The 72,089-nt window shown below is 41.4% G+C and overlaps 2 long non-coding RNA genes across 2 annotated transcripts; both read right to left on the reverse strand.

Moving 5' to 3' along the window:
• Positions 1 to 5,222: 5,222 nt before the first annotated feature.
• On the reverse strand, positions 5,223 to 28,505 carry LOC134731346 (uncharacterized). The gene is made up of 3 exons (XR_010113553.1): positions 28,301 to 28,505; positions 11,901 to 12,021; positions 5,223 to 5,252 (listed from the first exon to the last, which is right to left on the reverse strand). It is a non-coding gene; the product is annotated as an uncharacterized lncRNA (long non-coding RNA).
• A 7,360-nt stretch (positions 28,506 to 35,865) lies between these two features.
• On the reverse strand, positions 35,866 to 36,606 carry LOC129490116 (uncharacterized). The gene is made up of 2 exons (XR_008660166.2): positions 36,476 to 36,606; positions 35,866 to 36,393 (listed from the first exon to the last, which is right to left on the reverse strand). It is a non-coding gene; the product is annotated as an uncharacterized lncRNA (long non-coding RNA).
• Positions 36,607 to 72,089: the final 35,483 nt, after the last annotated feature.

Here is a 72,089-nt window from a genome sequence, read left to right on the forward strand (position 1 = left end):
TACTTTCATTCCTAATTTTGCAGTAGCAAATAAAAAGCCAATTTGATATCCATACAATCCCATACCAGCTATGAAATACCCAGGCTCCTTTGACTTATACACGTCAGAAACCTGCTCATCTGAAGGCGGTTCTATTAAGGTTGATGAAATGAGTTCTGGGAAGCTGACTAAACAGTGCCATTTGGGATGAGAGTCTAGGAACAGGCTCTGTCAGATCCTAAAATATCCTTTGAGGCTCACAGCAGTTTTCCAACTGAAAATTTTTATTTTTGTTATTTGCTTTTTCCAAACATCAAAAATGCGATTCTACTGGTGTAGACTTTGGTGTATCAAGGAAACTTCGTTTTCATATGAATAACCAAATATTGTACATTTGTACAGTACTTTCACATTCATTGTCTTTGACCTTCAAAATAACTCATTCATTTGGTTCATGTGTACAGACCACCTACTATGTTCCAGGAATGACTCTAGGCATTTTGGATATAGCAATGAAAAAAAAAATCTCATGGAACTTACATTTTAGGGGGAGACAGATAATAAACAAATAAAGAAGACGTTGTTTGGTATTCAGTGTGGAATGGTGTTAACTGCAATGTAATATAAAACAAAAACTGAGCAAGAAAGAGGGATAAAAACTGCCAAGGTGAAAAGACTTTACTGGTAAGATGACATTTGAGTCAAGACCTGGAGGAACTAAGGGCAGAAGCAATCTTTCAGGTTGGAAGAACAGCAAGTGCAAAAGTCCTGAGGCAGAAACAGAAAGGAGACCTCCGGGCTTTGAGTGGAGTGAGCAAGGGGCCATGGGTGGTAAGAGGTGTGATTGAAGCAGCAGCAGGCAGGCTCTCGTGTGGGACCACGAATGCCAGTGTCAGGACCTGGCTTTTACTGAGTGAGCTGAGAGCTCTGGGAGGGCTGGTTTTTGTTTGTTTTTGTTTTTTTTGCGATGGAGTCTGGCTCTGTCGCCCAGGCTGGAGTGCAGTGGCACAGTCTCTGCTGCCTGCAACCTCCACCTCATTCAAGCAATTCTCCTGCCTCAGCCCCTCGAGTTCTGGGATTACAGGTGCCCACCACCATGCCTGACTAATTTTTGTATTTTTAGTAGAGACGGGGTTTCACCATGTTGGCTAGGCTGGTCTCAAACTCCTGACCTCAAGTGATCTGCCTGCCTCTGCCTCCTAAAGTGCTGGGATTACAGGTGTTGAGCCACCACGCCTGGCCTCTCTGGAGGGCTTTGAGGAGGAATGCGATGGTCTGACTTATGTCTGAAAGAGCCGGTCTTATGCTGGGAAGAGGGCACAGGCAGATGCAGGGGGATCAGTTAGGAGGCCATTGCATTTGTCAAGGAAAAGATGATGGTGGCTCAGACCCAGGGAGATTGCAAGTGAGGGGTTGCCAAGGCGATCTGTTTCTGGACATTGAAATTAATTAAGAAAAATTTTGTTTAGTCTCATTTTAAGGTAAGAAAACTCAGCCTCAGAACTGACTTGTTCAAGAATATAGAGCAAGTGTGTGACATAGTTGGGTTTGAAACCAGACATCTTGGTGGGAGTCCTTCCACAGCACCCTGTGGAGACCACCTGCCCACTGAATAGAGCCCAAATATCCATCTCACACTTTCTGCCTCAGAACCTTGGTTATGTTCTCATTAACATAATAAATAAGGAACCAGGAAGAGCAAGGGCACCCCAGTCCCCAGGATACCGGTACAACTAATGCTACCTGACAAGTAGCAGGTTGGAGCCTAATGAATGGCTGGGAGGAGGAGGAGGAGAAACATTTGCTTCCGGGGAGGAGGGGAGCTCATTAGTGGCCCAGTTGCTCAGCTGGCTCAGGTTCCTGTTTCAAACAGACCCCTGCACTGCTGGGCATCTTTCTGGAAACAAACAACCCTACCGTAGCTTTGGGGTTCCATGGCTTTTTGTGTTTTTCTTCAGCTGAGGTGAAATTCACATGACATAAAACCAGTTTAATTTTAAGTGGACCATTCAGTGGCATTTAGTGCATTCACAGTGGTGTGCAACCATCACCTCTATCTAGTTTCAAAACATTTAATCAACCCAAAAGGAAACTGCATACCCATTAAGCAGTCACTCCTCATTCCCCTCTCCCCACCCAGGCCCAGGCAACCACTGATCTACTTTCTGTCTCTCTGCATTTATTTATTCTGGATAGCTCCTATAAATGGAATCACGTAATATGTGACATTTTCGTATCTGACTTCTTTCACTTAGCTTAATGTTTTTGAGGTTCATCACGTTGTAGCCTGGGTCAGTGGTTCATTCCATTTTATTCCTGAGTAATATTCTACTGTATGTATGTACCACCAGTGTTTATCCATTCATCCAATTGTGGGCATTTGAAAAGTCTCCACCTTGCTATTGTGAATAATGCTGCTATGAACATGTGTGTACATGCATTTGAGTACTTGTTTTCAGTTTTTTGGAGTATATACCTGGGAGTGGAATTGCTGGGCCATACGGTAATTCTGTATTTAACTTTTTGAGGAACTACCAAACTGTTTTCCACAGCAACTGAGTTGTTTACATTCCCACCATACGTGTATAAGGATTCTAGTTTCTCCACATCCTAGCTAACACTTGCTATTTTCCTTTAAAAAAAAAAGAAAAAGAAAAAAGGCATAGCCATCTATGGGTGTGCAGTGGCATCCCACTGTGGTGTTGAGCTGCATTTCCCTAACGTTAGAGATATTGAGCATCTTTTCATTTGCTTGTTGGTCATTTGTATATCTGCTTTGAAGAAATTCTCTATTCAAGCCCTTTGCCCACTTTTAAATTGGGTGGTCTGTATTTTCACTGTTATTATAGAAGAGAAAGTACATACTGGGGGACAAAAACTCAGTCCCTAACATTAGAAGTCCAGCTTGATTAACTATTGGAGTAGTAGTCTAAGCAGTGTTGCTGACGTTGGGAAAACTTCAACGTCGTTTTCACCCGGTAGTTACTTTTTCCACTACTAAATGGGTCTCCCTCGTGTTCTCTTCATACTGGGCTACTCGGGAAGGAGGACAAAGCTTGGTACTAAGATAAGTCATTCAGGAAAGGAATTACGTAAGCACAGAGAAAGGGAGAAGAGAAGAAGTCACTGGTGATCAATTTTAAGGAGCACATGGATGATGAGGTAATAGAAGGAAGCCCAGTGTGTTTGTATCAGTGTCTGCTTACTGCGGAAGATTTTTATGGGCAGAGATTTCCATCTGAAAGACAAACCAACAACAACAAAAATCAAACAGATGTGGGTGGCTTTTTTGGTATTTTATAGGTTTTAAAGTGCTTTTACTTAATGACTCATGGAGTTGTTATAACAGCCTTAAATACCAGGAATGGCAGATAATGCTACCTCCATTTTGCTTCCATGATAAGACAGAGTCACAGAAATTAGGAAGTCTTGTAATTATCAGGTGGCAGAGGCAGGATTCAAACTCAATCCCCACCCCCATGCTCCACCACCATCTTGTATTTATTCACTGAAGGACTTTCCCATGATGTCTTTTCCAATCGTGTGCACAAATGGAGCTACTGGGTCAGAGCACGTGAAGCCTACTGCACCCTCCAGGAAGGCCTAGAGGTCCTACCTTTGGGCTTCCCATCTTTCCAGACCTGCAGTTAAACTCTAAAGTCTTGGAAGGCTCCTGTAATGTCAGCCCCACTTGTCTGTGTTTCCAGCCTGCTGCAAGGGTAGTATGGACAATGAGGCAGCAAACCAGGGGAAGAGGGATACTGGAGTGAGGGAGGCCGGTGAATATGCCGTGGGGAGCCTCTGTGCCCTATTGGACAAAATGGGAGTTCCTAGCCCTGGATTCATGTGAAAGTCCGGGGCCCTAGCCAGGGCTTGCAGCCAGTGCAGTAGAAAAGTCAGAGATGCCCACATGCACATCCTGGTGATTCTCCCTCAAGAAAGTCCATTCTCCATCTTGGGAGACCACCTCAGAGAGGCATAGTTTACACCTTGCATTTGCTGCATAAACAAAATGCAATAAAACACCTTATCTAATTTTATTATTTTTATAATTATTGTTTTTCCAGTAAGTTGGTGAAGGTTTTGATAACTATAACAAGAGGTTATGAACTGTGGTTTCTTATCTGGGGGCCAACATTGCTTCCAGGAAAAGACAAAAAATTTGAAAGCAGAAGTTCCACCACTAACTGACCTTATAGTTTTGGGCAAGTCATTTAAGGCTCACTGAGCCTCAGCTTCCTCATCTGAGAAATGGGAACTAATGGTCACCACAACAGCAATAGCACACATCTCTTGAAAAGTTCATGGATCAAATAAAAAAACAGGTAGGAAATTGCTTCATAATCTATAAAAAGATATAAACATATTAAATATTATTACAGGATAAACTTAGCCTTTAAATATCAGGCCAACACAAGGTTAGGAGGGAATATAGGAGTGAGAGAGAAGTTCAAGGACAGCCATCAGACTACTGCCTGGGCTTCAGCCCTGATTTGCTGACATATCTTCCTTCTGGAAGGGTTTGATGTCATCATGGGTGAGAATTATTTGGATGAGAGATAGCAACTGATAACCTCCTCTCCCTATATTGCTGCAAAACACAAAGTTTTCCAAAGTCCTCCACTCAACTTTTCACAAAAATATCATCCCTGTAAATGTCAGGAAAGGCTCTTTTTTGCTGTTGATAGTAGTAAAGGCTTATTTGTTCATTCCCAGGCAAATAGAGTTAGGGCTCCCGGTAATTTTAAGATATAAAAAAATTTAAAGGGACAAAAACATACAGCATGGGAAAACCAGCTATTGTAGAAATCACAGCAATTTAAAAAACAGTTTTTCCCATCTAGGGGTTTCTGTTACACAGTTGTCTTTCATATTATTTTTAGTATGTATTTTTAAGCTGTTTTCTCAGCAATTTTGGTTCCTATCAAGGTCTAGGCCTATACTTATTTTAAGCAGTTCTGAAAACAAGACCTCTATTAAGATATTTGAAAAGAAGGGAACACAGACAAAACTGTGAACAGTGGTTACCTCTGAGAGGGGTTGGAGTGGAACTGGGAAGGTGGGGAATCTGTTGCTTCTTGACTCTCTTACAGTGAGCATGTCATGTAGTCAAATTGCAAATATGCATACATGTATTAAAATAATCAAAATAGAAATTGTTTCAGCAAATACTCTATTTGTCTAGATAAATCCTCATATTACCTGGAAAAATATTAACTTAGGAACCTCATGTCATTTCTCCAGCCCCTCTTCATGCCTTCACCTCTCCTCCCCTGCAACACATTGAATTGACAAGTCATTGCCAATTATTGAAAATTTGGGAGAGGACATAAAGTTCAATTTTGGTACAAGCAGCTATATTGACAAGCCTAAAAATGGAAGTCCCTAGACTATATACTCCTCAAAAGCAGAGCCTTTGTGTGTTATTCTTTAAATCATTCATTCAACTATTCCATACATGTCTACTGAGTGCCAGGTACTGCTCTACATACAGAAATGCAGCAGCTAACAGATGAAACTCTCTGCCCACAATTAACTTACTTTCTGGTATTGATGCACAGTCTTAACAAAAATTTGTTGAAGCAGGAAAGATCCAAAATTGACACTCTAACATCACAATTAAAAGAACTAGAAAAGCAAGAGCAAACACATTCAAAAGCTAGCAGAAGGCAAGAAATAACTAAAATCAGAGCAGAACTGAAGGAAATAGAGACACAAAAAACCCTTCAAAAAATTAATGAATCCAGGAGCTGGTTTTTTGAAAAGATCAACAAAATTGATAGACCGCTAGCAAGACTAATAAAGAAGAAAAGAGAGAAGAATCAAATAGACGCAATAAAAAATGAAAAAGGGGATATCACCACCGATCCCACAGAAATACAATCTACCAGCAGAGAATACTACAAACACCTCTATGCAAATAAACTAGAAAATCTAGAAGAAATGGATAAATTCCTCGACAAATACACCCTCCCAAGACTAAATCAGGAAGAAGTTGAATCTCTGAATAGACCAATAACAGGTTCTGAAATTGTGGCAATAATCAATAGCTTACCAACCAAAAAGAGTCCAGGACCTGATGGATTCACAGCCGAATTCTACCAGAGGTACAAGGAGGAACTGGTACCATTCCTTCTGAAACTATTCCAATCAATAGAAAAAGAGAGAATCCTCCCTAACACATTTTATGAAGCCAGCATCATCCTGATACCAAAGCCTGGCAGAGACATAACCAAAAAAGAGAATTTCAGACCAATATCCTTGATGAACATTGATGCAAAAATCCTCAATAAAATACTGGCAAACCGAATCTAGCAGCACATCAAAAAGCTTATCCACCATAATCAAGTGGGCTTCATCCCTGGGATGCAAGGCTGGTTCAACATACGCAAATCAATAAATGTAATCCAGCATATAAACAGAACCAAAGACAAAAACCACATGATTATCTCAATAGATGCAGAAAAGGCCTTTGACAAAATTCAACAACCCTTCATGCTAAAAACTCTCAATAAATTAGGTATTGATGGGACGTATCTCAAAATAATAAGAACTATCTATGACAAACCCACAGCCAATATCATACTGAATGGGCAAAAACTGGAAGCATTCCCTTTGAAAACTGGCACAAGACAGGGATGCCCTCTCTCACCGCTCCTATTCAACACAGTGCTGGAAGTTCTGGCCAGAGCAATCAGGCAGGAGAAGGAAATAAAGGGTATTCAATTAGGAAAAGAGGAAGTCAAATTGTCCCTGTTTGCAGATGACATGATTGTATATCTAGAAAACCCCATTGTCTCAGGCCAAAATCTCCTTAAGCTGATTAGCAACTTCAGCAAAGTCTCAGGATACAAAATCAATGTTCAAAAATCACAAGCATTCTTGTACACCAATCATAGACAAACAGAGAGCCAAATCATGAGTGAACTCCCATTCATAATTGCTTCAAAGAGAATAAAATACCTAGGAATCCAACTTACAAGGGATGTGAAGGACCTCTTCAAGGAGAACTACAAACCACTGCTCAATGAAATAAAAGAGGATACAAACAAATGGAAGAACATTCCATGCTCATGGGTTGGAAGAATCAATATCGTGAAAATGGCCATACTGCCCAAGGTAATTTATAGATTCAATGCCATCCCCATCAAGCTACCAATGACTTTCTTCACAGAATTGGAAAAAACTACTTTAAAGTTCATATGGAACCAAAAAAGAGCCCGCATCGCCAAGTCAATCCTAAGCCAAAAGAACAAAGCTGGAGGCATCACGCTACCTGACTTCAAACTATGCTACAAGACTACAGTAACTAAAACAGCATGGTACTGGTACCGCAACAGAGACATAGATCAATGGAACAGAACAGAGCCCTCAGAAATGATGCCACATATCTACAACTAACTGATCTTTGACAAACCTGACAAAAACAAGAAATGGGGAAAGGATTCCCTATTTAATAAATGGTGCTGGGAAAACTGGCTAGCCATATGTAGAAAGCTGAAACTGGATCCCTTCCTTACACCTTATACAAAAATTAATTCAAGATGGATTAAAGACTTATATGTTAGACCTAAAACCATTAAAATCCTACAAGAAAACCTAGGCAATACCATTCAGGACATAGGCGTGGGCAAGGACTTCATGTCTAAAACACCAAAAGCAATGGCAACAAAAGCCAAAATCGACAAATGGGATCTAATTAAACTAAAGAGCTTCTGCACAGCAAAAGAAACTACCATCAGAGTGAATAGGCAACCTACAGAATGGGAGAAAATTTTTGCAACCTACTCATATGACAAAGGGCTAATATCCAGAATCTACAATGAACTCAAACAAATTTACAAGAAAAAAACAAACAACCCCATCAAAAAGTGGGCAAAGGACATGAAAAGACACTTCTCAAAAGAAGACATTTATGCACCCAAAAAAACACATGAAGAAATGCTCATCATCACTGGCCATCAGAGAAATGCAAATCAAAACCACAGTGAGATACCATCTCACACCAGTTAGAATGGCCATCATTAAAAAATCAGGAAACAACAGGTGCTGGAGAGGATGTGGAGAAATAGGAATGCTTTTACACTGTTGGTGGGACTGTAAACTAGTTCAACCATTGTGGAAGTCAGTGTGGCGATTCCTCAGGGATCTAGAGCTAGAAATACCATTTGACCCAGCCATCCCATTACTGGGTATATACCCAAAGGACTATAAATCATGCTGCTATAAAGACACATGCACACGTATGTTTATTGCGGCACTATTCACAATAGCAAAGACTTGGAACCAACCCAAATGTCCAACAACGATAGACTGGATTAAGAAAATGTGGCACATATACACCACGGAATACTATGCAGCCATAAAAAATGATGAGTTCATGTCCTTTGAAGGGACATGGATGAAACTGGAAAACATCATTCTCAGTAAACTATCGCAAGGACAAAAAACCAAACACTGCATGTTCTCACTCATAGGTGGGAATTGAACAATGAGAATTCATGGACACAGGAAGGGGAACATCACACTCCGGGGACTGTTGTGGGGTTGGGGGAGGGGGGAGGGACAGCATTAGGAGATATACCTAATACTAAATGACGAGTTAATGGGTGCAGGAAATCAACATGGCACATGGATACATATGTAACAAACCTGCACATTGTGCACATGTACCCTAAAACCTAAAGTATAATAATAAAAAAAAAATTTGTTGAAGCAATTCTTGAGCACTTACGATGGCCCAGGGATTATTTTAAGCATTGAGGTCACAGCAGTGAATTTGACACAGCTTATATTCTAGGGAGGGGAAGCCAGACGAAAGCCAAATAAGTCAATGCGGAGATATCAGATGGTGAATTGTATGCAGCTTGGCTCTTGGTGCTGATACCACTTCCTGCCTATACAACTACAGCTTCACAAATGGGAAAATCTCAGACCTTCCCTGCTGCCTGCCAGTTTAGGTCTTTGAATGTATCATGGCAAATGGAACTAAAATTCCATTGACATCATATGTGGCCCTGGGTCAAATCTTCCCATTCTTCCACCCAGTCCTCCCACAAAGGTAGCTTGCCTAAGATGACGTCAGGCAATACATTAGTTTTCGATTGCTGATACAATAAATTACCAGGAAATTGTTGGCTTAAACAACGTAAATTTATTCTTACAGTTCTGGAGGTCAGAAGTACAAAATAGGTCTAATGGGGCTAAAATCGAGGTGTTGGCAGGATTTGTTCCTTCCGGAGGCTCTAGGAGAGAATGCCTTTCCTTTCCTCGTCCAGCTCCTAGAGGCTGCTCACATCCCTGGACTCCTGGCCCCTTCCTCCATCTTCAACGCCTGCAACATCCAGCTGAGTCCTTCTTACCAGCCTTCCCTCTGCTTCTCCTCCACTGCTTCCTTCTCCTGCTTTTAAGGACCCTTGTGCTTATGTTGGACGCATGTGGATAACCCAGGACACTCTCCCACTTCGAGGTCAGCTAATAACAACCATAATCCTATCTGCAACCTTAATTCCTCTTTGCCACACAGCCTAATACATCCACAGGTTCTGGGATTCAAACGTGGCCATCTTTGGGAAGGAGATGGGGATTATTCTGCACACCATGAGCAGGCTAGAAAGGAAGGACCTGCTTTTTGTGCTTCAATCCCCATCCCCAATTTTTGGGATGGTGTTGAACAACTAGGACATGACTAGTTTATACGTGATGATGGTAAACAGAACAGAAAATGCTACACCTTCCAGACATCAGGAACACAGAGTTTGCACTTATTGGCGCCACATCACCTTTCCCTGGCCAGCAGCTGTAGGAGGCGGCAAATCCAGTAACTCTCAAAAAAAATTTTTTTTCAAAAACTTCTTGCAAAAAGGTCTTTTATCACCTGCTACTTTTTTTCATAACTGCTGAAGTATCAGGAAGATTCCTTCCAGCAGCAAGCTCACATACCATATCTTAATATTCTTCCCCTTTGCATGGCACTTTCTAGAGCACTTCCAAATTCTCTCGCTTGACCCTCATGAAAACTCTGTGAAAGGAGGAGCAGGAAGTACACTGTCTGCATTTAGCAGTGAGGAAACTGAACTTAAGGTGGGAGGGATGACCTGTCCAAGATTATGAAGCCAGGACGTGGACCAGGTCTGCTGATGCCAGTGCCTATACTCTCTCCATGACAACATGTTCTCTCCAACACACATTTCTCTTGGTTCAGTACTCTGGAGTCCCTGGGCCAAGTTCCATCTGCACCACACAATCATTATCACCATCATCAGCGTCATCACCACCATCGTCATCATCATTTCGATGAATTTCCTCAAAGTTATTCATCGGCAGAAATCTCCTTCAACTGTCAGTAACCACCTTTAGTTCTGTCTGTGAGGGAAACCATGGCTGTGCGTATACCCTCATTTTCTGATTCAAGCCACCAATATGCCAAGAAATCAGTAATTCTGATCTCCGTTTCTGTGAGTGATCCTTTATTAAATGTTCTCCTTGGTGACACCCAGACTCAGTCCTCAAATGGCTGAAAAAAAACTAGAGGGTTCCCCATCAAGATTACCAATACCAGCCAGGTGCAGCGGCTCATGCCTGTAATTGCAGCACTTTGGGAGGCCAAGGCAGGTGGATCACCTGAGGTCAGGGGTTCAAGACCAGCCTGACCAACAAGGCAAAACTCTGTCTCTACTAAAAATACAAAAATCAGCTGCACGTGATGGTGGGTGCCTGTAATACCAGCTACTCAGGAGGCTGAGGCAGGAGAATCGCTTGAACCGAGGAGGCAGAGGTTGCAGTGAGCCAAGATCCCACCATTGCACTCCAGTCTGGGCAACAAGAGCAAAACTCTGTCTCAAAAAAAAAAAAAAGGTCACCAATAAAAGTCACCAATACTACCAGCCTCAACATGCATCCCTGGCGTGACTGTTCCAATGATAATGATCTATGGCTGCAAAACAAGGCACCCCAAACTCAGTGGCTGGAAACCACCACCATTTTATGCGCTCATAATTCTGCAATCTGAGCAGCATTCAGTTGGGTGATCCTTCTCTCAGTCTTGTTGGTGGCTGCTCATGTGAGAATGAGAATGGAAAACACAAATAGCGTCTTGGAATTATTAAAAAATAGTTTTCACCTTACATACCACCTAAAAGGGTCTCCAGGACCAACCCTCAAAGGGTCTCTGGAACACACTTTCAGGACCACTATCCTGCCTATTTTTGGTTCTCCATTTTGACATTGGACCATAGCTTGTTTGGGAGGAGGAACACCAGCTAGTTCTAGGGAAACTCTCTAAAGTCCTAGCAGTGCTGGGGAACTTTCATTATTGTCAATGGTGATGAGGAGTAAGTCAGTGTCCAGCCTGCTCTGAGAGCACTAAACTGGGTTTCTAATCTCTGGAGCTCTTCAGCTTCTCACAGTTCTCTGATGTGCAGACTCCAGCTAAGGCACTATGTCCAAGGCAGAATTCCTATCATTTTGTTTCAAAGTATGTGGGATTTGTTTTGGGTCAATTTTTTTCTCATCAGATTTTAAAATTTCCACCATCCAGCCTGAGCCTTGCTCCATATTAGATCTCCCATGACATGTGCTATATTTTCAAATTGTCTGTCAGCGGCATCGTCGTTCCATTTATTAACAGAGGGGGGATTGGGCCATGCAGCTCTTATTAAAACCCACAGCAGTCACACTGCTTTGAAAATTTAGTGGTTAGCTAATATAAAAGTCATAAAAGGTTTGGGGTTCTGAGGGCTTCCATAAACTCTGAATTTTAGGTGCCCTGAGATGCAATTTCTGAGCAATTTCTTTGATCTCTGGCTGCCCTGGTAAATCATTTATTAGGGTAGCCTTTTTAAACAGAACCCTCTCAACCTCTCCCACAAGATACATAAAATAATGTACTCTGCAAGCAGTCATCAACTCCCTGCACTTACTGTATTCACTGATTACAAACCGATGGAGATGTTAGAAGTTTTTTCAACCAATTCTTCTTATTCTCAGAAATTTGCAGAAGAGACAGTGATGATGTGCCACGTGATGCCAGAATGCAACTTCCTGAAATTTCCAGAATGGGACATGCCACACTAAGAATATTTCAGCAGTATTTGTTTTTTTATAGACTAAGATATTTACAACTAATAAAGTTCGAAGTTTTACTGGGTCAATCTCCAATCAGCTTGGTCACATCATTTTCTTGTAGCATCTTGCATTTTCACTCCCCTTTTTCCCTGATCACTGCAAGGCCTGTCCTCCCATTCTGTCTGCCATGATTTTTAGGGATTCCAAAGTAGAGAGAATAGTCATATGCCTATAGCCACAGCCACCTTGCCCTCCCACCCCACCACCCACACTTGCCTCCCTGCTTTGTCTAAGGACTTCAGAGAAGTCAAAAGTAGTTGACATCAGGAAAAAGTTTAGAGATTTCTGGCTTAGAAAAATGTGTCACATCACGTACCAACTAACTGTTCAACATGACATGAGAAGAGAGATTTTTGGGGGCGAAGTCCTGGTGAAGGTTTGGAAACAACACATTTTCAAGTCTCCACCACTGTTATATTCAAGGCCAAAAGTTTCAGTTTTGTGGATTAAGAAAAACACTGGAGGCTGGGCACAGTGTCTCATGCCTGTAATCCCAGCACTTTGGAGGCTGAGATGGGAGGACCACTTGAGACCAGGAGTTTGAGAGACCAGCCTGGACAACATAGCAAGACCCTATCTCTAAAAAAAAATGTATATTTTTAACTTAGTTGGGTGTTGTGGCACAAACCTGTAGTCTACTTAAGAGGCTGAGGCAGGAGGCTACAGTGAGCTATGATGGCCATCGTACTACAGCCTGGGCAGCAGAGTGAGACCGTCTCCAAAAAAAAAAAAAAAAAAGAATGAACAAAAGAAAAACCTTGTTTAAGTCACCCTGAAAAGAGTGACTCTCATGATCAATTTAAGTAGCAATTCATGTCTCAAAATGAGGGAGAAAAACCTATTCCCAAATTTGTAAATGTTGGAGAAGGAAAGACCTTTCTAAGCAAGGCAAGGAGCCATCATGGAAGCCATAAAGAAAGAGATGGACAGATTTAGTTACATGGAAACAACGTGTGCAGCATGGCCCAGTGCCTGCCTTAGCTGCTGTGCATGTGCACGTGCTGAATTCCAGGTCACTTCCCCTGCATCCATTCATTTAACAGAGGTTTGTAAATACCAGGGAGCTGGACAGGGTGGTGGTAAAGACCACAGATGCTAGAATCAAACAGGCTCTACCACATATAATCTGTGACCTCAGGTAGGTCACCTAATTTCTTTGTGCCTCAGTTTTCTCACCTGGAAAATGGAACTGATAATAATGACATTCTTACAGGGTGTTTGTGAAGATTAATACAGGAAAAGTACTTGAAACAATGTCTAGCACATAATAAAATCACAATAATGGTAGTTTTCATCATCATCACTATTACCCTGTATTAGATGCTGGTGTGAACTGAATTGTGTTCCCTCCAAAATTTGTATGTTGAAGCCCTAACCCCTAGTACCTTAGGATGCGCCTGTATTTGGAGACAAAGTCTTTAAAGAGGGGATCAAGTTAAAATGAGGTCATTAGAGTGGGCCCTAATCCAATATTACTGGGACTTATATGTCCTTACAAGAAGAGGTAATTAGGACATAGATGCATAAAGAAGACCATGTGGGCCCGGCGTGGTGGCTCACGCCTGTAATCCCAAAACTCTGGGAGGCCGAGGTGGGTGAATCACCTGAGGTCAGGGGTTTGAAACTAGCCTGGCCAACATTGTGAAACCCCATCTCTACTAAAAATACAAAAAAATTAGCCGTGTGTGGTGGCGGGTGCCTGTAATACCAGCTAATTGGGAGGCTGAGGCAGGAGAATTGCCTGAACCTGGGAGGCAGAGGTTGCAGCGAGCCAAGATTGTGCCACTATACTTCAGCCTGGGTGACAGAGAGAGACTCTGCCTCAAAAAAAAAAAGAAGACCATGTGAAGACACTGGAAGATGACAGCCATCTGCAAATCAAGGAGAGAGGCCTCAGAAGGAAGGAACAACACAGCTGACACCCTGATCTTGGATTTCTTCTAGTTTCCAGAATCTTAAAAAATAAATTTCTGTTGTTCAAGCCACCTAGTCTGTGATGCTTTGCATGGCAGCCGTAACAAACTAATACAGATGCCTGCTGTGTGCCTGATGGCTCCCCAGGCACTGGATGCACATTGATGAAGATGACAACCCAAGACCCTGCTCTTCTGGAGGTCGAAGTCTGGTAGAGATCAATAATGAACACACAAGCACACCTAGGAACAATGTAATTTCAAGAAATGATGGGTGCTATGAAGAAAATAGTAATGGTGTCATAAAGGGAGTAGTGTGTATTTAGACTGTATGGTTGGAAGGACCCCTCACAGAGTGACAGGAGGAAGCCAGCATGGGAACACTGGATCCATAGCATTCTGGGTAGATGGAGCTGCTTGATTTGTTTGAGGAACTAAGAGGTGGCCATTGTGGCTGGAGGGCTATGAGAGAGGGAGAGGGGCTGGAGAGGAACAGGGCCAGGTCACATAGGGCCGGTAGGCCAAGGAAAGACCTTGGATTCATATTTTAAAAACTCACTCTTTGGGAGGAGAATGAGTGAGGGGCTGGAGTAGCAGCTGGGAAAGCAATCAGAAAGATGGAGACCTTGGACTGCGGGATGGGGCAGAGACAGAAAGAACAGGGATAGAGGCTTGCAGGACTTGCTGGTGGCTTTAATACCAAGTGGGGGCAGGGGAATATCAGAGAGGGATTAAAAAGGTGCTAGGCCCAGTTAGAATGGCAATCATTAAAAAGTCAGGAAACAACAGGTGCTGGAGAGGATGTGGAGAAATAGGAACAATTTTACACTGTTGGTGGGACTGTAAACTAGTTCAACCATTGTGGAAGACAGTGTGGCGATTCCTCAGGGATCTAGAACTAGAAATACCATTTGACCCAGCCATCCCATTACTGGGTATATACCCAAAGGATTATAAATCATGCTGCTATAAAGACACAAGCACACGTATATTTACTGTGGCACTATTCACAATAGCAAAGACTTGGAACCAACCCAAATGTCCAACAGTGATAGACTGGATTAAGAAAATGTGGCACATATACACCATGGAATACTATGCAGCCATAAAAACTGATGAGTTTATGTCCTTTGTAGGGACATGGGTGAATTTGGAAACCATCATTCTGAGCAAACTATCTCAAGGACAGAAAACCAAACATCGCATGTTCTCACTCATAGGTGGGAATTGAACAATGAGAACACTTGGACACAGGGTGGGGAGTATCACACACTGGGGCCTGTTGTGGGATGGGGGGAGGGGGGAGGGATACCATTAGGAGATATACCTAATGTAAATGACGAGTTAATGGGTGCAGCACACCAACATGGCAGATGTATACACATGTAACAAACTTGCACGTTGTGCATATGTACCCTAGAACTTAAAGTATAATTTAAAAAAAAAAAGGTGCTAGGCATTTTCATGAAATAGCTGCATGAAAGGTAATTCCACTTGCTGGTTTGGGGAAGACCATAGGGGCTGAGGGACTGGGGAGCAGGCCAAGGGTAGGATTTAGAGCCACATCATGACCAGACCATGTCTGAGGTACCTCTTACACATGCCAGTTGGAATGTCAGGGAGTTAGAGCTCACGGAGATGGAGGGTGGGGATACATATTTGTGATTCAGCTACGAAGACAGGCGGGGCCACTGAGGAAAGCACCAGAACAGAATGCCTGGGACTGGGATGAGATCCTCTTAAGAGCATGAGAGGAGAAAACTAAGAAAGGTCATCAAAGAGGTGGGAGGAAAAGCAGAAGTGCACGTCCCGGAAGTCAAGAGGAAATGAGAGGAATGACTACTCACGGTCTAGCAATAATAAGTGTGTCTGGGAATGAATGTGCATTCGAAGATGGCCTCCACACATGTGCGTGCGCACAATCGTGGGGCTGTCTGTTGGTGTACACAGTTACAGAGTCCAGTGCTTCTAGGGTTCGAGGCTCTCTTTTAAATTACATTTTACACATCAGTAAACTTGTAATGCAGGAACTGCTTTCTTAGGGTTATTTATATCCCTGAATTGCAGAAGGATTTGTCAGGAAATAATATGAATGTTATTTATCTGACTGTTCAGCTTTATTGACTGCTACATTTCACATCCTTCAGTTCTTTTTGGCAGAGGAGTAAATAACACTGCTATTAACCTCTAACACCAGTATAAAAATAGGCAGTTATTAAGGGGTAAATATTACTTTGACGATTATTGCCCCAGTCTGCTTTCTCTGGGAGAGGTAATAAATAAGGCCTCTCATGGGGTCCACAAACTTCCCAATTTTGTTGAGGGAGCTGGCAGTGCTTGTGGCCATGGGCTATGATTTGGAGCCATGTGGAGCCTGTAGAAAATGCTTGAAGAGCTATTGCTCATTTCTGGAGGAAATCAAGCCAGCATTAATGCCCTGCCATGGCTGGGCATGCAGGAGCTGAAGGTATTAGGTCCTAAGGTTCCCACAAGGAGAGAATTAGAGACGGCTGAGATGCCTGTTAGGAGTGAGGCTGCGGAAAAAAAGGGAGCCGGGCTCAGGAGCAGGTGAGTCTGTAGAAGCCCAGAGTTGTTACATGAACCTGCTGCTGGGCCCACACTATGGCTAGAGAAGCTTTGTGCCCAGGGTTTCACCATGGTCATTTTTTTTTTTTTTTGAGGCGGAGTCCTGCTCTGCCGCCCAGGCTGGAGTGCAGTGGCGCAATCTCGGCTCACTGCAAGCTCCGCCTCCCGGGTTCACGCCATTCTCCTGCCTCAGCCTCTCCGAGTAGCTGGGACTACAGGAGCCCGCCACCACGCCCGGCTGATTTTTTTATATTTTTAGTAGAGACGGGGTTTCACCGTGGTCTCGATCTCCTGACCTCGTGATCCGCCCGCCTCGGCCTCCCAAAGTGCTGGGATTACAAGCGTGAGCCACCGCGCCGGGCCACCATGGTCATTTTTTAGTGATGAACAGGTTAACTGGCAGGTTAACCCCAGGGAGCTGCCCCATTTTGGAGGTGGGAGATGAAGAGTTATGGTAGCAGGTACAGAAAGAGTCTTGCACTAGAAGCCAAGAGCACTATAGTCTCAACTCTAACCTTTACTTGTGTTATGGTCCTGGCCAAGTTATTTGCCTTCTCATGCATAATAAATGAGGGAGTTGATGTACATGGTTTTCTAAGATCTCTCCAGTCCAGAAATACTTTGTTAATAACCCGGTTAAGTCTAGTTGGATGCACCCACCAGGTATAGGGAAAATACTAGTGAACAGTGAGCCAATGCCTAGTGATGTCTGCCCACACAGTGGACATGTTTGTGTTCTTCAGCCAGTGACTCCCTCATTGATCTACCGGAAGCCCCAGCAGTAGTGGCACCCACGTGCTCAAGCTGGCCCCAGGCTATAACTTGGACGGAGATCTCTTAGGCTTTTCTTTGCAGCTCTGCCAGGGGCTGCTGTAACACTGGAAATCCTTGTACCCTTTTTTGCTTCAAGACTAAATTTTCTTGGCTCAAGATGGTTTTTGGCCTTACTGTATCCTCTCATTACACATGTAAAAACATAGATAACTTTTTCCTTGAAAAGCTGTTAAATCTAGACCTCATGATTTAAAAATAGTTGGAATGTTTCATGCAGAATGAGAGGCAGGCCTGCTTCATATTGCGCAGGAGATTAACTTCTGAAGAGCTGCCTTCACATGAATGCATTCTAGGAACCCACTATCTAATGAAAGCTTTGTAAAATGAAACATCCAGCATTAATTTAATTTGTGTGTTTGGGAAGTTTGGGTTTTTACATATTGGCAATGTGGAGGCGGTGATTTTCGGTAAGGCATATCTCTGCTTTTCTACATCTAAACCGTGCTAAACTTACTAATTGCGGTGTTGCTTAAGCTGTTTGTCTCTTTAAACAAAACCTTGGAGGATGTGAACAACTTGGCATCTCCATTCTACTCCAAAAGCATGCAATACTTAGTCGAGAGAGTTGTATTTATGAAACAATAGAAATACACACAAAAGAGTGAAATAGATAATATGATAGGCCCATTTGTTATAAATGGCAGCAGAATGGTTTGGAAATTCTGTCCTCATTTAAATTTTCCTGGAATTTACTATTTTATACTGCAGAGCTGGGTACAGTGGCTTATGCCTGTAATCCCAGCACTTTGGGAAGCCAAGGCAAGAGGATTCCTTGAGGCTAGAATTCCTTGAGTTCAAGACCAACCTGGGAAACATAGTAAGACCTCATCTTTACAGGGAAAAAAAAAAATTAGCCAGGCATGGTGGCACCTACCTGTAGTCCCAGCTACTATGGAGGCTGAGGTGGGAGTATTGCTTGAGCCCAGGAGTTTGAGGCTGCAGTGAGCCATGACCATACCCCTACACTCTAGTCTGAGTGACAGAGCAAGATCCTGTCTTAAAATATACACACACACCCTGCAGTATGTTAATAGACACTGTGCCAGTATTTTCTGAAGGTTGTATATTACTGCCTATGGACATTTTAAATCATTATGAGGGCCACTTTAACTGTTAGTAGCTCCTCAAATAACACAACAAAAATGTGCATTTTGGCAAAGAAAAAGATAATTGTGTGTTTAACAACAACATAGGGTGCAGACACATGCCACGTCTATGTGTACATCTTGCACACATATGATGGGAATGGAAAAAATGGAGAGAGGAAACAGAACCTGGAAGCATGATGAGAAGAGTTTATAGAGAGATTGGTTCAACAGACGGAGGTGGGGTGCTCCCTTAACCACAGAAACCTTTACTGATGAGGTTTCTGCACCTAACATCACCCAGTCACATCATGTCCATTGTAGGATGACACACGCCGTCTGTGAAGGCCATCTGAGAAGGTCCTAAGGCCCTGTACTAACATACTACAAGTGAGTCCAGCCCCCCTGCACAGATATAGCCCATTGATCAGAGTCGCAGGCAGTGTTCCCACTGCTGTGGAGACTGTGGCTACAGAGGTCCTTGGCATGAATTCCCCTGGAGAACTCTTTTCCTCCTGTTTCCACATACTCCTTTTTCTACCAGGCTTGTCCTGTTCTTTCTAGCAACAAAACAAAGCTTGGTATGGCTATGGTTCCTACTTGAAAATGAGCAGGGATTCAGACAAGGCTGCTGCCTTGGTGGGGTGGGCCCCCTGAATTTTTTTTTATTGTGAGCCATGAAGACCTTCCAGACAGAACTCAGTATAAGGGATGACGAAACCTAACACCCTGAGCTATAAGAGCTGCTTGGGACCAGCGATTCTGAGGACAGCATGGTGTCTTTTAGCTAGAATTGTCTCCTGGCTGTCCCTCATTGGAATTGTTGTGGGTCTGGTGTAGGGCTGGGGTTTGGGGTCACAGTATAAGGTAACAAAGCTAATCAAGAGAAGAGGGAGAAATGATCATGGGGCAGTTAACTGGACATGCTTGTGAGCCCACGTGACATACCCCTAAGAACTATGACAGGACTATTGGACATATTTATAGCACTCTCTTTCCATGAGTGGGGACAGGAGTGTGGTACACCTGTGAGAACTGGCTCAAATGAGAGTTGGTGGCATTTGAGTTGTAATTGTTGTGTAATTCAATTTGTACTCCAGGATGAGGAGCCCTGGAAAAATCAAGGCCCCACTGTCCAATCAGAGGCTCCCCAGGATGCACTGTGCACATGGTTTAAAACTAACATCATTTCCACCATGTGGTCTTGGGTTGGCAACATCATCACCACCCGAGTTCTCATTAGACGTGCAGACTCTCAGACCCCACCCCAGACCTACTGAGTCAGAACCTCCATTTAAGAGACCCCCTGAGCTTCCTCTGCACATCCAAGTTTGAGGGGCACTGCTCCATAGCAGTGGTCCTCAGTGTTGGCCACACAGCAGATCAACCCAGGGAGCTTTAAAACTCCTGATGCCTGGGTCCTATTCCTAGAGGTGTTTGCACTTCTGATCCCAGTTACAGGTATGTTTTAGCTTATGCAACAGAAATATTTATGAAAAATAATGTGCAATGACATGTTAGTAGCTTGAATCGTATTTTCATAGCTATATTAACATTTCAAAAGCCCTTTAAGTCTATGCCTTCTGTTAATATTTTATGTCATATTAACATAAGACATACTATTTTAAGAATCTTTTGTTGTAAAACACCTATTTATAACATAACAGCCCCACCTAACTTTTCTGAGATTAAATTTTCATACACTAGGCTTCTTTGACATGAAGGTTTATCAGACACCACACATGTATGTTGCATGACCTTGTCACTTTAAGTATCATATTCTCATATTTAAATCTCAGACCCAGCCATAATAAATTCTCCCCTTCTCCCTGTGTGCCTGAAAATGTCCCTCTGTGACAGCACCTTATTTGCCAATGTCCCTCTGTTAGAGCACCTTCTTTATTTGCTCTGCCACAGATTGTGTTCTGTGGTCTATTTATTTGCCTCCCACTAGACTTTACGCTCCTTGAGGAGTGAGACAATGTGAGCATCTCAATGTCATGTCCATACAAGGTACTCAACAGATGCTTGCTGAGCACATGATGGGTGGCCAGGTGTGCAAAGGAATGGCGCCGAAGGGAGATGTGGGATGTCCTCAGTGCCTCCACTACCTGGTCAGGGAGACCACATTGCCCTAGTCCAGCACTGTTGAGAGCTGGGTAAGCAAATCTCCCCCGGCTTCTCCTGCCTGCCCCCTTCTCTCCCTGCTGGCCTCCATAGCAGTGGCCTTGCTCCTATGCAGGGGCGCTGCTGTCATTTACCTGTGGGCACAAGCTTCAGTCTCTGCAGTGCTTGTTGGCTCTCACTCAGGGGCCTGGGTTTTCCTTTTCTATTATGTAGAGCGGTATTGTCACCTTCTCTCTCCTTTTTTTTTTTTGGAGAAAAGAAGACAACTCCCTCCTCCAACATTCCATCTTTCCTCAAACATCTCCAAAGAAGGTGCCCAAATAGGGAAGACTCAGCTGAATCAAAATAAATGTGCTAGAAAGGATTTGTGGCCACAAAGTCCATGTGGCCAAGACTTCCTCTGACTTGACCAGGCAGAATTAGGTCATCAATCAATGGGGAGTCATTTCAGGACAATGCTGGGATGATGATCAAAACCACTACTTCACACAAATTTGATTTTGAAGTTAGTGTTTTGAATGTCATAAACAATACTTATTGATGGAAGGAGGGAAAGGGAAGGAAAAAGGAAGGAAGAAAGGGTGGAAAGAAGGATAGGAGGGTGGAGAGAGGAGGGGAGGAAGGAATTTGTTCTTATACTCAGAAAACATTTTTGCCCATGAAATCAAGTGTTGCATTACAAGGAAAAAATTGGAAAATGCCCTGTGGTGGAAAACTATACATGGAGTGATGAGTAGAATAACTTATTCCCTAAATAGCTGACATAACAGAAAATATCACCAAACAGTGTTGCTTTCCGCAAAGAATATGTTTGTATTGGATTATAGAGAGGAGGCTAGAAGAGCAGGGTCATCCTAACCTTCTGGCTTGACTGATGGAATTCAACTTTGCAGTGTGGGAAACAGAAACTCTGTTATCTGTGTTTTTCTTTAATGTCTCATTCTATCATTGGTCCTTTTCTTGTTAATAATTTTTAAAATGTAGTTAATGACTGGATTTTCCATTTGAAATGACATACTTTCCCCTATCTCAAGTGTAGCTTCATTTTTTTGGTTGATGATACAGCCCTTATACAAAACAACAGAGTACTCCCCTTTGCCTTTGCTACGTTAATGTTTCCTCTTCTACCTCCAACAGGTATCAGAGGATCAGGCAGAAGCAAGGTTAAAAAACAAGCATTGACTGTACATTGAGAAATAAGAGAAATGCCCAAAGAAAAATCTAGAAAGTCTTCTAATCAAGGTAGCATGTGTCTCTCACATCTACTTCTCCAGGCTGGTGTGTACCACTCCTCTCCCTCTGGCTCCCTCACTCGCTTGTGTGTGACCCTGTGGCAGGACCACAGGAAGTGATGGGTAAACCCAGGGAGCCTTGGGGTACCAGCTTACCTCAGATATGAGGGAGAATTGGAGCAGATGTCCCCCATCCACACCTACACCCTCCAATCCATTCTGTCAGAGTGCAGGTCTGATGCCATCCTGCTCCCATTCAAGCCTCTGTTGCCCCTCACATGCCAGCCCTCCATCACATCTCCTCCTGCCTGTTCAGCCTCATCCTTCAATGCCTCCTCATCAGTGAAGGGCAAGGATCCTTCTCTCAGTTTCTCAAATTCTCCACTCTCTCCCCTGCCTCAGGGCCTTCACTCCTGAGCTTCTGCGGAGAAAGCTCTGCTCTTCTCCAGCCGACTCTAGTTTAAGTGTCACTTCCTGAAGAAAACTTTCCCTAACCCCCAAATTTGGTTGGATACCCCTGCTTTATGTACATATATCACCCTGTACATCTACCTCCCGGTGCTTATGATATTGGAAATTAATGGATTCACTGGCAATTTCATTTCAACGTATATTTTGCTCACCAGATCGTAAGCTGCATAATAGCAGAGCCCACGTTTCTCTTGCTCAGCATTATAAAAGCAGCCCAGCACCTCGTGCATAACAGGCACTCAGTAGATACCTGTTGCTGCTGTTGTTGAATAAACAAATAAATAAAGTGGCATTCTGATCCCAGTGTTGGTTTCCACAGTGGTGCCCATTTCTCAGGATACATCTTAGGCTCTGACCATGTGTGCAGCAGGGAAAAAGCAGCTGTGATGGTAACAGAAGATCAGAGACCTGAGATAAACAGGAGCCTTTGTACACAGCACAAAGTATAAATGTAGTTTTAGAAAGAATCATGGAAAGATATGAAGATGGGGAGAAGTAGACAAGAAATACTAAGTGTAGCAAGTATAAGGAGCACAGCACCCTGGCTCTGTGCCATCAGAGGGCCTCTGAGGAGCCCCTGGGTGGGGCCTGCTGGAAGGGTGGAGGGGGAAGGAACTCTGGCCAGTGGCAGAGGGACAGCTGGACGCCTCTGATATTAGCACAACAAATTGATCCATCCAGGTCAGCCCAGGCAAAGTCCAGGGCCACATTTAGATGCTAGAGAAAAGGTGGACTTTCCTAAGGCCAGGAATAAAGAACTGCTAGCACGAGAGGAGGCAAGAAGAAAGAAAGTGAACTGTAGAGATCTCTGACATTAAAAATAAAATCATAAAGTGAATGTATGTGACTAACAGGCCAGCAGTGGCGTCAATGTTAAAAGGCCATTTGTTTTTCCGTATCACAAAACGCAAATTACTAAATTTGCAATATGAATGCTTTATTGTACTCTAAAAATTCTGAATTCTTTAGACTGCTCTTTTCCTGTTCCAAAAAAGCTACTTTAAAAGCTCACATTAGAATATTTTACAACTCTTTTATTCCTCCTGAACATCTGTGAACTGGAAAGAATATAGCATATTACAGAAACAATCCATTTAAAGAAAAACAATTAAAATGAAAACTACTTCCATTTCTGTGGCATAAAACTCTAATTCTCTCTCCTTTGCAATTTTATTACCAACCTGACATGATATAGTCACAGCTTCACTTACACACAATGTTAATTTTACTCATATGCTACTTAATCTTCAAAACATTGCAGAATAACATTTTTCTTTAGTAATTTATCATTTACTATGATAAGGCAATGTGTTTAGAGGATGTTAGAGTTTTTTAAAAGTTTGCATTTATCTCAGTCCTGAAATGTGCTCTGGGTGCTATTAAAATATATCATTTATACACTTTCACATTTAACTATATTAACTATACCTTAACTAGACATTTATTAAGAGCAGCATATTTATTTCCCATTCAGGACTTTTTAAATCTGCAAAATCAGCTCTATGGAAATGAGCAATTTTTGCCGGCCTTACACTATGTAATAGGTTAAACTGAGCAGAAACCTCGGGCTCCGTTGTAGTGGGGTACACAATTGCATATCTTTTCCAAGCTTCCTAGATCATTTTCTGATGCAGAACTTCTCATCATTCCACCAACTGCCAGGGATATGTTATGAACTCTAAGTTCATGACAGCTCTCCATTCACTCATATATTCATCATTTATCAAATATCTTCTATGTATCGAGATTGACAGATGAGCACATCTGACTTCAAGATCCTTCTCTTGAGGTGAATAATGAAAGCCTAATTTCCTCTTGTTAATTTTATTTTTACTTATATAAAAATATAACACATGTGCACATAGCTTTGTAAGCTTTCCAAAGGCCAGCACTTTTAAATTTTAGCCATTTATTTGAGTTTTTACCTTCATGGCTTTGAATACTACGTTTCTACTGCTATTTTTTGATTTTTCAGTTTTGTTTTATTTTATTTTATTTTATTTTGAGACGGAGTCTCGCTCTGTCAGCCAGGCTAGAGTGCAGTGGCGTGATTTCAGCTCACTGCAACTTCCGCCTCCTGGGTTCAAGGAATTCTCCTGCCTCAGCCTCCCAATTAGCTGGGATTACAGGCATGTGCTGCCACACCCAGCTAATTTTTGTATTTTTAGTAGAGACAGGGTTTCACCTTGTTGGCCAGGCTGGTCTCGAACTCCTGACCTCAGGTGGTCTGCCCGCCTCAGCCTCCCGAAGTGCTGGAATTCCAGGCGTGAGACACTGCACCCAGCCATGATTTTTCAGTTTTAGATAGCATCCACTGATTCTCAGTTATGGAAGATACCAGTTTTATTTTCTTATACTGTCTCCTCCCCACACACACCAAACACTTGCCCTCCCCTTGAACATCCCAATATATATAGCATTATGATGAATAAGTAAATATTAATCACAGTTAAGCCTTAGTAGTAAAATATAATTCCATTTCCTTTTTCATATAGCTGTTTGTTTTCCCTGGAGATTATAATTGCTTTGTTTTCTCATTTGTATAATTAATGGGACCCTAAATCCTCTGACAGAACTGTAAAATCTCCTCTGGGTACGTTCAAGTACACCAGGTTGTTGCTGCTGCTTCTACTTCTTTAACACCTAGAGAAATGGTTCCTGAAAGTATCATGTTTTCTATTTAAGACATTAACCTTGGAGTCTTTTGTTCCCCTGCCACCATCTGGACTGGTTGCTCCCTAGGCCTGTTAACCTGTCAGGCTGAGACTTCCCTTTACTCTCATCCTGGAAATGTCCTTTATCTCTTTCCTGTGTTGGATCCCTGTTTCCCCAACCCTAGATCTTTTTCTTCCTTGACTTCTACCCTGTTTTAGTGGAGTACATCCTCCAGTAGCTTCCTGAGAAGGGTGCATGAGACGCACAAGTTGCCTCCAAATCCTGAGCCTTTCTAGGGAGCTGTGGTACAAATAGCTTGTTTCTAATTGGCTTCTCCCCCATGGGCTTAGGTTTCAGCTTTTCCCAGCCTGACAAAATCAAGGTGATCAGGCATCAAAATTTTGTGGAAATCTCTTGTCTGCTGCAGTCTTCTCTCTAGTTCTTTTAGTCTTTGTGAGTTTATGCCTTTTATATTATTTTAGAGGCATTTCTGGAGGGAATGGAGATAAACACGTGTTCCAGTTACCATGTTTAAGCCTGTAGTATAGTAATTTCCTTTTATAATACTGGAATTTAGTCCTGCAAATGACTATTCCTCTATTCTTTCATTTACTCAAATATAGAGAGAGAACCTACTATATGCCAGGCATTCTTCTTTACCCTAAAGATACAGCACTAAACAAAAACAACAGAACTCCCTACCCTCATGGAGCTTACACTCTAGAGGAGGGAGGGATGGACAATAAACAAAATAATGACTGAAATATATATCAAGAAAAGACAAAAATATTGAGTGACTTAGGGCAAACCTAAGAAAAGTCTGATATTTACCTTAAATTGGGTCTTCTTTGACACAGGGTCTTGCTCTGTCACCCAGGCTGGAGTGCAGAGGTGTGATCATGGCTCACTGCAGCCTCGACTTCCTGGCTCAAATGATCCTCCCTGCCTCAGCTACCCAAGTAGCTGAGATTATGGGCACAAGCCACCACATCTAGTTTTATTTTTTATTATTTTTGTTTTTTGTAGAGGTGGAGTCTGATTGTATTATTCAAGCTGGTCTCAAACTGCTGGCCTCAAGTGATCCTCCTGCCTCAGTCTCCCAAAATGCTGTATTACAGGCATGAGCCACTGCATCTGGCCTAAAATAGCCTCCATTTCTTATCCTACTCTTTAGTTTTATTTTGTGCTTGTGCTTCTAATTAGAAACAGGGTGATGGAAACAAACACTGCAATGTTTAGAATGAACACTTCTAACACATCTTCAAGTTGCATTTCCCTGTTCAGTGTATTTTATAATCTTTATTTCATCTGCTAATTATAACAATATAAATCACAGACTGTGAGCCTAGCTTGCAATACAGCTTAATTGAATGTAATATGTTTTCAGAGGAAAAATTCAAATTCATTATAATTTGAAACTCCACTTTTTTTTTAAAGGAAAGTCCCAGTTTTCTTAGCACAGGCGTATTTACTACAGATTCACTTTGTTCAGTTTCAAAAGCTGAAATTTTAGGAAAACAGGAGTGGACGGGAATAGACCTTTCAATGCTAATGTCACCCATTTCTAGCTAGCCAGATGAGGAAGGAAGAAGAAACAGCAGCAACAGTTAGAGGAATTGTGGCCAGAGGTCGACTGAAGCTGCAGAGCCACTACTAAAACAATGGTATGCTAGTGAACATGCGAGAATTTGATGGATGATGCTAAGGGTCAAATAAAAGTGAATTAACACAAGCAGTAAATGATGTGGAGGAACCAGCAGGCAGGGAGAGAGGGAAAAAATCGACATGGAAAACTTTGAGCAGCAGCAGGCCAGAAAGAGCACAGGGGGAAAAAAAAAGAACAGCCAAGGCTCTTGGGACTCTTCCACAGCGATTCCTAAATGTTGAGCTAAAATTGGCTGCTTGGATGAAGTCATCATTACCAGTTCAGTTTAAACCTTTTTATAGAGGAAATTAAGATGTTGTAAAATCATTTAAAATGTTTATTATTATATTTCTCTATTCTTTTGGGTTTTTGTTTGTTGTTGTTGTTGTTGTTGTTGTTGTTAAGAAACTAAGGGTGAAGTTTCATATAAACATGAGTTGAAGAAGTAAAATGGACCTTGGGGAATCACCTGGCCCAGGTCTCCTTTTTTTGTACTTTAGGAACCGAGGTCCAGGTTAAATTGGCCAAGGTGAACACCACACAGTATTTTCTAGTTATTTGTAGCTCTCCCACTAGACAGGTTGGGTCTGATTCGCCGATGGTGTCCCTGCCATCAGCCAGCACTCGCCTAGTCCAGCACAGCTAAAGTGCTCAGTAACATTTTTGTTGAATGAGAAATTGCAACTCACTGTTTCTATTTGGGGTTACTCCTCAATGGCCTGTCTTACAAAAGACTGTCCTATTCCCTCTAACTCATGATTTCTAGCACACGAAGAACTAATGGTTATTAATAGGAGAAGAAATGTCTGCAGTGTGACAACTGAAATTTAAGAAAGTCTCTCCTATCAGTCAGAAACAGAGCCCTCCAGAGACCACAGCTCCAGGGATCTGTGGCACCCGTCCCCCACCACACACAGGCGACCCCCAGGGTGCCACAGTGGCCCTTGTGAGAGCTGCTCATCCACAGAGCTGACCAGTGACTCGTGTAGCTTTAGGTTCATTACCTTACTTTTCGATGACCACTTTTTCTTCTGTTAACTGGAAGTCCATGTTTCTAAGTCCTAAGGAGTTATTACGTACGCTTAATGCAGAGTTTCGAGAGCTGGCAGAGAAACTGACCAAAGTCTCTGATTGAGCACAAATGATGATACAGTATTGGTCAGTACTGTTTTCAATTTGGTCCAGATCTCCCCGCCAATCTTTGACAGCTAGTAATGTGTTGTGATCAAGAGAAGGCTTAAATATACCAAGTAGCAGATACCCACACATAATCCTATTGAAGCAGCACAACAACCTTCTAAAATAATGTTATTATACTCTGTCCACATCTAAAGGAATGAAGGCTTGGCCATGATAAGACCTTTCTCAAAGGCACGCAGAAGCTCAGGTTCAAACCAAGGGTTCGGTCTAATTCCAGCACCCTTCCTATACTCCGTACATTCCCATTAGCAGGAATTCAGTCAAATTAAAAACATTATCAGGGCCAAGCAGGTGGCTTTGGGGTTGGGAAAAAGATTTACAGACCCTTTGGAAAGGCTGGTCTTTGGAATTGGCAAGATCTGTCCTGAGCTTTTCTTGGATATCTCTCTGACCAAATATATCACTATGTAATCTATACAGCGGTGTTTTAACGGACAGAGCTCTTACCTGTAATAATTTTCTTTGAACTCATATGTGCTAAGAAATGCCAATAAACTCAGTTGAAGTAATTTCTTACCCACAGCACATACATTTGCACAGAAGGACCCTAGATCTTATGAACAAGAGAAGAACAGCCCACAATGTCTGCACAGAGCAGCCATTACATGCAAAATGGCCGTTTGAAAAAGAAAACATTTGACCCTTCAATTGATTGAGCTTTCCTTCCAAGTGCCCTTCAGGGAGTACTGAGCTGGTTGCCAGGAAACAGAGATTCTTTTCTGGAATCATTTCTTGCCATTCTAAGTGACTTAGAGTGTGTCACTTATTAGAATCTTGGTTCCCAACTTACAATGGGGATGTTCTTCCTCTCAGACGTCCTCTACCAAGAAACCTCAAAAGATTAGATTCAGAATATATCTGTAAAGAGTTACAAGATTATGGCCAGGCGCAATGGCTCACGCCTGTAATCTCAGCACTTTGGGAGGCCAAGGTGGGTGGATCACAAGGTCAGGAGTTCAAGACCAGCCTGACCAATATGGTGAAACCCCGTCTCTACTAAAAATACAAAATTTAGGCCGGGCGCAGTGGCTCACGCTTGTAATCCCAGCACTTTGGGAGGCCGAGGCGGGCGGATCATGAGGTCACGAGATCGAGACCACAGTGAAACCCCGTCTCTACTAAAAATACAAAAAATTAGCCGGGCGTGGTGGTGGGCGCCTGTAGTCCCAGCTACTCGGAGAGGCTGAGGCAGGAGAATGGCGTGAACCCGGGAGGCGGAGCTTGCGGTGAGCCGAGATTGCGCCACTGCACTCCAGCCTGGGTGACAGAGCGAGAGTCCATCTCAAAAAAAATAAAAATACAAAATTTAGCTGGGCATGGTGGCGCACACTTGTAGTCTCAGCTACTCAAGAGGCTGAGGCAGAAGAATCACTTGAACCCAGGAGGCGGAGGTTGCAGTGAGCTGAGATCCCGCCACTGCACTCCAGCCTGGGCAACAGAGCAAGACTCTGTCTCAAAAAAAAAAAAAAAAAAGTTACAAGATTATTATGAACATATGAAACAATGATTTTTTTAAACTGTACATTATAATGGAGCTATTTGCAAATATGTCATTTAAAAGATGCTGAGTGACAGCAATTGAAATTACTAAAAAATATTATCCACATTGGTTCTATGTAAATGTGAAGCCTCCCTTGTGGTTAAGATATGTTTGAGGGAGCCTGGAGTTCTGGAACAAGCTTGGGTGAAGTGATCAAAATTCATTAGCTCTGCAATGTCACTCACTAGCTCTGTGATGTAGGGCCAGTGTCTCCACCCGCCAGGGCTCGATTTCCTTACTTGAAGTGATAGCTTGCGTGAGATAATCTCAAAGGCCCCTTATAACCCTTCTCTTATCCTGTAATTGTGTCACTTCTTTCTGATCACACAAAAGCATACAAAGCCCTTGGCCTCAATTATTTTATAGTCCAGAGGGGGAGTTAAAGAACAAACAAGTAAACAAATGAATGAGTAGCATCATTACGCATTGTGATAAGTGCCATGAAGAACTGGACTCATGGTGGTGATGGAGTACAAACAAAGGTGACAGGGATGATAAGGACAGGAAGGTGCAGAGGGCAAGAGGGAGTCTTGCTAATTTGCCTCATTTCTCATAGCAAGGTGTCGAAAAATATTGCTTGAACTTGACAAAGCAAGAAGTTTTCAATATATTAAAAGTTACTGGGGGCCAGGCGCAGTGGCTCACACCTGTAATCCTAGCACTTTGGGAGACCGGATCACTTGTGGTCAGGAGTTCGAGACCAGCTGGCCAACATAGTGAAACCCCATCTCTACTGAAAATACAAAAACCAGCCACACATGGTGGCGCACGCCTGTAATCCCAGCTACTCGAGGGGCTGAGGCAGGAGAATCTCTTAAATCCAGGAGGTGGAGGTTGTGGTGAGCCGAGATCATGCCTCTGCACTCCAGCCTGGGCGACAAGAGTGAGACCCCATCTCAAAAAAAAAAAAAAAAAAAGTTACTGGGGTATCATTAGAATAATAAAAACCAAATGTCAATCTTAAAAACTAGTGGAAGATAAATACATTTACTCAGAGCATAAAGCAATAAAACCTAAGCCATAGAGCAAACAACGAAAAAGGAAGAGTAAAATAGGTAGTCATTAGATGATAGAACTAAGTTCAGAAATAGTTTAGCAGTACATGTAAATAGGAAACTCCCCTTTTTAAAAGAAAAACACTTTCAGATTGATATAAATCTGAAATAATATATCTTATCTGAATAAGATATCTGAATATATATCTTACCTGAAATAAGATATAAATCAGACACATTACACATTCAAGAAATACATTTATAATAAAATTACTCAGAAAGGTTGCTAGTAAAAGGTAAAGCAAAGATATGGAAATTAGGTGCAAGCAAAAAAATAACAAGGATCATGATATTAAATTCAAGACAAAAGACACACTATACAAATCAAAGATGGACGATTTATAATGGTAAACATACAATTTAGTGAATTTTCATGCAGCAAATAGCATTACTTCAAAATACATAAAAGAAAAACTGCAATAAAATCAAAGAGAAACAGACAAAAAGGCAACTGTGGTGAGCACTTTTTCAGGCTATGACAGATCAAGTAGACAAAAAAGAATGCTACTGACAACTTAAATCCCATAGTTAATAGGGTGGAGTGTGTGCACACATATGTGTGTATATCTATATCTGTACACATCTATACCTCTAAACCTTGAATACAAAGAATATGCCCATTATATAATTGTCCTTGAAATACTGATCAAAATAACCCTATTTATAAGAGACAAAAAAATCTTAACCACCTGGAAACTAAGAAGTTATCTCTTTAACTCTTGGTCCATAGAAGAAATTAAAACAAAATTTAAAATGCAATATCTAGAAAATATTGATAATGCAAGAATCATGTATCACAATCTTTGGGATATTGCCTCTCACCACATAGTTCTACTAACTAGTGTTGTGAAACATAAAAGAATGAAAATAATTAATAGGAGCAGTCATTCCGGCAAGTTATAAAAATAATAATAAATATAACTAAATATGGCAAAAGGAATTAGTTTTTTAAATGCAACTAAAAATGGATCCAAAAGATGGTACTTGGGATAAATAAACAAACAAACAAAAAAAAATAGATAACAAACCATTAGCCAACCTAGTCAAGTAAAAAGATGAAACAACATATACAGAATTAGAAATGGGTAAGGGAAGTAACCACAAATAGAGTAAAATGTTAAAATAAAATAGAAAACCAACAAATAAATCCATGAGCTACTTCTCTGAAAACAGAACAAAACAGAAAAACTGCTGGCTAAAATAATTACGGAAAAAATATGAACATAGGCTAATACAAAATCAAAATAGTACATTGGGAACTGTTTTGTATGTATACAAAACAAAATAATTTTGAGATATTTCTTTGCTCAGCTCTACTGAAATAAAGTTGAAAACCTGGATGAAATGGATGGCTTTCTAGAAAAATATAAACTACAAAAACCAATCATAGAAGTTACAGAAAATCTAAATAACCAATGATTAGGAAAAACAATAGCGTACATGATAAAAAATCCAACTCGCTCAAAGGCACCAGAATCAGACACTTCACAGGTGCAAAGAATGTCTTAAAGAAAAGATCATTCCAGGACTACTTAAACTGTTCCGGGCCACAGTAAAAGAAGAAAAACTTTCAAATTAGTTTTTGAAGCTAACAAGGTATCAATTCCAAAACTCGACAATGATAATATACACACAGAAAAACTATAGTCCAAAGTTATCTATTAATATCAAGGCAAAAAACCCATTTAAATAAAGTGTTAGCAGACAGCATTTAAGAGAATGCTACCTCTTGATGAGAATTTCAAAGACCGTTGCTGAGAGTACCTGGTCAGAGTGTAGATTCAGGAGCCAAACTGCCTGTGTTCAGATCCCAGATCTGGTACTCGCCAGGTATAGGACCTTGGACACATAATTATTTAACTTCTCTGTGCTTTAGTTTTCTCATTTTTCAGGTGGGGTTAATTATAGTATATTGAGAGGATTCTATGAATTAACACATATAAAGGGCTTAGAATATGGCCTGGCACAAAGTAAACACAGAACAAACTTACCTATTTATTTTCCAATACTGGAAAAAGCTATGACTATAGTTTAACATACTAATAGATCAAAAAAGAAAAATCATAATTGCTTCCCTGGATGCTGAAAAGTCATTTAATTATCTAACATTCATTGTAAAATTTTTATCCAACTTTTAACAAAATATTATTGAGGATGCTCTCATAACATATTAACTCAATAAAACAACAAGATCATTCACCAAAGCCTGAATCATACAGAATGGGGAAGCCCTAGAAGCCTTCCTAATTCAACTCAGGAGCAAGACCAAGATATCCATTCTTCCTGCTGTTATTTGACAGTGTTCTAGATGTAGTAGCCATTACAATAGAACAGGTGAAAGAAGTAACAGGTGGAAGCATGGGAAGAGGGTGGGCAAAATTACTACTTTCAGAGAGTACAAAAAAATAATCAATCAAAAAATTACTACAGCAGGTAAAAGAATTCAGAAAATGGATGGGTATGAAAATAAGATACAAAATATACACAGATTAGAAAACAAAATGAAAAAAATACTCATCTATAATAAGAAACTGAAAAACATCCAGGAATGAACTTAACAAGAAATGTTGAAGTTGTGCATGAAGAAACTTTAAGATGCTACTAAGGGACACAAAAGAAAACCTGAATAAACGGAAATGCTAACCTTGTTATTGGATAGAAAGACTTAATAATCATAAAAAGTCAATTCTTCTTAAATCAATCTAAATAGATCTATTTAATGCAATCTCAATAGAAGTACCAACATGGTAATTTTCTATTTCAGGTAGATTTTCAATTTTCTACACAAAAGTCAACATGCTAATGTGTCTAGAAAATTCTGAAAAAGAAGAGTAATGGAGCATACTTGTCCTAGCAGATGCTAAAATGCATGATAAATTTGCTCTATTTCTTATAATGAGATTTTGGCAAATGAATAGACCAATCAATGGAATGAGTACAGACTCCACAAATAACACACTCAAGTTCAAACGGGAATTTAGTTTACAACAGTGACATTGTATATCAGTAAAGAGTAAATGGGCCATCAGTAAGCAGTGTTGAGACAAGTGGAGAGCCACTGGGAAGCAAAATAAAGCTATATCAGTACTTCTCTCCTTATACCAAATTAAATGTTAGAAAGGAACCACAAGACTATCAACCACAAAAGTACTAGAAGAAAGCAAGGAATATTCTTTTTCATTTTTAATAATCTTGAATTGACATAGAACCCAGAAGTCCCTAAGAAAACGCATAATTATATTTAACTATATAAAAATAAAAAATGGCTCCATGGCATAAAACACTTTAAACTGAATCAACAGAAATGACAAAATGGGGAAAAATACTTAAAATTCTTACAACAGAATATACGTGTGTGACATACAAAGGCTAATTCCTGATATGTAAAAATAACCTACAAAAAAAGTTCAATAACCAATAGAAAAATCGGTCAAAGGAGATAAACGTCAAAGAAACACACATGGTACTTACACACATGAAAAGGTGCACAGCCGGGCACAGTGGCTCTCACTCCTGCAATCTCAGCACTTTGGGAGGCCGAGGCAGGAGGATCACGAGGTCAGGAGTTTGAGACCAGCCTGACCAACATGGTGAAACCCCATCTCTACTAAAAATACAAAAATTAGCTGAGCCTGGTGGTGTGCACCTGTAATCCCAGCTACTCAGGAGGCTGAGGCAGGAGAATCGCTTGAACCTGGGAGGTGGAGGTTGCGGTGAGCAAGGATGGCGCCATTGCACTCCAGGCTGGGTGACGAGCAAGACTCCGTCTCAAAAAAAAAAAAAAAAAAAGGTGCTCAATCATAAGAAGAGAAGTGGGAATTACGGGTCTGAAGATTATAGCGTTATTTTTTGCCTATGAGGCAAAAATTTCAAAACTTGTCAACACACTATACAGGTGAGCATATGTAGGGAGTCACTGGCACTCTTGAACATTGTTGACAGGAGTGAGAATTGGTGCAACCTCCAGAATGCAATCTGTCAAAATTAAAAATATACAAACCTGGGCCAGGCACAATGGCTCATGCCTGTAATCCCAGCACTTTGGGAGGCTGAGGCGGGTGTATCACTTTAGGTCAGGAGTTCGAGACCAGTCTGGCCAACACGGTGAAACCCTGTCTCTACCAAAAACGTAAAAATTAGCTGGGTGTGGTGGCACGCACTTGTAATCCCAGCTACTTGGGAGATTAAGGCAGGAGAATCACTTGAACCCGGGAGGCAGAGGTTGCAGTGAGCTGAGATTGTGCCACTGCACTCCAGCCTGGGTGACACAGCAAGACTCCATCTCAAAAGAAAATAATATATATACAAACTTTGGCCTAGCAATCTCACTTCTAGAAAATCTTATATTTGCCAAAATAATGAAAGATGTATCTACCACACTGCCCAAAGTACAAAACTGGAAATAGTCAAAAAAACATAAACAGAGAAGTGATGAAATAATTTATGGCATATCCTTATAAAGAAGTATATGTGCTGATATGAAGAAACCCCAAGATATGTCATTAAGTTAAAATCGTGTGTGTGTGTGTGTGTATGTGTGTGTGTGTGTATATGTACAAATATATGTTTGGAAAATCTCTGAAAGGTACATATGAAACTATTGTTGGAGGTTAATTATATTGTTGGAGGTTAATTATAGGAAAGAATTGTTATATACTATTTTGTGCTATGTAATTTTTTTTACTGTGTAAATGTTATGTAATACTAAATAGTAATTTTTTTTCATTTTTATTTTTTTGATGGAGTCTCGCCCTGTCGCCCAGGCTGGAGTGCAATGGCGCGATCTTGGATCTCTACAACCTCCGCCTCCTGGGTTCAAACAATTCTCCTACCTCAGCCTCCTGAGTAGCTGACATTACAGGCGCCTGCCACCACGCCCAGCTAATTTTTGTATTTTTAGTAGAGATGGGGTTTCACCATGTTGGGCAGGCTGGCCTCAAACTCCTGACCCCGTGATCTGCCTGCCTCAGCCTCCCAAAGTGCTGGGATAACAGGCATGAGCCACCACACCCGGCCACTAAATGGTAATTTTTAAAATGATGAAACAAAAATAAAAAAGATAAGGACTCAGGAGTAATTTTATAAGGGATTCTAAGTACATGAAAGACTGTCCACCACGGACAGTGGCTAGCCATTCTCAATTTTCACAGAAGATATCCTCTCCAACAAAAAGAAACAGTGATTAAACATGAATATATATATTCATCCTATATATATATACATTTGGATTGGAGAAAAAGAATAATTTCCTGGTGGAGGTGAAGGAGAGTTGTAACATCCTCTGAAAGGCTTTGAAAGGAAGGTTTGAGTCTGGGGTTGGTGGTGGGTGGCTGTGGGAGGGGAGGGCCCTGGTGGCCCAGGGAGGCCTCTTTCCACCCCTGGATGCTGTGACTCTCTTTCCAGGAATGACACGTCTCTGCTGGCTGACAGTTTAATGAGCATTTTACCCAGGGCATTCACGCCAGTAGGAAATGTTGTGAGATTTACAAGTGCCCATTAGTTAAAAGTTCTCAGAGCCACTGTAGATTCAGCACTGCATAGGATTTCTGTTTGGGACTTCCTTTTGCTTCCAGTGTTGGAGATCCAGTACAAAAAAGGGCCGCATCTCAGGGAGCTTCTGTGTTCTCTCAAGCATTCTAAACAGCCATGGGGATGAAATAGTGAGCTCCTCATTGTTGATAAATTATAAAACCCATCACTCTCCCACAGAGAGCTCCAGCCTATAAGGTAAAAATGTGGTTCCCTCCATAAATGAATGATCCAGGATACTTCAATGATGAGGGGGAGCATATGGAGAATAAACAAGCCAGAATAAGTGGAAAGTCAACTGAGTCCGGGTGGCTGCTGTTGGTCTCTGCTGCAAAGCGTACTCCATCATTCATCCTCTTGGTCAGTGCTTCTCAAATTCTGGTCCCTGGACCAGCAGCATCAGCATCATCTGGAAACTTGTAAGCAATGTAAATGATCAGGACCTTCTCCAGAACTGCTGGATCAGAGATTCCTGAGGTGTGGGCCAGCAATCTGTACCTTGAGAAGCTCTCAAACAAAGCCAGTGCTCAAGTTTGAGAACCACTGCTTTAGGCTCCTGGAGAAGACCACCAACAGGAATGAGCACTGGCTGGACTCTGTATCCTTCCCTTCAAGGGAACCCAAGGTGACCTTTCAGCTTCATGGTGCCTCTTCAGCTCTGGCTGTTCATTGGCTACCTGCATCCCCTAAAAGGAGCATCCTCTGATGATATTGGTGACCTCACAGAAAGCACAGCCATTCCGGCTCCTGTGCCTGGTGTGGACACATTCTAGAATGTCAAGGGAAGCAAAGTTGACCCTATGGTCTTATGCTAGCTACAATAATACTTAGCATCCCAAGTATATACCAGTGACTGTAAGGCACTAAATCTCACCATTAAGGGCTGGAACCTTTGTGGTTCAAAAATCTCCTGTTAGGATGTTACCTTAAATAAAATCCTTGAAACCTCAGCCCATGTCAGTTTGTAGACTGCTGCTTCCACTTTCCTATCAGCCTAAGGATTTAGTTGTTATGAGAACAAAACAGGATGGGGGCAGGAGATGACGGGAGAGGAAGCCATACCCTACCACTGTAGTTCTGGTTCTGGGAGTCAGTAAATGTTCTTATTGTTGAGGTCAATTTGATTTGGATTTTCTGTTATTTGCTGCTAAAACAGCCTACTGATAGTGAGGGTTATTATTCCTTTGTGTATATGGGGAAACTGAGGCACAGAGAGGTTTAGCGACTTTGAGATCAAACTTTGTGACTTTGTGTAAATGTTAAGACCACAGCTCTGCAGTACAAACATCACCTTTTTGCATCAGAAATTTGCTGCCCAAAGTACACTGGGATAATTCACCAGATTAGGAACTGGGGACACCACCCACTGTACCCGTACCTTGAGTAGCACTCAGCAAGGCTGAATTCAGAGCAAGCATTCAGAAGCAGCTCCACTCCCTCTGGCCCCATGATAGGGAAAGCAGGGCTGTTTTGAGGCTGTAAGCCCCCCTCCTCCATCCTATCTAGTGAAGTTGCAAATCAGTGTTGCCTGGTGGATAGCAAATCACGTTTCAAGGTTACAGACAATAGAGAAAGGAAAAAGGTAAATGGGAAATCATTTATCAAGACCATATTTAAAAGAAAAAAAAAAAGCTCAGGTCAAAGATGTAACACAATCTCTTAACTATGTCCCCCACTGGTGTTGGCAGAATCTCAGGGCACTGTGAGATTTAAATGCCATTTTCAATGGGTTTTGAGATTTGGGGTCAGATGGATCATAAATGTTCTTAGTTACAAAGTTCAATGCATTTTTTTCTTCAGCTAAAAGGAATCAAATGGCTTATTTTCCAGTGTGAAGACACCAACAACTTTGGGGGCTGCTGGGGGGCCTGGTTCCCTGATCTATACCTTGACTTTTTAGTTAATTACCTTTTAAGTTAGACATATATGTCCAGTTTAATAAGGAATGCAGTGTCTGGAGGAGTTCATAGTATTTGGCAAGAGATGCAAGATAAAAAATTCCCATTGTGAGGTTGCAGGGTCGGGGTGGTCCACAGTCAGTGGTTCAGGATGTCTGATGTTAAGCTTGTTCTGTGCTGGGCGTTTATCCCCCTTCCTCAGAGGTGAGCAGGCTGAGGCTCAGAGAGTCTGAGGGTAGTGTCCAGGATCAAACTGCATGTTCCTAAGTGCCATATGACATAGATGGTAGAAATGGGCAGGGGAGTGTAATAAATAAAAGGAATATATGACAAGGGCACTGTCTCCACCTCCCACCACTGTGGCAACTGATAAACCCTGGCCTGGCCATGAGCCGGCTGATACTGGTGCAGAGTGGACTGGGCCACCCAATCCTGACCCGCATGACCTGTGCATAGCAGGGGCAGCTGGGCACCACATCTTACATCACCATATCCCAAGCAGGAGAACCTCCCAGGGACAGTTCACACATCACCAGCCCAACAGCAACCATCAGAGACTTTGCTATCCTAAGGGCACAAATAGAGTTTGCAGTGTCTTGGCTTTGAAGGACCCACCCTAGTTCTCCCTACACCCCCTCCCAAGTCTAGGCATCTCATCCCCCAGAGCCTAGACACAGGTTCCCTGCTTAACAATAAAACTTTTCCTCATAGTGCTCAATCTTCGACTTCATACGCTTTATTTTTTCCTTACCTCCATCAACTAAATAACGCCCTCTTGCCCACTGCTGCCCCCATGGGTCAGAGGAAGGTACCAGAAGGACAACAGCTACCTATGACTTTAGTCGAATGGAAGGTACCTCCTGCCCTCAGCAACCTTTTCCCTTTCCAAACACATCTCATTCAACCCAAGAAAATGGACTCTTCCCATACAAATCCCCAAGTGCCTTGTGTGGAGGTGCGAAATATGCTCAGTGGGGCTATTTTAGGTCGCTGGAGCATAACCCTTTTTTCCACCAGAGAAATAAAACACATTGCCATTAAAACACATTGCCATTAAAAACACCATCAGACCTTTGGTAATCTCTATAATAATAAATGAGGCGATTACATTTTACATTATTGCAGTGGATTCCATCCTGGCACTTGAAAACTTGCTTTCAATTTTTGAACCAGAAAATACTTCTTGTGGCAGTGTATTCAAGCCATCATTTGAGCTAGAAGACTGATGATGATATAGACAGTTGAAGACCATTACAACTTCTGCTGCAGTTACTTATCTTCTCCATCCCAATTTCTCTTAATCAAATACCTGGTATTTAAAGGATAAATGCTTGAGGGGATGGATCCCCCATTCTCCATGATGTGATTATTACCCATTGCATGTCTGTATCAAAACATCTCATGTACCCCATAAATACATACAACTACTCTGTACCCATAAATATTAAAAAGTAAAACATTAAAAACATATATCTGATACTTTGTCACTTCTTTGGTAGCGGTTGAGGAAATCATACTTCCTGCAGGCTTAGCTGTTATTAATGTTGGCTTACATCTGACTTCCCAACATTTTGGGTATTGAATGAATACTTGCATACTGTACAAAGATCTGCAAAAGGACTTGTTCCTCATTTAATACATGTCCACTGTTCAGAAAATTAAACAGAAAAGCAACAGGACCATACCTTCTGGGTGGCACATCTAATAGGGAGGAAGGGAGTTTGACACTGCTCCGATGGTTCTTTATGCTACCTCCAGGCACTTTTGTAGTTAAAGATGGGGGCTGTCACCTGTCTACCCCTACCCTCCTGATGGCAGCTTGCACAGGTTGGGAGAAGGCAAAACAGCCTTATAGCCTTTCTGCAGGTGATCTGTCTTTCCTGGCACTATTTCTATTCTTCCTGGGTTTAGTTCTCTAACATCTCTTGCCAACAAGAAGCTCCTATCAGCTCACATAAGGATTCAAAGCTGTAAAACTGAGAAGCAAGTAAAAATGCCTACAAGACCATTAACCTCTTTGTACTTGCAACCAGAGTTTTTGGATCCTAAGAACTAATTTAAAATCCATTTGTTCTTCATGTTTGGACTATGAGTCCCCAGAGGCTTAATCAGAATGAAAAAGAATCAAATGCCCTATCAGCAGCTCAGTCTGTGGTACCCAGCTCTTGCCTGTTGACCAGCTGCAGATTTAGATTTCCACATATTCCCTAAAATCACCTCAGAGGCAGAAAAGAAAAGGCTATCGCAAAATTCAGTTGCAGCCACTCAATAGAGGGAAGATGGGAATGGGCCAGTGAACTAAAGTGACCTACGTATGGTTCTAAGAATCACCAAATGGGGACAACGCACTTTAGCTTCCCAAGTCAGGGTTTCAAAGTGAGTAGGTGGGATGGGCACCTTGAGGGTGCTACAGGCCACTATAAAATGAAATCTGATATGCAAGACTTCCTGTTGTAGGTAAGTTAATGAGGGCAGGTTAGAGTGAGAGTTAAAGGCTGTCATAGTAGAGGGTCTATCTGCCCAAACCAAGTGCAGACAGCAGGACCCGGCTGCTTTTTATGGGCTGCATGAAACAAAAGACATCAAAACCATTGCTAGATTCATTGTCTAGCCAAGAGCCACAGTAACATTCTCATAATAAGGAACCAAAGGCTGAGAGTTTCCAATGGCTCGTGGAATGTGAGGCTCCAACCTTGTCCATTTAAGGGAGCCCTCTAGCTACTAACGTGCAGCTCTGAATCTGCATGGTTACCAAAGAACAGTAAAACCATCAGCCCCCAGGTACAGCTCAGCAAGGGGCAGGAAGCAGCTGCTGGCTTGATCTCTGGGAAACTGTAGAAGAAAATGTCCTGGCTGGGAACCTGGCTTGAAAAAGCAGTCTCCACAGCGTACCTCTTTTTCCTTCTCAGACATTCTTTCCATGCCAGCAGGCTCTGGAAACGTCAGTGAGGAAAAGGGAGGGAGTGCCTTGAAAAGCGCCTTGTAGAATCCTTGGGAGCTGCTAATAATTGGGAAGGATGTTCTGAACCAGTTCATTTTTTAAAGTACTTTGTGATTTTTCATGATCCACCTAATTAAAGGAGAGAAGTCAGGAAAAAAAGGCTCTCATTATGTTCACTGACATAGAAAAGTAAGGTTGCCTCTTTTATAGAGATGAGAAAAAGTAAACAAACAAAAAAAGTATCTGCACTAATAGGGTCTCATTCATTCATTTACTAAATATTTATTGAGTATCTATGAACCAGTCCCTTTACGAGGTAGGACTACAAGCCAATGAAGGGTGAGGCAAGGTCACTGCCTGCAGGCAATGACCTGCAACCTGGGGCAGGATGGAAGCCAAGCCATTCAGCAGAATGAGCAAGGACAAGACACTAGGAGGGCTCTGGGCGGGGGGGCGGGGGGGGGGGTTGGTGGCGGCAGGGGGACACCTAACTGAATTTGGAATCGGGGTGGAGCTCCCCAGAGAGGAGGAGATGTCTAAGTGGACATCTGACTGTGATGATAGTCAAGGACAGTTTGGAACGAAGAAGGAAGAAGTTTCAGAACAAGGGAACAGCTGGTGTACTGTTTGATGGGGCAATCCCTGTCTCAGTTCCCCAATCTCATGCCCAGAAATGTCCCCAGATATTTTAGGAGTAATAATGAAAGTAGTTTTTCTTAGCTTTATAGTCTGGGCTTAATCCCATTCTGATATGGTTTGGATTTTTGTCTCTACCCAAATCTCATGTCAAATTGTAATCCCCAGTGTTGGAAGGGGGGCTGGTGGGAGGTTATTGGATCATGGGGGTGGATATTCCCCTTGATGTTCTCCTGATAGTGAGTGAGTTCTCACAAGATCTGGTTGTTTAAAAATGTGTAGCTCCTCCCCCTTCTCTCTCTTCCCCCTCCTCCAGCCATGTAAGACGTGCCTGCTTCCCCTTTGCCTTCCACCATGATTGTAAGTTTCCTGAGGCCTCCCCAGCTATTTTTCCTGTACAGCCTGCAGAACCGTGAGCCAATTAAACCTCTTTTCTTTATAAATTACCCAGTCTCGGGTAGTTCTTTTAATACATACTCCTTTCAGTGTTTCTGAATTCCAAGCTTTTAAAACAGGTTCAGGCTAGGTGCAATGTCTCACGCCTATAATTCCAGCACTTTGGGAGGCTGAGGCAGGGAGATTGCTTGAGCTCAGGAGTTCAAGACCAGCCTGGGCAACATAGGGAGACCCCCCATCTCTACAAAACATAATAAACAGCTTTGCTGGAGGTTTAGGTGGGAAGATTGCTTGAGCCTGGGAAGTGGAGGCTGCAGTGAGCCATAATTGCACCAGTGCACTCCAGCTTGCAGCCTCATATACACAGCAAGATTCTTTCTCAAAGAACAAAACAACAACAAAACAGGTTCGACTGATAGTTTAGTCTTTAGTTTGTCTTTATTTTAATTATTTCATGTAAATTAACCTTAAATTATGCAAAATAATAGAAAGTCTTTTGTACTGATTACATTGGGAAATTTTATAGCAGCCTCAAGAATAACGGTTAGCTGAGTCTATCTAATGTGAACTTTGAAGTGTGTTGCCCGGAGGAAACAGGAGTGGAGATTCCTGCTAGTCATGTAGAAGCAGGACCTGGAAAAACTTCCTAAGGGAGATCTACACCCAAATTTGGTATAACAGTTTTGCCACAGTGGAAGTAGTAACCCAGGAGTAAAAGAATGTTAGAACAGCCTCCCAAATGTGTTTACTGCTGAAGTGCAGCTAACAGCGGGAAAAAAGAGATTAACTGAATGGTAAGTAACACCTGGGGAAAGCTACAAAAGCAGCTGGATTTATTTTGAGAGAGAATGAAGGAATTACACTGAGATACACAAAGAAGGCAAGTTATCAGGGATCTCTTTTTTTACTTAAAGTCAACATAGTCCTGGAATCAGGCACACAGATTCTGGAGTCAAACCACCTGGGCTCAAATCCCTACATAACCACTCATTAGCCATTTTAACTCTGACAAGTTATTTAACATCCTATGCCTCTGTTTTTTTCCATCTTGAGCCAGTTATACCAGTTCTTAACATCTTATGCCTCGTTTTTACTTATCTATAAAATGGGGTTTTCCTTATCTATAAAATGGGGTTATAATAGTACTTTCCTCATGAAGTTGAGGAAGCATGCCTAGAATACAGTGATGCTCAATAAATTTAATCGTTGTTATAACTATACTCCACTTTTTACCAGAAAAGAAAGAGAAAAAATGGGCTTACCATTTTTAAAGCAAGGATGTTAGTCCAATATAAGAAAGAATTTCCCAAGTGTGAAGATGTTTAACAACATGAGATGGTTTTCTTAGACAAAGCAAGTCTCAGAAAGTTTCATTATTAAAGTCTGTAGGAAAGAAACTGACCCTGACCTGCTGAGGATGAGCAAGGTGAGGTGGCAAGGAGGTCTTGTTTTGGGGTAAGAAGAGGACGGTGCTTAGATCCAGATACTTTGTGTTCAGATCTCCACTTGCACAAATCAAACATATTCCCTTGGGCAAGTCACTTACGCTGAGGTTCAAATTCTCCTTCATACTACTGTCCTAAGGAGACTCCAAAGATCCAGTATGTGAAAATGCTTTTTAAGCATCAAATGCTATAGGGTAGTCAGTACCACAGTATCAAGGCATAGTACTATTTTGTTCAGCTGGTGAGGAATGGAATGGAAAATGATGCCCCTTGGCTCTCAGGTACCCTCTCAGCTCTCCATCCTACATCACCCTCCAAGGGTAAGAAAAAAAACACACCAGAGGGGAGAGACAAAGCCCGGTGTAAATTCTTCCTTAGGGCCAGTGCCACCCTCTGCTGTCATGCACATTTTATTGACTACCAAAAGTGTTACCCTGGAAGGAAAGCCTGTCTTGACTTTGAGCAGTAGACTCAGGGACATCTGGGAAGTGGCTGAGTGTCTGCTAGACCCTCTCTCTAAAGTCAAAAATCTAACACCACTTTCCAGGCACCCTGTGATCTAATGAATTGATTTTGCATCCCACAGCATTCTGGTCCCATCTTTCCTCATGAGCAAAGGGACAAGCCCCATAGGAGGTGGGCTCTTGTGAGACAGTGCCCAACCATAACTGCTAATGAAGTGTGTGTGTGTGTGTGTGTGTGGAAAAGAAGAAGTGCTCTCATTTCCTGTGTGGGTGGTACCAATGGCTGAGATCGGCTACTCCTGCTCTCTGGAGTTCTGATGGGGACAGAGGCAGGCTTGTCACCATTATCAATCTTGGACAACTTTAAACAATCTTAAGGGAAATATGACTTCCACAGCCAAGGAAACACACAATGGGCCCTAACTATCCCATGGGTGGTTGCCTCAGGCCTTCCTCCCCTGGCTGTTGTTCTGTCCTGCTTTCTGCTTTCAGCTATTTCATTCAAAACTGCCAGAGGCAAGAGGTGGAGCCGCACCCTTGCTTTGGAGCAGAGACTGTGTGCCTTGGATGAGTCACAGTTTGATATAGTTTAGATGTTTGTCCCCTCCAAACCTCGAGTTGAAATCTGATCCCCAATGTTGGAGGTGGGGCCTAGTGGGAGGTGTTTGGATCATGGGGGCAGATCCTTCATGAATGGCCTGGTGCTGTCTTCGTGGTAGTGAGTGAGTTCACACTCTCTCAGTTCCCCTGAGAACTGATTATTAAAAGATCCTGACCCTGCCCCTCAATCTTCCTTCCTCCCTCACCATGTAATGCCTGCTCCCTTTTGCCTTCTACCATGAGTGGAAGATTCCTGAGGCCCTCACCAGAAGCAGGTGCTGATACTGTTATCCTACAGCCTGCAGAACTGTGAGCCAAAATTTCTTAATAAAGTACCCAGCCTCAAGTATTCTTTTTTAGCAACACAAATGGAGTAAGACACAGGTTAACCACAAGACTGCAATCCTCTCAGTCCACACAGTTGGAGTGAGGACTAACAGGGCACGTATAGTTGGGCATGATGAGCAACATTTGTCTTCAGCGTTTGCAACTATGGCCCCCAAACTTGAGGGCGCATTACAATCACCTGGAGGGCTTGTGACGCACAGGCTGGGCCCACCCCGAGTTTCTGATTCAAGAGGTCTAGGGTAAGGCCCCAGAATTTGCATTTCTAACTAGTTCCCAGACGATGCTCTTGCTTCCGGTCTGAGGACTACACTCGGAGAACCACTGTTCTAGAGTAACCTATTGAGTAACCTATTAAGCATGGGGAAACGGTGATTCCCCAAGCAGGTGGCTATGGATCACACCATGCCCTTGGTAGACAAGGACCTATGGAGCTGCTGGGGGAGTTTATGTCCCAAGTGCAATTATTAAAGAGAGGGGCAAAATGGAGACTGAATACAGGGCTCTGGAAGGGCTCATCCAGGAGGCATTTTTTTAATCTATATCGTACACCTCTGTCCACTTGTACCTGAGGTGCCTTTGTAGCGGCATCTTGGCTAGGTAATAATACCCACTTTACCATTTCATATGTACATTAGAACAGTGTCATGATTTTGAAAGACCTGCTATGAAAAAGTTCAAATGAGCTTGAAATCCACTTTCATTAATAAAAGAAATTTCACTGTTATATTTGTCAGTGAAAGAAAAAGAAGACCTATTAATCTTTTAAATAGATTTGCAACTGCAGAAAATGTTCAAATGGTTGTAAAAATGGTTTAAAAAAAAATTTTTTTTTTGAGATGGAGTCTCGCTGTGTCACCCAGGCTGGAATGCAGCGGCGCGATCTCGGTTCACCGCAACCTCCACCTCCCTGGTTCAAGCAATTCCTCTGCCTCAGCCTCCCAAGTAGCTGAGATTATAGGTGCACACCACCACGCCCGGCTAATTTTTTTTTTTTTTTTTTTGAGACAAAGTCTCACTCTGTCACCCAGGCTGGGTGCAGTGGCAGGATCTTGGCTCACTGCAACCTCTGCCTCCCAGATTCAAGCGATTCTTCTGCCTCAGCCTCCCAAATAGCTGAGACTACAGGCATGTGCCACCACACCCAGCTAATTTTTGTATTTTTAGTACAGACGGGGTTTCACCATGTTGGCCAGGCTGGTCTCAAACTCCTGACCTTGTGATCCGCCCACCTTGGCCTCCCAAGGTGCTGGGATTACAGGTGTTAGCCACCACACCTGGCCAATTTAATTATTTTTATCACCTATTTTAAGAATAAAGTTCTCTGTTGCCTATAAAGCATTTGAAGAAATCATCATTGAAAGAAAAGTCTTGATCAAGAGTTCAGTGTAGCTATTTCAACATATAACCTGAAATAGAAGAATATGTGTCTCTAGAAACAAGCTCAAGTTTCTTGTGTTAAAACTTGAAAAGGTTTTATTTGGAAGTTTTATACAAATTCAATGTGTAATATCTTCCTTAGTACTTTGTATTTTACTTTTCTTATAATTATGTATCATAAAGAAAAGATAGTAATTTTCACCAAGCCCCATATTGAAGCTCCCCAATTTACTTCAGAGTGCCATGCAAATATTGCAGTAGAATTTTCCTTCTTTTTTTTTTTTTTTGAGATGCCCAGGCTGGAGTGCAATGGTGCGATCTGGGCTCACTGCAACCTCTGCCTCCTGGGTTCAAGCGATTCTCCTGCCTCAGTCTCCCAAGTAGCTGGGTTTACAGGTGTGTACTACCACACCCAGCTAATTTTGTATTTTTAGTAGAGACAGGGTTTCACCATGTTTGTCAGGCTGGTCTTGAACTCCTGACCTCAAGTGATCCACCCACCTTGGCCTCCCAAAGTGCTGGGATTACAGGCGTGAGCCACCATGCCGGCCTGTCCTAAAATTTTCTGTGTGTGCTGTGTTGTGGAAAGCTCTCTAAAGCCCTGCTTTAAAAAGGATGGCAGACTCTACTGATGGCCTAGACAGCAAGGATCCGCCAACTTTTCCCTGTTAATTGAACTCATGCCTGATTCAGATATTGGGAGGGTCTGTGCTTCAGAGAAAGCCAAGTTTCTCTTCAGCCCCAAGCCAATTGTGCAATTTCATTCTCTTTGCCAATAATAGGATTTAAAATAGATGTGTGATATGCTTCTAGTCAATTAGCCATGTAAGGGAAAAATTTAGAGGGAAATTTTAGAGGGAAAATTCTAGTCAGTTAGCCATGTGAAGGCAGACAGAGGGGCTTCTGGAAAGGTTTCTTCCTCTTTAATAGGGACACAAGAGAGGGACATTATTCCAGCCCTTGGACATTGTCAAATGAGTCTGTGATGGCTGGTGCTGCTGCAGCCATACTATGACCATTATGAATTAACCATGAGGACAACCCCATATGTTGGGAGTGGCAGAGCAGAAAGGCAGAAAAGACACTGGACCCTGATGACCACAGAGCTACTCAGTTAACAAGCTCTGGATTTCCCCTACCTCTAGAATTCTTGTTAGGTGAGATAATGAATTTCTTCTTTGGCTAAGTTGTTTTTGTCTAGGTTTTCTATTCTTTGCATCTAAAAGTATCCTCACTAATGATATGCAGTGGGTTTAATGATCAAACTTTGCATTGCCAAATTGCCCTCTAGATGAGAGTCTCAAGTTATGCTGCCCTGGTAGGATATGAAAATGCCTGTCTCCCCTTACCAGTGTTAGAGTTGTTGCAATTCTTTGCCAAATTTATAGACAACATTTAGTTTAAGATTTATAGGGCCTGCCCATCTAATTGGGAGAAAGGACGTCAGCCTCCTGGGTACACCCACGGGCCTCTGCCTTAATCACAGTTGAGTCAAGCAGTCCTGTTAAAACATCTGCTTTCTAATGCTTAATTCTAGTCATAGAGTGTGCTTTAAAGTATTATGTCCATATTTAAAGGGAACGCATTCTGTCATTTAAACTTCTCATTGACTGCCACCATATTTGTGGTTACAACCTCGTGTACAGTGAAAATCACTGGAAAGTAATCAACTAATGTATACCCTCCATCACCACATAACGGGGTTCAGGACATGCTACTCCAAAATATGGCATGGGGTATATTGAATATCTTAAGATGAAGGAATTTGAGAAATAGCATGTGCCAAGACAGAGCTTCTGACCTTCCCCTGAAGCAGGTCATAAGCCCCTCTTGGGAGAGGTGACCCCCTAGACCCAGAGAGAAGCATCAGTGTTGCCTCTGAAGACGCAGGGATGCTGGGAGGAATGTGGACGAGCAGGCCTTACTAAGGTCTCCAGGCCTAACATTTCATTCAGATCTCCTTTATCTTGTCATATTCTCCAACACTCTTCTCTCTTCCTCAAACCTAGCAGAGAAACACACGGGTTTAACTGCTCCTTCGGCTCTGTGTCTCCTGATGAAGGCTCCCGTGTGTCGGAAAACTTAGATCACATAAATGTGTGTGCTCTTCTCTGTCTTTTATTACCAGGGCCTCAGCCAATAAACTTAAGATGAGTACAAGGAAAAGATATTTTTCTTCTGCCCACAACAATTTGCTCAGATCAGAGAGGGTGTGGTGTGTGTGTGGTGTGTGAGTGTGTGAGTCTGTGTGGTGTGTGTGGTGTGTAGGTGTTAATGTGTTGTGAATGTGTTGTGTGTGTGGTATAGGAGTGTGTGCTGTGTGGGTGTGTGGTGTGTGGGCGTGTCGTGTGTGGGGTGTGAGTGTGTCTGTGTGTGGTTTGTGGGTGTTAATGTGTGGTTTGTGAATGTGTTGTGTTTGTAGTGTAGGAGTGTGTGCTGTGTGGGTGTGTGGTGTGTGAGCGTGTGGTGAGTGGTTGTGTAAGTGTGTAGTGAGTGTGGTGTGTGAGCGTGTAAGTGTGGGATTGTATGACTGTGTGGTGTGTGAGTCTGAGTGTGTGGTGGGTGAGCATGTGGTGTATGAGTGTCTGAGTCTGTGTGGTTATGTAAGTGTGTGTGTGTGGTGTGAGTCTGTGTGTGGTGTGCGAGCATGTGTTGTATGTGTGAGTGTGTGTGTGTGTCTGAATGTGTGGGTGTGTGAGCATGTGGTATGTGAGAGTGTGCGGCATATGTGTGAGTCTGAGTGTGTGGTGTGTGTGTGGTATGTGTTAATGTGTGGTTTGTGAATGTGTGGTGTGCGGTATATGTGGTGTGTGAGTGTATTAATGTGTGGTTTGTGAATGTGTGGTGTGTGTATCGTGTGTGTGTGTCTGAGTGTGTGGTGTATGTGTGTGTGTGATGTGTAAGTGTGTAGTGTGTGAGTCTGTGTGCGGGTGTGTGGATGTGTGGTGTGTGGGAAACAGAGAGAGGGCGAGCCAGGCAGAGACTCAGAGAGAGAGACAGAGAAGTCTACACACACAGCCACCCGGGGCCTTTCCTGGGAGAACAGTGGTCTGTTCTACATGAGACCCTGTTTCGCAGGCAGGTGTGATCGCAGTGGACTTTGTCCCTTGACATCACTTGCTCGGGATGAAGGCAGAAGAGGCATTAAAAAAGGCCTCTGTAGACTCGACTTTCAGTGCTGTCACTGAATCCAATGTATTCATTCAAATAGGCTTAACATCAACCCTATTTAATAAAAATGAAGTCTATTTGTTGAGCAATTACTGGGTGCCTATGGCTGTGTTAAATACTCTCATTTATTTCTCACAACAACCTTATTAAGAAGAGGAAGATATTATTGTCCTCATCTTAAAAGAAAATTAAGGCACAAAAATGTTAATGTCCAGGGTCACACAACCAACATGAGGCTATGTGGATGTGACCTCAGATCTAGTTGACCCGAAATCCTATTGTGGTACCCACTGCATTACATCCCCTTTAGGGGAGTGCAAGCAACTACAAGATTGGATTGTATAAAGACTAAAAAGGTAATAGGACTAAATAACTCATTTGTAATTTGTCAAATAATTTTACTTGCAACTTCAGTTTTGCTAAATCATATGAAACAAAAATATTACAGGCTTATTCTAGCCATCACTAGGTCTTTGAATTTGTTTGTTTTTATTAACTGTAAAACATATAATAAAAGGCAATATGTGTTCAGGATATAAATTTTGAAAAGTACAAGGAATAGGAAATAAAATAAAATAAAAATCACAGTCCCATCACAGAAAAAAGAATTACTACTAATATTTGATGATAACCCCGTAAAAATATGGAAGAATTGCTCTCTATTAGTATTGTAATAATTTTTCTTAAAAGACAAGTTCCACCTAACATGACTATGAAGTTGAAAGAAGCTGTCAATAGCCATATTTGTCAAATACCTTACCATCTCAGCACTTCATACTCTGTTCTGGTCCTAAATGTTTTTAGAAGTAACACTACATTATTACAGAAAACTACCTGATGTATTCGATATGCATTATTATTAGGAGAGGTAAGAATCTGGGGTACCTTATTAAAAATAATATAATTGGGCAAAAAATATAAAAATTGGGCACAAATCAAATTGCCCAATAGAAAAACTGGCAAAAAGCCATGAACTTATGATTCACAAAGAAACATAAATACTTAGTAAATAGTAGACACACTCAATAAACATGAAAATATGCCCAATCTCACTACTGATCAAAGCAACAGAGAGTATTATGACAATTTTTGTGCCTATCAAATGGTCAAAGGTTTACAAATAGCTTGATGTTGGAGAAGGTCTTGGAAGACAGGATCCCCCTATCCCTACCTGATGGGAGAGAAACTGGTGCAATTATTTTGGAAGTATCATACATGGCAAGAGACTTAACCCATGCATTTCTAGATCCCTTCTTTAAAAGAGGACTCTTCTCTCAGAGAGGAATAGTCAGAGGTGATCAGGGATATACGCACATGGCCATTCACAGCATAATTTACAATACTGAAAAACTGAAAATGGCTTAAAAGTCCATGAGATAGGGAAACAAACAAATTATGGAACATCTGCACAATATAGAATTAAGCTGTCATGAAAAATTTTTAAAGCAATTTAATGCCATAAGGTGATATTTACAGGAAGGGGAAGAAGCAGAATATAAAACTAAAGCTACAGTAGGGTACAATTCTCATACACATATATGCAAAAAAGAAAATTTGAGGGAAATACATTAAAAAACTAACAGTTGTTACCTTTGAATGATTAATCCATGTATAAATTTCACTTTAATTTTTTTTCTAAAATTTTCTACAAATAAAGAATATATCATCAGAAAACGTTTTTAAAATTTCTAGTGGTAACTAGGCTCAGGCAAACGGAACACAACTTAAACCCCTGAACCCTAAGATATCCTTCGAGGAGTCTCAGTCCTCAACCATCCCTTTCTCAGTTCATAATTATTATGGCAATTGCTAATATTTGTTGAGCAATAATATGAGCCAGGCATTATGCTAAGTGCTTTACATTCAATATTGCATTTAATTCTTCTAGAAGCCCAATAAGGTAGGCAAAAGAATTGCCCCTGCTTTACAGTAAATGAGACAATGACTAAGACTGAAGCGATTCACTGAAGGCCATTCAGAGATTAAAGCACAATCAAACCAGGTTTGACTCTAGCAAATCAAGGCTGACTCCAGAACAAAAACTCACAATTTTATCTGTCTCTAGGCTCTCCTCCTTTAATTAAAACAATGCTTAATATCCAAACTATTTAGTTTTCCATGTTCGGAGCTCTCTGAAAGGAAATGACTGTTTAGAGCTAAGAAACAGCTACAGTAAATAGTGAGAGAAAATGTGCTCTGTCACTTTAAAGAGCACAGTCACCAAGTCTGGCTTTGTAGGTGTGAGACCTGTGCAGTTGCATAGGGCCCGTGCTTAAAAGGGCTCCATGCTTGATTTAATGCTTTGCTGTCACTGTCGTATAATTCTTAATAATTTTTGAACAAGGAGTTCACATTTTCATTTTGCACAGAGCCCTGCAAATTATGACACCAGTCCTGCTAGTCACACATGAGTAACTAAGCCTCAAACCTCATTTAAAAAGACATAGTGTTTGGGGTTTGGAGTTGTGTTCTTTGCTTTTTATTACCTACTTGGGCCTGAAGCCTAGGGAGAAGGTATTTTCCCTTGCTTAAATGAATCTTCCACTTGAAAACACACGATGGTATTAAAGGAAGCTGGGCACCTCCTCCTCCTCAGCATCTCCAGTGACCTCCATTTTAGGCAGTGCTCTCCGAGCATACATCCTCTGTACTTTGGGATCTGGCCCACCAGGCCCTGGTGTGTTTGGCTGGGCCTAGATTAACAGCCAGAGTGTGGCTTGTCTTCAGGGTAAGAGGCGGTGCCTGATGCGGTGAAGGCTTTGCATATTTAGAACACCAAGGATTCTCCAGACAAAAAATTTAAAGTTTCCTAGTGCGTACTGTTCTATAAGGTAATTGTGAGGGAGGACAGATAGAGTTGTGTAAGCTGTATGGCCCTACTGTTTTCAACAAGGTTGTGGCTCAGACAGCAGTTTGGTATAAGAAAAACACACTGCTGGTAAACTAACTTCAGCACATTGGGGAATATTTTGGACTGCCAAGCCTTGCTTCAGGGAAAATAATGAACTCTCACCCATTTTCCCTCTTAGAATTGCACAAGACTCTCTATGACTAACTCCTCTGCGTACTTTCACTTCAGAAATGGGGTCCAGCAGAGGATGAAGTTAGGGACTTGGGGAGTGAGTGCTTCTGGCAAACCTCTGGGTTTCCTGAGGGTGAGGCACAGACATTGTGCCTGTGAGAAGCCCAGGGTCTGGCAGAAGACCAAGCGGAAGCCATGTGGGAGAGCACAGATGCTGCCGGGGAAACAAAATAAGAAGCTGCATAAGAGACTGCGAAACAACCAGGATTTAGTTGTTTCATCAGTCCCTCTGGCCAAACGAAAAAGGTCTCTTTGGCTACCTTGTTCCATAACAAACACGTGGATTTCCTCAAACGTGTGACCTACTGAAATCGTATAGAGTAACTGTAGAGGACTCTGTTGATTGTCTACCCATCACCCATTCTCACCTCTTTCTTCCTACAAGGACCCTGCTTTTGTTCAGATAGGTTCCCTCTTCAGAATAACCTGTCACTCAGAATTGGCTTTGATTAGATTAAGCTCATCAAAGTAATCCCATGGTCCACGTTAGTCATTGACTGACGATGTCACGCGCTCCAATTCTGGAGAAAGAAAAATCTTGCTGGAAGTTTCCAGGAAAGTCCTACCTTGCTTTTAAGAGATAACAATGGGGAAATCAGACTCTGTCAACCTGGTAGGGGTGAACTAGGAGGCAAGATGCCTCAATTGCTACCAACCACCAGCCAGAAGCCAAAGTCAGCTCCCAGAAGGGCACAGAACAGAAAGAACTGCAGAAAAACAGAGTCAAAACCTAGATGGAACCAAGCCTGAAGCCCACCCCATCTTGGTTTCTCATTATACAAGCCAATGCAACTCTTTATTATTTAAGCTTGCTTGGGGTGGCCTTTCTATTACCTGCCAGTGAAAGCACAAAATGATCCTTCACAGTAGAGTCAACCTGGGATTCTGAAGAATCGGGCTCTAAACACCAGCCTATTTGCTGTATAAACTACTTTGTGCAAGTCCCAATTTACCCAAACCTCAGTTTTCTCATCTAGTAAAACTGGCCATTGTAAAACCTCTATTGTTTACTTTGGGGGAATATCACAAGAGGTGAAAAAATAAAAGATATGAAAGGCTTTTGAAACAAGTAATTGTTATACACATATGAGATAGTGTTACTATTAAATAAATTTAAAATTGTCCAAGAAATCTACTTGTTTTCCTGGATACATACATAAATAACACTGTCTTACTTTGAGTTTCCATATTTTCATTCTCCTTTCCCTTCTCCAACCACACTTAGCACCTCACAGATGTGTAGGAGGCCGTGACAGATCTTTCTAAAATCATTTTTTATCTCTATTCAGCAGATTCCCAAAATACCAAGCAAAAAGATTCAGTGAATTTTGTAAAGCATCTCCTTGAAGCCCCTCCCATTATGTGCTCAGCACAGGAATCTGAGATGTGGTACTGAAAAGGCTTTTTGAGGCCAGAAAGAAATTTGTCTTATCCTGGAACAGGCAGAACGTGGGGGTACATTTATCCTCCTAACAGGTAAATGAAATTGTCAAAGGCCTGTAATGGATTGGCAAAATTTTAAATGGAAACTGTGTGTGTTTTCAGAAATGCACTAACTTGTGATCATTCATTGCAGAGGAAAATTAAACTCAAGTGAGGAAAAGGAAAATCTAGCCTATGAAAAACACATAAATGCAAAGCAAGGAGCATTGAGAATCTGGGAGACCAACTGGTCAATTAAGTACCGTGTAAAGATTTCCAATTTTTTTGTAGTAAATTATTTATTTAGCTCTTCCATACCATCAATATATTTTACAAGTTTAATATCCAAATTATAGCTGGCCCACCCATTTATGGCCCCATAAATGAGTCCTGACTTACCAATGTGAATTCTTGTTCCTAGTAGTGTCAGATTTAGATTGGATTTGGATCTATTGCTTTTATCCTTATCAGACATTTCGAGGCTGATATTTTATTGCTATATTTAAAATGGAAAGTGCTTTAAAATAGACTTGGGAGGGAGCACAACTGATTCCTGCCCCGATATGTCATTTCCTGACTTAACATCCCACTATAACCTAGGTTAAAGGGTTGGAAGTCCACACAGAATCCTTCTCCATCGAAAATTTCCCCCCACACAGAGAATTTTCTTGGAGGAAAGTGAGTGATTATAAAAAGAATGACTTTAATCTTAAGTAAGAGTAGCTGGGGCTTTCGGTAGTAAAACTGACAGGCAATTTCCATGCCTATATACTTTGTAAGTCAAATGAATAATAAAGAATATTAATGAAACACATCTCCCCATTTCTTAAGTTTTGAAGCGTATATGGAGCTAAATTGTTGTTAAGCCTTGTTTCTCAAGGTTTGGATTTTGTAAAATACGTAGAACAAACCAATAAATTAACTGCAGAAGAGAAGACTAACAAATCAAACCTGGGAAACAGCTTCCACTTATGTTATAAAAAGTATTATAGCCCTAAGATTGGTAAATCCCACAGAGTTATAAATACAAAAACAAATGTAAGATATGATCTATGACACCCAAAATTATAACAATATCTGATTGTGGCTTTTAGGCCTTGAAAAAAAAAGTCACCAAAACAATTTTTTAACCTTTTTACATTAGCTTTTTGTTTACATTTACATGATAACTTGTTTTTAATTTTTATAAAAGATTGGTTAATGGACTATAAAATAACAAACCTTAACTTGCAGTTCATAGGAACCAGCCAAGCTCCATGGAAGAGGGAACGGAAAAGCTCAGGCTTCACACTCGCCCTGGGAACAGAAGCCAAGGGCAGGCCGCTCCTTGGAGCTCACTGTTCTCATATGAAAAACGGGCTCATCTCCCGGAAATATAGCAGGGGCGGAGTGCTTTGGAGACGCATGGTATTTGGTTTATCAGTCTGTTTTCACGCTCCTGATAAAGACATACCTGAGATTGGGCAATTTACAAAAGAAAGAGGTTTAATTGGACTTACAGTTCTGTGTGGCTGGGGAAGCCTCACAATCACGGTGGAAGGCACGGACTGCAGGAGGCAAAGAGAGAAAACTTGCGTAGCGGAACTCTTCTTTTTAAAATTGTCAGATCTCGTGAGACTTATTCGCTATCACGAGAATAGCACAGGAAAGACTTGCCCCCATGATTCAATTACCTCCCACTGGGTCTCATCCACAATATGTGAGAATTCAAGGTAAGATTTGGGTGGAGACACAGCCAAACCGTATTATTTGGTTTTAAGAGAAATTATTAAGAAAAAAGAAAGAAATAGCTTATCAAGTTACTCAGAGTTGTTTTTTTAAATGTAACCAGATAAGCTTTACAATTCCAGCCCCCCACCTTCCTCCTGGCTCCAGCACCACACCTGCACACCTTCCCCTAGGCCAGCTATAGAATTTGTGGGGCCCAGTGCAAAGTGAAAATGTGGGGCCCCTTGTTCAAAACGCAGGGGGAAATACCGTTAAAGATACTAAATTATAAAGGTTTATCCTTTCTTCCCTAGTTGTCATGGTGTGTTCTTATTTGCTATGTAATGTTGTACTAAATAAAGAAAAATTTAAAATTAAAATTATTAGCATGAATTTTACTATTCTTTTTTTTTTTTTTTGAGATGGAGTCTCACTCTTGTCACCCTGGCCGGAGTGCAGTGGCGGATCTCAGCTCACTGCAACCTCCGCCTTCCGGGTTGAAGCAATTCTCCTGCCTCAGCCTCCTGAGTAGCTGGGATTACGGGTGCCCACCACCAAGCCCAGCTAATTTTTGTACTTTTAGTAGAAATGGGGTTTCGCCATGTTTGCCAGGCTGGTCTTGAACTCCTGACCTCAGGTGATCTGCCCACCTTGGCCTCCCAAAGTGCTGGGATTACAGGCGTGAGCCACTGCGCCCGGCCACCATTCATTTTTATATTGTGCAACATCAGTTATAAATGCAAATATAGGAACATTTAACTTGTATGCAGAATCACCAAAATTGCACAATTCACATTTTGTACCTCATACATGCATATGTATTTTGTTCTCACCAGAACAGTAAATATTCTGCACAAAACTAGCTCGGCTAGTCTTCTTTCACTGCTTGATAAGTGCATATGCTATCAACCCTCTACCTTCGGCTTACTGATAAGCAAAGGGGGTCTGAAAGGAAAGGAAACTATGATTTACCCTATCTTTCCCTTTTCTTTTATGTCATCTTTTTCAGTATAAGTGGTGACTATTACAGGGAAGCAACATGAATAAGAAAGGATGTGATAGGGTTCCTTGGTCATTTGTGTTTCTTTCTTTTTTTTTTTTTTTTGAGACAGTCTCACTCTATTGCCCAGGCTGGAGTGCAATGGCATGATCTTGGCTCACTGCAACCTCTGCTTCCCAGGTACAAGTGATTCTCCTACCTCAGCCTCCCGAGTAGCTGGGACTACAGGCACGCACCACTACACCCAGCTAATTTTTGTACTTTTAGTAGAGACGGGGTTTTGTCATGTTGGCCAGTCTGGTCTCGAACTCCTGACCTCAGTGATCCGCCTGCCTCTGCCTCCCAAAGTGCTGGGATTACAGGCGTGAGCCACTGCGCCCAGTTCATCTGTGTTTCTTAGAATTCCACTACTTCTTCCTGCATTTGAAGCAAATTCTGGAAAGCACATCTTCTAATGGAAAGCATGGCCTCTTGGGGCTTCCTGCTGCCCCACTTACTCAGTTGTAGGCATCACACCTTCCCTTTTTTTACACTTAGTCTTTTTGAGTCTTGTTGAATTCTCATGCATTGTGGGACCGCTGAAATTTTGTGCTCATTAAGCATCATGGGTTCTTTATGCAAATGAGGTGATAAGGAACAGCAAACATGAATATTGCATACGTCTTCTCTGCTCATGTATGTGCTCTGTGTCCCATCAGACTTTATGTACAGAACGCAAGTTCAAAAATAAGATTAGTAAGAATTTCAAGATGGTGACAGCAGAGCCCTAAACTGAGTGTGGGCCTTCTGAGCACCAGACTCTGTGCCAATGCCCAAGTTGCACACCCATGAAACTCTGCCTTCCACCAAACCCCTACCTGGAGGGATGCCCAGTGAGGGAGTTGGTCACAAACCTCCAATAAGCTCTTCTGTATTCAGATACTTATTACTTGCACTGCCCTGGCCTTGCTTAGGGAAGTCCCTCTAGAGAGCCATTTCCCTCCTCCTCCCTTTTTCTTTCTTCTATTTCTTCCTCTTCGTTTCCTCTCCCTCCTCCTCTTCCTCACCCTTTTGCCCAACACACAGTAATCCCAGCCTGCCACAGTTACTTCTAGATTTTGAGGAAATGCAAAATAGCTCCTCCAATTCAAGAGCAGAAAAACAGACTACATCCCCATTTGCTTAGGCCTTCCCCTTTTTCTCTTAAAACAGTATGTATGCTCTATGCAATGGAGCAAATTTCAGTAAACGCTCACTCTTGCCTAATTTTAAAAGCTAGATGGCAAAGAATAGAGTTTTTATTTATTGTATTATCTGGACATAACTTTAGTGGGGGAGGCAAGTTACTTTTTAAAAAATCATGGGTTGGAAATTTTTAAATTTTTATGCATAATGCTACTTTATGTGAATAAAGAAAGAACCCACCTAAAATAAATCACGAGTTTTGGATAAAACCCATGCATTTCTATATGCAGTGCAACTTAATTCTAGAGGGGAAAAAATGACTAGGCTCTAGAATAATAAGGAAACGGAGGTGAGATGATTAAGATTGCTTAAATGGATTCTGAAACAGACAGATATTTGGAAACTTTTTTCACTCACTGAAAAATGATGCCTGTGGGGAGAAAGATTTTTTCCGTTTTTTATTATTTTCCCCATTTTTTCTTTCTCTTCCCCGCTAGCATTTCTAGAGTTCCCAGGTTTGTAGAATACTTAATGAAGAAACAACCCTCTCAGATCTTAGGTTCCTAAAAAAAAAAAAAAAAAAAAACACAGAGAGAGAGAGAGAGGGAGAGAAAGAAGCCTGCAGAGCTGCTCAATCCACGACTTTTTTTCTCATTTTGCAAGTGTCTAGAAATATTAATATTTTCACTTCAACTGTAAGATTGGTAACTGTCCAAATTAGGAAAGGGAACAGGTAGATGATCTCCTCCACTGCTTTTTGAAGCCTCAGAATGGCATCCTAACAGTGTGCGCTAACCAAACCACTTCCCTGTGAGATTTAAGATTAAGCATCACGTGTCCAGGTTCCCGCAGATTTAAGCACCAATCGTCCAGTGAGTGAATAAAAGACTCCACATCCTTTTCCAAGAGTCCAGCTTTCTTCAGCACTTAACAAGTTCAATATGTTGGATAGAGCACAAGGGCGTCCTTCTATAGAGGTTAGGAAACTCGCAGGCCATACGTTACTACATTGATAACTCAGTGGCAGCCAAGAGCACATTCCTCACTTTGTTCATAATCCCCATTAATTAGCCCTTGAATGTGGCCAAATTCCAACTAAAATCATTTTATTCAGCCCTACTTATGCCTTTCCTGGAACTCTAAATGGACATCATTCTTCCCTCCTGTGCTGGGCTGCCAGGCAGCCTTCCTGGAGCTGGTCGACAGCCTGTTGTGGTCTGAAGGTGGTTGTACCTCATGGGGAAGGAAGCAGGAGGTCCCAACAGGTAGATATTTCATAATCACAGGGCCGCAGGTGCATGCTCTCTTCCTTCACATCCTTTAGGAGTTGAGTACCTTGGAGTAAAAACAGCTCCTCAAAATGTAACACATGTCCAGAGCAGACAAATCCACAGAGACAGAAAGTAAATTCATGGTTGCCAGGAAATGGGGGAAGGCGCAAGTGGGGATAACTACTCAGTGGGTTATGGGGTGTTCTTTTGGGGTGATAACAATGTTTCAAAACTAAAGGGAGGTGGTCACTGCACTACATTGTGAATGCACTGAATTCCACTGAATTGTGCACTTTAAAATGATTGTTATGTTATGTGAATTTCACCTCAATTTTTTACAAAAAGTAAAACACTACTTTCACAGATTTCATTCACCCTTAAGTCAATTCTTTGATGAGACAGAGTTTCAAGGATACATTTTGAGAGATAATTCATACCACCAAATTAGTCTATAAGAAGAGAGTTTAACAATTAGCCAATGAGTCTGTTTAATATTCAAGGTGAAAGAGTGGCCTTTCTTAATTACCTGAATAAACTTCTTCTCATCTTCCTAAGTAAAGACTGCCAGTCTGTCTCTCTTTAGATGAGGCTATATTCTCACACAGTGAGAGCCATGCACATTATGATGGAGATCTCAGAAGTATTAGCATCATGGTATGCAGTGAGCCTCCTTGCTCACTGCTGCTGTGTGAATGGCTTTTGCTGTTGAGGGGTACCTCTGTTGGCTGGAATGACAGGGTCCAGTATGATGCACACTGCTCCAACCCCCCAGTGACTGACCCATTTGCTTTGTCCAACTCGAAAGCGTCATGCAACAGACATGAGTGATCCCCTCCATCCCTTCAGTGTGAGGTAGACTCACTAGACCCACAGTGTTCCACTTTTAATGCAGGTGCTGCATGAAGCAGCAATTAAAGAAACATAGAAGTCACATATGCCAGACCATTACACAATCCAGCCTTGACGGGGGCTTAAATATACCTATTTAGGAATGTTCCACCCTGTCAAATGCATGCAACACAGAACTGCTAAGGTATGAGCTAATTGATTTGACCAATGTTTCTAGTATTTTCCAAAATTCTATTTAAAAAAAAAAACCAAAGCATGTCTATGTTTTAAAAGTGTATATTTAGTTTGAATATGTCATCACAGCGATTGTGACAAATGAACAACCTCACATGACTCAGTGCCCCAATTGCATGAGATTCTGAGTCTCCATAAACCCTTATTTACTAACTCATGACTGCCCAGCTGCTAAGTTCATTCTAAGTTTTAGCTTTGCCCAGTATAGAATTAGTGCTGAATTTTTTATTTGTTTTCCAGAAAAAGATAGAGCATACAATAAAATTTAGAAAACCTGCCAGCACTCTTTGTAATATCATAGAGGCAAAGAACCAAAGAGACTATAGAGAGTTTATATTCCAAATGCCTCATTTTAGAAGTGAAGTCCAGAGAGGTTGAGTTTCCAGAGTTCCACAGTGGGTTAGTTATGGTGTCAGAGTAGAATCCAGCTCTCTGATGCCACTGGATCAAAGCCACGGGATCATTGGTTGGGATCCACCACTTTGACCCTTTTCACTTAAGAAGCTCCAAAGCCAAAGAAGGATGCAATTTCCATGACATATAAATGACATATACCATGATACCACTTTTTGAAATTATTTTTTCATACAGGGTATAATGAAAAAACAAAACAAAACAAAACAAAACAAAACAAAACAGTACCTTGGAAATCTGCATCATGTCTCACACATGCCTCTGTCCTGGAAATAGGCAAACCCAGCAGGCCAGCCCTCGCTGAAACCTTAAAACAAACCAGGCCAATTCTAAGGTCTAGACAGGCCCCAGACAGGGTTTCCCGAAGCTTTGAAATGTGACTTTAGAACTGGGTCATTTAGAGGCAATTTAACTCAGAAACCAAACTGACATTCAGAACATTTATTTTGAAAATATTTTTAAAGCATCTACTCACCCCTTTAAAATACGATTTTGTGTTTTACTTGGGGCAGACCAACTGGAATTGCACTGATTATGGTTCCGATTCACTAACTCTTCGTAAATTCTACACCCAGAAATTCACAGCCTCCTTCCTAGGTGCTCCTACCCAGCATCCAAGAGAAACTTGCTTTGTTAAAAAAATTCCAAAAATTATGTTTAATTTTTACATTGCTTTTGCAGCAATAGAGTGTTATACTTTTAGGCAATGTTTACATGTTCCAGAGGTCTGGAAACAAACAAACAAAAAAACCTGACTATATCTTTTGTTCAAGGTATCCGAATTATTCATCTGTCCCAAAGCGTCATTGGTGCAGAGCTTGTCTTGCAATTAGTAGGTACTTAAAATGTTCCTTTTTAGTGAAAAAATGAGTGCTCCCCAGATACCTCTGTTCACAGGTACATAGACTGGGACATAATCTTTTCTATAAAGCAAGCAGGAGCCACAATTAAAAAGATGCCAGAAATCTTATCACATTCTAAGTGCTGCATATTAAGTGGAATTCCCAGTGTGTAAAGCAACTGTCTATTTCAGATTCATTTTCCTTTGTGGATCCTGCTCTATCTCGGGACAATTTTTCCTTTCTAATGAATGACAGTGTTGGATTTGAACGTTTGGCAAAAGGTATCTGAGACTCAGAACAGCTCGTTATGTCACAATGAAGGCAAATATATGGTCCATAAAGTTTAGATCTCAAGAAAGCACAATTACTCTCTCAACAACGTGTGATTATGAGACCTATAGTTAACTACCTTAAAATATAACTCTAGGAAATAGCATCAGGCTTCAACAGGCTCTGCAACCTCTGGGTTTCTTCTTTTAATCCTTATTAGTCATTTTAATTTCAGCTTTTTAAAAGTCTTCATCCAATTGCCCTTCGGGAACAATAAAGTGGCAATTAGGTATGACAAAGGCATGGAATAGACACAATTACTTATTGCCATAGTAAAAGAAAAAAGATGGGTCTATGAACCTATCAAGTCAATCTGCAAAATGGAATGGGTTGCTGGACCGTATGAAAATGTATCCAAATATTTGCAGAATATATTTTTGGCTACCTCCCTATAGAGATTTTAAACTGTTTTCTTTTATCAGAGAATTTACTACCATTACATTTTATATTAATTTAGTGACTTTGATCAGACAATCATCATTTATTTGCCTAAATTACCAGTCCCTTAGTACTTCATCAGCAAATGGAAATATTTCATAGAACATGAGGCAAAGCCTCTAATTACTATTAGAGTATAATTTAAAGTAACTTCAACAGGTATTGTAATTTTGACCAGTTGAGTTACTAATTTGGAGAATGAATTATCTCTTGGACTCTTTTAATTTCCTGTCTTGTTTAATTGGCAGTGACTGTCCAATTACACATCTGGCATAGTGGTAATATTTGCATCTGCAAATCTTCAGCCAATCATCCAACTAAACCTTGTTGTCAGGTAATAGTTACATGGGTTTGAAGATTTTGATACATTTATGTATCAAATTATTTTTACAATTTGTACCAAATTAGTCATAGATTTTTCTCTTCATGTATCCTTTCTTCATCATTCATCTTAAAATTAGAATTTTTAAAGCAATCTTATTCACATAATTTATCTAGTTTTTCTCCTTTCCCTTGGCTGTAATCAAAAGATTGTCAATCTCAAAAAAAAAAAAACATCAAAGGGATGGCAAAAACTGAAAAATTAAATAATATCATCCAGTGCTGCAAGATGAAACTAGTACAATTATGTACTATTAGTTGCAATGTAAATTATGCAAACTTTTGGAAAGCAACAGAGTTATATGAGTAATAAAATGTCCATGCACTTTGATTTAGTAATGCCACTTCTAGAGTTTTGTCCAGAGGAAATAATTACATAGAAGAAATAATTCTATATTCCAAAAATGTTCTCTCCAATCCTGACTTTAACAGTAGCAAACAACAACACCACAAACAAAAACTGAAACCAAAGAAGTCTAACTGCAGAGAAATATTTAAATCAGCTATGTCAGTAAAATAAAACGTCACTAACTGTTCAACGTGAAAATTATTGACTATGCAGAAGTATGGAAAAAGTCAGTCTATGATAGTAAATGGAATAAGCAAACTACATGTACAATGAGGCAATTGCAACAATTTAAAGATGAGTGCCCATGTTCCTTAATAAAAGGAAGTCCAGGAAGTGCTATGATCTCTTACAGCAAAACTGAAGTGCTTTGGGGGGCTTTAGAAGGAGCTGTTACATCCATCTGGGAGACTGTGGGAGTGGTGTGTGAAATAGGCATTTGAGGGTTCCAGAAAGTAGAGAAGGGCTTACTGTGGAGGGAAAGGTTCCACACCAAGGGAAGATGTGCCATATTCAAGGACCACCAAGGGTTTGATTTGGCTGGATTGTAGGGTGTACACACAGGAAATGTGACAGGGAGAGGCCGGCATCTTACTGTTGAGGACAAAAGGTTTTAATGGTTTTTTTCTGGAAGCAATGAGAGAAGCTGTTTTAGGGTACAGGGAGGCCACATGCTCCAAGCCGAATGAGAACAGGAGGAGCTAAGCTTGAATCCTGTGGCTGTCACGTGGTAACTTTTTGACCTTCGACAAGTCACGTAAGCACTGAGTCCTTGTTTCCTCATCTATACAATGGTATTAATACCTACTTCCTAGGTGACTGTGAGAATTAAAGATAGTGTATATAAAGTACCTGGCACCTAACAGATATCACATAAGCTGTGCTTTTTATTGTTATGAATAAGAGTAATCTGATGTCAGGGAGCAGGGTGGATGAGGGTAAGGAGAAGATGAAGGTGGCATGAGAACCACTGCAGGCACTTACTCTGCTTGACCACACAAAAAGAAATGAAGTCTGAAGAAAGGGGAGGCCGGCAAATGGAAACAACATAGAATCAAGATTCACCGTGGAGGAAGAATCCACAGGACTGGGCCAGGGTGGACCCTGGTTTGCCGAGGTATAAGGGTTATATAGTTAGGGGGCCCTCTTTAAAAACAATTTTTTTTGAGACAGGATCTCATTCTGTCGCCCAGGCTGGAGTGCCGTGATATGATCACGGCTCACTGCAACCTCTGCCTCTTGGCCTCAAACGATCCTCCCACCTCAGCCTCCTGAGTAGCTGGGACTACAGATGCACACCACCACAGTTGGCTAATTTTTAAAAGTATTTTAGTAGAAACAAGGTCTCACTATGTTATCCAGACTGGTCCCCAACTCCTGGCCTCAAGCGATCCTCCTGCCTCAGCCTCCCAAAGTGTTGGGATTACAGGCATGATCCACCACATGATCCTAGGATTGTTTTCAAATTGAAGAACTCTTCTATTAAGTTTCTTTTCTATGCAACTTGTTTTAGACGTGCTCACTAATTACAGTCCTTCTACAGGTTTGTGCCCTGCAAACACAGGATGATAAATTCTATTTCATATTATTCTTTTAAAAAGTATTGTACATTCACAATTATATAAATTGCGTTTTAGGGTGTATTTCTGATAGGACAGAACTGGTATGTTGACCAGGTGTCAACGAAAAGTGAATCCTCTGCTTCCAATTTCACATGCCTGAAAACAGGAAAACTTTCCACAGACTGTTCCACACATGCACGTCTCGTTCCCCCTTCACACCTGCACAGCACTATACATTTCTAGCCTTGTTTCTTTGTGGCATGATGCCACATAAGTCAGCACAGTGGGTGGTAGGAGTATACTGGAAGCCATTCCTTACACTGGGACGACTAACATTAATCAAATATAAACAGAAGGGTCTTCAAAACACATAAATATGGCCCATTAAACCCAAATAAACACATCCTCAAATTCAATCCAACATCCCCTTAGCCTAATCTCCAAACTGGCATTTGACAAGAAGGGAAGTGTGGCAGAGGAAAAGTTGGACTCAGAAGAAACATCAGCTAAAGTATCTTTTCCAAATTTTACAAAACCTATGGCCTTGTGAACACACCCACGGCCTCCCCTGCCCGAGCCCCCTACCCCACCCCACCCCACCCCACCCCACCCCACCCTACTGCCAGAACTCCAGAAAAGGCCGATGCACTAGAGGGGCTCCACAGTTTAAGCTTCATCTGCTTCTTGGTAGTTCTGTCTCTTAGCAACAATTAGCTGTGGTACGTGGACAGAGAAACAGGAAGTCAGGTTTTGAACCCTAGTGAGGGGGGAAATTATGGTACCATTAGGCAAAAAAGAAGATCAAGATGAAAAGGAACAGGGTTAGTTTAGTCTTGTTATAGAATGTTAGGGAAGACTATAAGAGTAAGTCCTATCTTAAATATGGTGAGTTGAATTTACCTGTAGGACCTCCAACAGAGATGTCAAACAGGCAAAATCACTTAAAGGGATCTGTCTGTGATTCTCTGATTAACCGAAATTATTCCTCTAAGTTCTCAGTCTGCATCTGCAATGCCTGTTTTTTGACCATTTCTCTAATTCCTGACTTCGCCATTCTGTTTTACTGACATAAAATGTACTTGTACTGATCGTTTTTGAACAATAACCCAAAAACCCTGTAGACTGAGATTACTGTGGTCGGTGTGTGGGTAAGAATGTGATATAAAGCTTCAGTAAAATTGCAAAGTCCTGCTTTCTATTCTCTGTTTTAAATAATTCACAGTGCCTTCAGTATTTTAAAAGGGTCCTATGACACAGAACCAGCAGGAATCTCCATTTACTGTTCTCTTTCTGCCAATTCTCCTAGCTTGGGATAAAAATAAAAGAGATGATAGATAGTTCACTTATTATCCTGGTGTTCATTTAGACTATTTTGTCTGCGGTGCAAACAGAGTAATCAGAGGGTGAATCAACAATGAGAATCATTGTGGCTACTGTACGCGACTGTAAATTCATGCTCATTGAGGTTGACGTTGCTTGACAGACTATTTTTCATGTATATTACCTTTGCTATCTATTTGTGTCCTCCTCAATTGATAGTTAATGCATCTTCTGTTATTGTTCCATGTAGCAATTGTGGTTATCTGGTAACAATACAATGATGTAAGAAATTAAATATTAATAGGCAATTTATAAAAGGGCCGAAATTTTACATTCCAATAGATAAAATTGAAAAATGGAACGTGTAAAAGGCTATAAGAATTGGAAGGCTGTTTCTCACTGAATGTATAAATCAGAATCTCTCTGGATCATTTTAGTGTTGTCCAAGGATTAAGAGAAGTTAAAACCAAAATGTCTCCAACTAAAACTGGGTAACATCCAGTCATGAAAAGAAAAACATAAGACAATCTTTGTTTTGCCCTTTTGGGAAAAAGACTCAAATGACTGAACTGATTTCAACTAACAAGACAGAATAAATTTTGGTGAAAAAAAAGAAAAAGATCCGCACCAACTCTAAACCAATCACTTACAGCACTTGATAATGCTTATTTTTAAATCTTTTCTCTTCCCTTTCATGTTTTATTTCTGAGGGAGGCATGGATCTCATGCTAGTTCTCGAATTCATCTGGGTCACATCGGCAGTTTTATAACAGCAGGGAGAAATCTATTGCCACGAAATTCTAAGCTAACTAGATTTAAGGTCCTAATCTCGTCCGCAAAACCTACTGTCATAGAGTTGACTTTCATTCAGCCAGAGCACTGATTGGGCCTCCTGTGTGCCAGCCACAGGCTGGGCAAGGTGATGAGGGCCCAACCTAAGGTGGTAGGGAGAAGGGGACGGATGGTAAATGTTCCAGTTACTTTTGCTATGTTACATTTGCCCCAGAACTTAGTAGCTTAAACAATTAACCATCATTTTATCATATCTCATTATTTCTGTGGTCAGGAATTTGGGGACTGTTCAGTTAGGTGGTTTTCTAGGCAGGGTCTATCATAGTAGTAGTCAAATGGTGGTTGAAGCCAGGTAGTCAGCAGAGGGGCAGAGCAGCTGGGAGCTAGCCAACCATCTCCCTCTCTTCGTGTAGTCCCGGGGCCTCTATGTGGTTCCACCACATGTGCTGGTTTGGGTTTCTCTACAACATGGAAGCCTCGTGGCTCCAAGGCACAAGTGTTCCAAGGAGCAAGGTGGAGGCTAAGTCGCCTCTTGGAAGTTACATGGTTTCACTTTCACCAAATTCTATTAGTCAAAACAGTCCTAGAAGTCTAGTTTCCAGGGGAAGAAATACAGACCCACCTATCAATAGGAGAAGGGTCAAAGAATTTGTGGATGTATTTTAAAACCAGCGCAGTAAGGAATTAGAATCGACAGGGCTTAGTGATTGATTGGATTTGGGGAGTAAAGGACACAGAGTGGAAGATGGCTCAAAAATTGGTGACCTGGGCCAGTGGAAGTGTAATTAACCAAGGTATGGAATTCAGGAGGAGGAACAGGTTTGATGAGAATGAGGTAGGTTCAGGACATGTCTAAGCAAAGATGACCAGCAAGGCAGTTAGAAAGTTATGTCTGGACCCAGGGAGAAAGTTGGGGGACTGAAAGTCTGTGTAGAGAAGGCTAAGCTTCTCTACAAGCTTAGCCTTGACTGTCCCAGGGGAGAGTGTGTAGATCAAGAATAGAAGTCTGTGGACCAAGGGAATTAAATTTTGAGATTATTTGAGTATCTGCAACCACCCCATAGATTATATCTACCCCAAGCAGATATAAATGTGACTGACTCCACAAGGCATGTCCTTAGTGGTGAGTGGATATTGAGTGGGGCTGGCAGCTGGGGGGCCATCATGAGGGTGGTAGGAAAAGACTGGACCAGGGTTGTGGGATCCCAAGATCATGGTCATGTTCTTTCCCTACCACACCTCCTCCCTGCTGTGTGCTTCCTTGTCATAGATGCACTCCATTTAGTTCCCACTTACCAGCTGCCCCCCTCTCCAACCCTTGGTTCCCTTTAATTTTGTGAGTTTTCTCCAGCTCAGGCGTAAGCCACCGTCCTTCCTCCACCCCTGTTTCTCTCCCTTTCTCTTCCCTTCTAAATTCCCGGGCTTCCCCCACCCCTGATTATCTCCCTTCTCCTGTGCTAAGGTCTGGACTGAGACTGATTCTCGGCTCTGCCCATCTGACAGATGGAGACAGACCACTTGTCCATACAGTATGGCATTTCCTAAGCCATTCCTACTGGCTTGCACTATCTTTTTGCATTCAAATATCCACTTCTCCCCACTAAAAAAGAAAAAAAAAAAAAAAAGCTCTACTAGATTCCTTTTGACTTTTATTATTCTCTTCTCAAATATTTGGCACCTAATCACTTAGACTCCAGTTGAATTTGACTTTTCCAGATTTTCATCAAATCACTTGATATTTTCTATCTAACACTGAACCCGTATTTTTAAAAGCCACATCACCTGGCTCCTTGATCTTAGTGACATTCTAAAGATTCACTTGAAAACAGAGTTTTTTCAGCACAAATGTGAGCTCATTTGATTCTGTTAGTCACCCTACAAAGGAGACAGGTTAAATGGGTATTATCATTATTCCCATTTCTACTGATGAAGAAATGGAGGCTATGACAATTCAAGTCACCTGTCCCAAAACATACTGCTGGTAAAGGAAGTAGCCCAAATTTATACCCAGGTCTCCTGTAACACCATGACACACCACACTGCTTCTCAAAGGCCTATTACAGATGACATCCATTATAGTGAGACATTTGGAATAACTTTTAGGTGACACTTATTTTTAATGGAAATAGACATTCTGAAGAATCAATACTAAATCAGGATATCAAATAGATGGCATTATAATCTTGGTCCCACTGAAGGTATTCATCTGCAGGTTTTATTATTATTATTATTTTGAATTTAGGAACATTGACACCTTTATTATAATAACTTTTTTAGGATGACTGGGTTTTGGGGCATTTCTCTGAAATAGCACCTTATTAATCATTAATGGAGTCTTGATTTTTATTTTAATCATGTGCCCAGACATGGAGGGAAAAATGGAGAAACTTCCAGATTCTTGTGGTCAACTTTTTATCCCGTTATTAGAAGAACTCCTTTCTTGTGAGGCATCGTAAGACAGAAAGAGGACTCTCCTGGCTGCGAAGTGAGACAGAAGGACTCAAGCCACTTTGCCTGAGGCCTTTCGTAGTCCTACCTTCATTTAAACACACACACTCACAACCTCTTTTGATTTACACTGCTGTAGCCCAACTGTTTGGGAAAGCTAATGTTGTGGAATCCCTAAGTCATCTGTGACCTAGGTCACTAAAGACAGGAGCAATTTAGTAAAAGTATTAATTGAAACTCTCCTGACAAGCCCTGTTCCTTCAGATAAAGTTACACATCAAACCCACACAGGCCGCCAGGCTATTCTGAGCAGGCTGAGATTTTCAATATCTCATAAACAGGCCCTTCAATCACTACAATCTAATAAGGCTATAATCATCATTGACACTATAATGATTAAAATGAATAAAATCCATTAAGAAAAGTCATGTTGAGTTATTAAAAGTTTCGCTCTGTGTGATATGTAATCTTTTATCCATTTTTTATGATGAAATCTGTAACCATCTATCCACAAAAGACCATTAATTTACTGCTCTGTGGATGTTACCATGCTCTTTAGTTTAACAGCTTATCATTGATTTCTTGAGGGAGATATTATATTTGGAGAAATACACATGGAACAAAAGCCCGAATGTTGCTGTAAATTTCCCACTGACAGAATGATCAAAGTATTTGGGTCTGGTCTGCAGCTTGGGGCTAGGGAACAAGTTTTCTAGAGCAGAGCAAGCCCTCTGGCTACCAGGCAGCAGATACATGTTTTCAGGCATCACAAATGCTTCTAAGGAAAGGTCATGTGCACCATGGAGGGAGGGGGGGACAATAAAATGTCCATTAACCGGAGCCTAGTTAACTGGCTTATTGGCATCTATTAGAAACAAATTGCAAACAAAACTGATCCTATTATAAACTTCTCCTCCTCCCCTCGGTCAAGGGCAGTCTCTGATTGGCTCAGAAGAGGCCCCAACAAATACAGCGTTGTCAGATGGCTCCTTTATTTGCAAGGAGAAGATTGGGTTTCTGCCAGCAGCAGTCTCCAGCCCTGACTAGCAGAGAACTACAGAGTTGGGAGGGATACGTGGCCCCGTCCCATAGAAACAGCACTGGAAAGGTGACTAATGTACTCCGGCCCGCATTCTTTCAACAGGGACTTTTTCCCCTAAGCAAACAGCAATAAAAAAATCTGAATAGAAGAATGTGGACACAGTGCTGAGCTAAGTGGTGGGGGAGCCCAATTCTTAATGTGTACTTTTTCTTATAATAAACTCTGCTTCAATATCTTTACTGCTCATCTCCTGTTTAATCTTATTAACAGTAAAATCTAAAAAGATTCTGTGAAGCCAAGAAGAGGGTGTTGTCTTTGAAGGCATTCTTCATTTTTCCTGAAATGATTAATAAATCTATTTGCTAGCCTTCTTCGGCTGCCTCTCACTGAACAGACTTGCCAGTGTTTTCCAGCAGGTAAGGACAACACCCACACCAAAAGGCAAAAATGGTGGGCTTATGTTTTATCAGATTTCCTTATTTTCCAGATTTGCTTCCATCATTGAGGTCCTGCTGAGTTTGGGGGGGCTTTTTTTCCACCTTATCTAAATAACATTAGGTTATAAATGTCATTCATAACATACTATCTCTTTTACTAAGGGAAGCCTGTTTTTACCAAAATAATCAAATATTCTTTATAATCCTCCCCTTTAAAAGAAAATAGAAAATTCCATTTATAAGGTTGAAGTATAGTTCAAAGCGCAGCTAACAGACATCGATTTTTATCAATCTTTGGAGAGTTAATTTAAGCCTACACCGTTCCATCATGTAAGACAAAATGGTTGCTAAATGAAATTAAAAGGCAAATTCTCCAAGAATAAAAAGGAAATCATTCTTTATATAATACATCATTAACCTGTGGAAATAACTGCTTCAGAGCATGATTGAGGCTAACAGCTTAGTAAAAATGTGTAAATGATGTAATACTTCTACAGATAAGAATGGCATTAGCGATTGTGAACTCTAAGAATGCTCACGTTCTGTGCACACACTCATACCACAGTTGGAGTCAGGAGGACACTTCCCAGGCCATTGCCATGCTTCTGCGAAGTTGGTGACACATCAACAGAGCGGTATCCTGTGTACGTACAATTAATGTTTTCTGCTGTTCTCATACCTTCATCTCACTTTTAACTATATTGATATCAACTGTGGTTCAAAGTGAAAATGGAATTGGGTAAATTATTTGTGCATTTCCATGAGGCAAGCCTTTATTTGCCCTCACTTTTTGGGAGGAGGGGATCAAGATGAAATGCAGTATAAATGGTCATTTGACTACGTCTAAAGACCCTTAAGAGAATTACAAAATTACTTAAGCATTCTGATCAAAAAAGACTGATATCTCGAAGAAAATTGTGCATGTGTGTGTATCTGTATATAACATAAAGTAAAATAAATAAGCCAGAGTAGGGGATAAGGAAATTCAGTACATCAAAGAAGGCTCCTTTTAGTCTATCTTCAGAGAAGGTGAAATTGACTGTTAAAATACCTATAAAAAATTTTAAAGACATTCATGAATTTTAATTTATCATCATGGTATTAAAAATATAGCTCTTTCTAACCACGGAGGCACTGAAGATTTTGTGACATGAAAGTTTTCCTGGTGTTAATTTGAGCCTTTAATTAATTATAACCTTTTAGAAGGGGGCTGTATAACTGCCACCAAAAAAAAGGTTACATAGAGATGATGAAAAAATGAGACTCATTGCAGATTTTTAGTGAAGCTGCGCATTGGTGAGCTGTGGTTCTCAAGTGATAAGTCAGCACTTCTGTGATTCCAGGTGGAAAGAGCAATAAAATCTTGCTGAGTTTAGTTATTGAAATTATATGGTTTCATAAATAGTATAATGTTGTTCTCAGCAGGTAAATGTTATATTTTAATGACATCTATATTATAACACATACAAATTCTCAAGCTCAAGGTCAACAGAGCCTTCTTCAATATGAGCAGCTGGAGCCCAGCCCTGAGGCTGGAAATGAATAATTCAAGCTCTGAAGTGCTGAGGGCATGGGAAGAGAAACTGAGATCACAGTAACTTATTAATTAGGAAAAAAGATATTTTCCTGGTAGGCCATTTGGAGGTATAGGAAATGTGCAGGTGTGAGTGGGTGAGAACGTTGTATAGATGACTAAGCTTTCTAATGAGGTAACAGAACTGAGTGAAGATTTTGCTATAACAAAGAGGCAAGCCT

This window comes from Symphalangus syndactylus, chromosome 9, assembly GCF_028878055.3.
Source record: "Symphalangus syndactylus isolate Jambi chromosome 9, NHGRI_mSymSyn1-v2.1_pri, whole genome shotgun sequence".
Taxonomy (NCBI): domain Eukaryota; kingdom Metazoa; phylum Chordata; class Mammalia; order Primates; family Hylobatidae; genus Symphalangus; species Symphalangus syndactylus.